Source organism: Manis pentadactyla, chromosome 13, assembly GCF_030020395.1.
Source record: "Manis pentadactyla isolate mManPen7 chromosome 13, mManPen7.hap1, whole genome shotgun sequence".
Taxonomy (NCBI): domain Eukaryota; kingdom Metazoa; phylum Chordata; class Mammalia; order Pholidota; family Manidae; genus Manis; species Manis pentadactyla.
In genome coordinates this window covers 22,821,923-22,894,011 of record NC_080031.1, presented here as the reverse complement: position 1 = coordinate 22,894,011, position 72,089 = coordinate 22,821,923, and the positions used below count along the sequence as shown (strand labels likewise).

General features: G+C 38.4%; 4 protein-coding genes across 4 annotated transcripts; 2 read left to right on the top strand and 2 right to left on the bottom strand.

The window, feature by feature from the left end:
* Window positions 1-28,170: 28,170 nt before the first annotated feature.
* On the top strand, window positions 28,171-29,097 carry LOC118915925 (olfactory receptor 4P4-like). The gene has a single exon (XM_036892339.2). The coding sequence runs from the start codon at window positions 28,171-28,173 to the stop codon at window positions 29,095-29,097; it is 927 nt and encodes a 308-aa protein (XP_036748234.2).
* A 3,983-nt stretch (window positions 29,098-33,080) lies between these two features.
* Window positions 33,081-34,016, bottom strand: LOC118915935 (olfactory receptor 4S2-like). Its single transcript, XM_036892345.2, has one exon. It carries the CDS (start codon window positions 34,014-34,016, stop codon window positions 33,081-33,083), a length of 936 nt encoding a protein of 311 aa, XP_036748240.2.
* Window positions 34,017-64,208: 30,192 nt separating this feature from the next.
* LOC118915941 (olfactory receptor 4S2-like) lies at window positions 64,209-65,153 on the top strand. Its single transcript, XM_036892351.2, has one exon. It carries the CDS (start codon window positions 64,218-64,220, stop codon window positions 65,151-65,153), a length of 936 nt encoding a protein of 311 aa, XP_036748246.2. The 5' UTR covers window positions 64,209-64,217.
* Window positions 65,154-70,045: 4,892 nt separating this feature from the next.
* Window positions 70,046-70,993, bottom strand: LOC130680173 (olfactory receptor 4P4-like). The gene has a single exon (XM_057490435.1). It carries the CDS (start codon window positions 70,991-70,993, stop codon window positions 70,046-70,048), a length of 948 nt encoding a protein of 315 aa, XP_057346418.1.
* Between the last annotated feature and the right edge of the window lie 1,096 nt (window positions 70,994-72,089).

The window sequence follows — 72,089 nt, the reverse complement described above, 5'->3', positions numbered from 1 at the left end:
AGGAAGTGTTAGAGTAGGTAAATCACCAGATATGAGCATGGAGAGGGAGGTGGACTTTGGCTGACTGTTAACATTCCACACATTTCTGTGTAAGCTCTTGTTACGGTACCGGATGTGTTGAGTGAGGGTAGATAACAGGCCAAAACTGACTGATTCCAACATGGAGGAGAAGTTGACCTAAACTTCACCCCAATATATGTTGTACACTGTGTAACATAGCACAAATCACAATTCCCCTTGCCATAAGAGTTCTGGTGACAATCAAACATTACCAAAACTCCCCTATCTGGCATGAGAATGGAGCAAGTTTGAACTCTGAAAAGACCCCTCCTATTCCCTTAGTTCCCCACTTAGTGAATGTTCATCTCCCTTTACATAGGAAGCTCCATAAAGCATCCTCAAGTGAGTCCTACTGGGGCTGCCCAAGCTCAACCCTCAGATGTGTAGTTTTGTTTTTCCCTATACGACTACTTTCCAATAAATTTCTAAAGCTCAGTTCTTTTTGTGTCAATTCTTGAATTCTTTGTTAAGGCAAGGCCAAGAACCCATCTCTGATAACAGGACTACTGTGCTGAAAATATATAAGTATCTCTTTGAATCTTTCCCCCAAAAGGCCTGTACCACCAGGGCAAACTGTGTAATATATGGGTAAACCTGTGCCATGATGTGGGTAAAATTGCAGTATTTCCTGAATCTCTCACTGGGCCTTAGTCCATCTCCATTCCAGCAGATGTTTACAAGTGGGTGGAGAGAGGTGTTAGGGGTGTATTGTGTATTTTCCTTGGTTCTTGTCCCCTCTGCAACAAAGAATTGAAGGCCTAGACACAATAGTGAAGCAGGGTAAAAGTTTTATTTAATGTTACTTAAAGAGAGAAAAAGTACAGGTGACCTCAGGGAGGAGAGTCTCCCTAAAGGGTTTAAGTTTCATTGAAAGAGAGAAAGTCTATGTACTTAGAAAGTCTGGGTGACCTCAGAGAGAGGTACGTGCTGAAAGATATGGAAAAAGTCAAAGTTATGCACTCACGAAGTGTGGGCAATGTCAGAGAGAGGAGCACCCTGAAACGTTGGGGGTTCCCCCTTTGGAGAATTTTTCAGGAATGTGACAAAGGGCTGGGAGTGCAGACTTGTTAAGTGGTTTCAAGATGTTTATCATTGATGAGACATTAAGTTTCTTATCAGTCTTCAGGGTAATTCTGCAAAATTAGTTTAACACAAGAAATTTACTGCTCTGGTTCCCTCCCAGGTTAGTAGCTTTCTGGTCTGGGAGCATATCAGTCAAGACTGCCTGCCCTGCCTCAAAGGTGGGCTGAGTTATTGTCTGTTTGGTAAAGAGTATGTTAAGTTACTTCTTAATCTCTTGGTAAAACCCAAGGGCTTTTAGCCTTAAGAGGAATCTTCCTGTCTTTATAATGCTGTTTATAGCTGTGCTTTTAGCAGGCCAAAGAAAATCTTACGATGGCATGTGATTGACACATGAAGACATGGTCTGTGCACAGATCCTTTTCCTTATCTGGGGAATATTCAAACATTCCAGGCCAAGTTGGTCCTGGCCTTTTGAGCTTTAACTCATTAATTCACTAGCTTTGGGTATTTTCTATTTTTCTACTTTTAACTGGTTAACTCTTAATCCTTTCTAGTTTGATTTACTGATCTTATTCTCTTTCCACCCTGCTCATATCTGTTTTCCTGTCCAGCAGAAGTAGTCCAGCTCCATATCAATAGGGGTGGCAGGAGAGGTGAGAGTGTGCTTGGGACTGGAGAGGTTTATTGGGTGCCTCCCAGCCAGGACGGTGGGAGATGTGGGCAAGCAGGATAACATGAATGGAGCCAGGATTCATTAAGCAGTAAAAGACCTCTTTTTCCTTCAACTGATTTCAGTTTCAGTGGTTTGTGGTTTATTTGCCCTGGGCTGGGAACACATTTTTCCCCTTTAGTTACACCTCGCATAATTGGCAGGATCTCTGGACCTGAAATCTATCTTCATGCATGTGATGCTTGGGCAAGCTGCCTGTAGAGACGGTGGGGAGATACCCCCAAACCCCCCTGTGGATGGTAGGGAGCCCCCAGTAGCTGGTGTAGTGGGGAACTAACAGGTTGATGGTGGGGTTCACCTGGGAAGACCCCATCCATGGGTCTTCCACTTGGCGAGCCTCTAGTGGTGAACTGGCATAGGGTAAAGTGCTCCCCAGACACACATGCACACTTCCCTAGAAATGGGGGTGGGTGGAGGCTCTGGCAGCTGTGGAGTTAACCCTCCTTGAGATAGAAGACTGCTTAGGGGCCCTGAGTGGTTGTGTGGCAGTCGTAATTGTGGGATTTTTATTTCTCAAGATACTGGAAAGGGTTACCAAGGAAAGAGACACACTTCGTGTCTATTGGAGGAGCTGGGTGATGAGCTATAGGATACCTTTAAGAAAGAGAGACAGTGATTGGGATCTGAGGTTGCTTTGCTGAAGGACATGTTAGCAGGGAGGGAGAAGGCAGCCAGGAGAGTCGTGCTGCAGGAGGTCACAGGGGAGAGGAAGGAAGGAGTGGGGACCTCAGGCCTGGACACGGTCATTAAATTTTTACAATTGTATATGATATACTTGAGTTATTTGTGTATGTGTGTCTCTGTGGGCCTAGACTACATAGGAAAAACAATTTGTTCTAACAGCCCTCAGCTATTTTAAAGAAAACTGTCACAAAATCTATCACCTTTATTCTAGTATTCTTTGCTAAAGTTCAGGTAAATTGATAACAATTCCTGAAGATACATTTAAACTTATCTTAGGTAATAAATTAAACTTATAGATAGTAAACCCAGAAGGTAAGTAATTACAGCGATTGTTTCAGATTTCTATTGCTGCATATCAAATCACCATAAAGTTAATACCCTAAAAGAACAACCACTTGCAATCTCAGTGTGCTTCCTGCCAGGAGTTTGAGTGGCTGGTTTCTGTCACTGATAAGGCTGACATCGAGGATCCACTGGGCTGGGCTCCCAGGTATTTCTGGGGAAGAGTTTCTTCCAGGTTCCCATTCAGGTTGTTAGCAGAATTCAGTTCCTTGTGATTATAGGACTGAGGCCTGAATTTCCTTGCTGCCCATCACCTCATGGTCTCTCAGGAACTGAACGTCCTTGCATGTGGTCCCTCGGTGTTCAAAGACAGGGATGGTGCATTTAAGTCTTCTTCTACTTTGAATCTCTCTACTTACTCATCTGTTAATAACCAGAAAAAAGAATCCTCTGTCTTTAAAGAGTTTATGGGATTAGGTAGGGTCTATACATATAAAGGTCAACTGTTTGGTAATATTAATTATATTTTGAAATCCTTTTTCACACGTAATTCAACCTAGATGTGATATATTATTATATTTACACTCCCAGAGGTTATGGAAGGAAATCTTGAGGGGAATTTTGAAATTGTGTCTGCCACAGTGATAATGGAGTTTGGAAAAATCATAGCTTTAACACAGGAATCAGAGAATTTAAAACTCAATATTTCTAAAATGAGAATAATTCTACCCCTTCTATTAAATATGCTACCTTTGCACCCTCCTTCAAAATGTTGTCTGTGAGAAAACATGACATTCCCTTAGGCATGGAAAAGAGTCTTGGGGGAAACAGAAGTGACATTTTCTATTAATTTAAACAGTCACTGGATCCAATGAAATATATGATGATCTTCAAATATCTTACAAATCACTTTAATATAACAAGTTATCTACATGCATGAACATACAAATTCCATGATTGGGGCCCTAAGTGGGAAACTGAAATTCCAATTTCACATAGTTTTGCATTGTGAGCTATTGTTTTATTTTATCCTTATATATCATCTATTTCAGCCTGAAAATTTAATCTGAACGCTTTGTCTTTTTAATATTTCCAAGTTCTCTTCACTAACTTTCTTGGAAATTGCTTCAATGTTTCTGATAACAACAAATAAAATAGCAACAATACTAATTATAACACTAATAGAGAATACATATTACTTATGTATGGTAAATTTTCATTCTTACTGTATTTTTAGGTGAAGAACCTGAATTCCAGTGAAATAACATCTTACCCAAAGTCACATAGCTGGTTAAAGGCACATCTGGGATTCAAACTCAGATATCCTGGCTTCACCATCTGAGGTGGTGGACATTAAATCATCTTGGACCTCTGGCAAATGCATCTCGCATAAAATAGCCTCTTTTTCTTTTGAATACTTAGGATGTATATCTAATTATTTTTGGCTCTGTTGCTGTGTTGCAGCTTTTAGTCACCTTCCTCTTAACATTCACACCCATGTGCTCATTCACACACACAATTTGAGAATAACCATTCCTCCTTGTAGTCGTTTCTGACATCAAAAGCACAGAAACTAAGTTGTTTAGGCAGTGAAACAAAACTTTCAGTAATTCAAGAAAAATTTGAAAGTAATTCCTGTAAATTGTATGCTACTTTTCCAACATTAAATATTAAAGTGAAGATTATCTTAATAGTTTATTTTGTTATTGCTATTGAAGTTCTACTGAGTGGACTTAAAATTTGGAGAAAAATGTATAGCTTGAAACTTAACTGCATGATTAAAAATATAAACATGATTTTGAAATATTCAGGACATTATCTTAATATCTCATTATAAAGTTAAAATCCAGATACATTTATTAGGTGCTTACTATTTGTAAAGTGTTAGTGAAGCATCTTAGCCAGGGTTAAATTCTAACATATTAGTTACCAGCTGGGTAGCCTTGTCATATGACCTCTTTGTGTCTCTGGAAATATTAATAGGATCATCTTATGTAAGTTTTTTATGTGTCTTACATGTGAACATCCTTTTAAAGTCCTCACCACAATTACTAGCACAATATAATGACTGTTTTCAATTATTGGTATTATTCTTTCTACCACTAAAGTTTAAATTATTAGATATAAGAGAAGAGCTTATCCTGAGTACACTGAGTTAACAGTTTGAGAAAATAAAAGAACTTCAATATTGTAAAAACTCACACAAAATTACCAAAACACAAAATGAAAGAACCTGACACTGTCTATGAAAGGGGAATCAATTAATCTAGGTAAATTAGATATTGGTGAAACAGGGACCATGGGCTTAGACAGAGTAGGGTGAGGGCCTCCGGAAAAAACAAAGCAAGATAATCCATTGTGAGATCTGCTTTGGCCTGCTGGGGGGCCAGGCTTGGCTTTCTGACTTTACCCAGGTGCTGCTTCTCTTCCTCCAGCCCTAAACAAATGATTTGCAACTTGGGCAATATAGCGAGCAAGCCCAAAACAACATAGTAAAAACAGGAAGGATTCTATCTTGAAAATAAGATCATTTTAAAACCCAATTTGATAAAAAGTTAAGTTTCTTAACAAACAGACAATAACTCAGCCCACCTTGGGAGCAAAGCAGCAGCCTTGAGTGATATGCTCCCAGACCAGGAAGCTGCTATCCTGGGAGGAAATCAGAGCGGTAAATTTCTTGTAAATAACCAGGAAGACTAATAAGAAACTTAATGTCTCTTCAAAGATAAACATTTTGGGACAGCCTCGCACGTGTATCTCTCTAGCCCTTTGTCCCTCACCTGCCTGTGAAACCCCTAGACAGCGCACCACCCTGTACTCTCTCATCCCCTCCTGGCCTGAGCTGGGAGCTCGGTCTTCTCGCTTTCTCTAAATGAAAGCCTCTGCCTTCCGCGAACAAGAACCCTGGCATCACTGGGAGTCTAATGTGAGGACCTGGGGCATGAAATTTGGTTGTAGGACAAGTAACATAATGAGGATACACTTTTTGGAAACGAAGAAATTTAAATTTGGCCTATTTATGTTAGAAAAAACTGAATACCTTTAATATTAACAAATATTCGCTTTGGTAATGGAAGCAGAGAAAGAGTCAATAAATATAATGAATGTTATAGTTTATTCCCTGTGTAGAAAATAATAAGGCTACTTGTAAAACATTTTGGTCACTGACCATAAAACCTACATTTGATATTTAGCATCATTTATTTGAAGCCATCTAAAAGAATCTATTTTTAAAATGACAGTTGAAAAACCAAAGCAATAGTAAATTAAAATCACCACAGTTGATCTTTACTAGCCTTGCCAAGATTTAGCAGAGGGATTGCCAGACGCATAGGACCAGTCCCTCCAGTGCCTTTATATATTCTTCCTGTTTTCGTGCAGCTTCTCCAAGGGACCCGAACGCCGTGCATTGTGGGGACTGGACCCCGCTGCTCCTGAGTGCATTGAACGGTGAAAGGACAAGCGAGGAAGGCTCAGGTGCATTTGACGTTTCCCCTGCAGTGCTGGGATAGAATTCCCCTTCCCATTCGGGGTATGCATAAAGTAAGCTCTTACGACCTATTTATTTTAGACACAATTTGAAAGCTAGAAACAAAGCATGAGATTTCTGTCCTTTATTTTTTCCCCTAAGAGATCTATTGATTACTTTGTAGAATAGATTTTTTTTTCATTTGTTGTCGTGAGTTCCAGAAGACAAAGATATCCCTTCAAATACTGATTGGATTTGACTATTAATGAGTGAGGTTTTTTTTTTCCTTTTTCCTTCTTTTTTCTTCCTTCCTTTCTTGTTTTTGCATCCTGGGTGTATGTAACTTCATCTCTTTGAATAGCTGTGTAACCATTTTTCCTCACTTCTCTGTTTTCTAAGGTAATTATTTTTTCTGTGAACATGTATTCTAAAAATATATCTGCTTGGTGACTATTTATTTCTCTTAGGACTTTTACAGCTTCAATTCATGTCACAATTTGGCATTTTAATAGTTTACAAAAACCTTGAAGATGTCTATTCCAATAGGAAATGGAAAAGGTGAATGCTACATTGAAATCCTGGTTTCAAACTCTGGTTTGCTAGATGCTATGCTAGTTCAGGAGGCTAAGAGAAATTGTGGAATGCTTTGTACTCTACTTTGCATAGAAAAATAATGATTGAAAAAATTATAAAAGTTCGAAAAAACCAAATAATTGAATAAGGCAAACAATAAGCAGAATAAAGATAGGAAAATGGTGAAAATTAATTAATAATTTTGATAAATGATTTATTTAATTGGTTGATATATTAAAAATTAGTTATTTGAAGCTAAGAAGAATCCATAAAAATATGAGTCCTCATATTCTTGAGGATATGAATGCCTACAGAATTTGAGGGACTTTTTCCTAAGTCACGTATCAGAGAATGGCAGATCAGGATCAGAACCTCATCCCTTGCCATATTGCATCAAAGGTCTGTAATACTTTGCAATGATTCCAAATGTTTGAAATGAATATAGGGTAGTACAGAAGGAAACTTCAGTGGATACAGTTGGAAAACTTCAAATTATATAATTAATGGCTATTTCCTTTACAAAGCCAGATGATACACATATGATTAAAATTAAAAGAAAACTACAATGTGACCTAAGTAAAATATAGGGATAAAATAATTATTTTCCTTAAATATAGGATTCAATTACTCCCAATTATAAAAAAGAGATTTTCCTTTGTAGGGTACTGGGGATCTTCACAAATAAATTTTTACCTTGATTTCAGTTTTCCAAACTGTAAAATGGGAAATCCTGTTTCCTACCGTATGTCCTGGTATTAGTTTGGGATTTTCAGTAGTAGTTAGTTGTAAAAACACTCTGTAACTTCTGTAGAAATCTGTATTTGGTGCCATGTTAGACTCACTGAAGAAAATTTATTCCTCGAGTCCTTCTTATAGAAGGGAAAACATTTATACAATAAAAATCATTTTAAATTAACAATAAAAAAGTTAATATTTAGTTAATTCTTACAATTTATGAGATGCAATATCTGTATGTAAATGTTTTATTTATTTATTTATTTATTTATTTATTTATTTATTTATTTTTTTATTGAAGGGTAGTTGACAACAGTATTGCATTACATTAGTTTCAGGTGTACAACACAGTGATTCAACATTTATATACATGATAATTCTAGGTACCAGGTATCACCATACCAGGTTGTTACAATATTTTGACTATATTCCTTATGCTATACATTACATCCTGGTTACTTATTTATTTTACAATTGGAAGTGTGTTTATATATATATATATGTATATATATATTTTGTGAGGGCATCTCTCATATTTATTGATCAAATAGTTGTTAACCACAATAAATTTCTGTATAGGGGGGTCAATACTCAATGCACAATCATTAATCCACCCCAAGCCTAATTTTCGTCAGTCTCCAATCTTCTGATGCATAACGAACAAATTCTTACATGGAGCACAAATTCTTACATAGTGAATAAGTTACATAGTGAACAGTACAAGGGCAGTCATCACAGAAGCTTTCGGTTTTGCTCATGCATTATGAACTATACACAGTCAGTTCAAATATGAATATTCATTTGATTTTTAAACTTGATTTATATGTGGATACCACATTTCTCTATTATTATTATTTTTAATAAAATGCTGAAGTAGGTAGATACGAGATAAAGGTAGAAAACAGAGTTTAGTGTTGTAAGAGAGCAAATGTAGATGATCAGGTGTGTGCCTGTAGACTATGTGTTAATCCGAGCTAGACGAGGGCAATAAACATCCACGTATGCAGAAGATTTCTCTCAGAACATGAGGGGGGAGGTTCTAAGCCTCACCTCTGCTGCTCCCCATTTTCTCACCTGATGGCCCCCTGCGACTGTGCCTGTCTTAGGTTGTTCCTCCCTTGAGGAATCTTACCCGTCTCTGGCTAACCAGTCATCTTCCGGGGCCAGACAGGGAAATGTTAAGTTGGTAAGTGAGAGAGAAGCCTTATTGTTTGAAAAGGTTAGCTTTTTACTTCTTTGCATATTTATGCCCTGTGGCTTCTATGCTTAGCATTTGTCTTGAGGTGCCTTTACCACTTGGAAGAATTATGATACTCGGTAAATTCGACATGTGGCACGAGTTCTATTTAAAGGTTGTGATTAGGTAGGAAGAAGAAAAGCTATAGGAGTAGCAGGCAGAAGAAAACCTGGGAAGATTGATTATTTCTTTGACATATCTTCTTGTAGAGTAACTTCAGCATGGATAGGTTTTAAACTACTAATTAAATTGTGCACACACATTAACATAATAGGAATATAGTTACCTAACCAAAGCATACCTGTAATTACCAGCCATCTCCAGTGAAACCAAGAAAACCAGTTAGGCACCTTAGGCATTTGTGAAAACTTATCTATGATATGGTGGATATTGTCCGACTGAACTTAAAAAGTCTGAGAGAATTCAGATAAACTAGAACAACCCATTCCTGGGGACTGTTCATATTCCATATGTTCTTTTAACGATAAATAGTCTGTGGTTGTAAGATTTTGGAGTACTACAATTTGCACTTCTCCTAATTCTTGGTTGAGTTCCAACAGTATAGATCCAGTCCAATTTTTGTTTTACTGTATGCACAGGCCAGCTTAGATATCTCCTTCATCATTCCCATGGCAAGTCCAGGAACTGGTGGGATGAGTGCATCTACACCTGTGACAGTGCGTGGATCTTTGTTGGAGTTTTTTTTTTTTTGCTGATCATCTTCTGTCATGAGTCTTCCCGAGAGTGCTGATGTTGGAAGTTCTTTTTCATATCGTATCTTAGTTCATTTTTGGGGTAGCCAAATTAGGCTTTGATCCTCTGTATAAACACAAACGGACCCATTGCCTACACTTTTATATGCCCTTTATATCATTGTGTAGAACTCATTAGAGGTCACCACATAGGAACTGCCTTTTTTTTTTTTTTTTTTAATCATTAATCTACACTTACATGACGAATACTTTGTTTACTAGGCTCTCCCCTATACCAGGTCCCCCCTATATACTCCTTTACAGTCACTGTCCATCAGCGTAGCAAACTGTTGTAGAATCACTACTTGTCTTCTCTGTGTTGTACAGCCCTCCCCTTTCTCCCACCCCGCTATGGATGCTAATCTTAATACCCCTCTTTTTCTGACCCCCCTTATCCCTCCCTACCCACCCATCCTCCCCAGTCCCTTTCCCTTTGGTACCTGTTAGTCCATTCTTGAGTTCTGTGATTCTGTTGCTGTTTTGTTCCTTCAGTTTTTCCTTTGTTCTTATATTCCACAGATGAGTGAAATCATTTGGTATTTCTCTTTCTCTGCTTGGCTTGTTTCACTGAGCATAATACCCTCCAGCTCCATCCATGTTGCTGCAAATGGTTGGATTTGCCCTTTTCTTATGGCTGAGTAGTATTCCATTGTGTATATGTACCACATCTTCTTTATCCATTCATCTATCGATGGACATTTAGGTTGCTTCCAATTCTTGGCTATTGTAAATAGTGCTGCGATAAACAGAGGGGTACACTGGTCTTTCTCATACTTGATTGCTGCATTCTTAGGGTAAATTCCTAGGAGTGCAATTCCTGGGTCAAATGGTATGTCTGTTTTGAGCATTTTGATGTACCTCCATACTGCTTTCCACAATGGTTGAACAAGTTTACATTCCCACCAGCAGTGTAGGAGGGTTCCCCTTTCTCCACAGCCTCGCCAACATTTGTTGTTGTTTGTCTTTTGGATGGCAGCCATCCTTACTGGTGTGAGGTGATACCTCATTGTAGTTTTAATTTGCATTTCTCTGATAATTAGCGATGTGGAGCATCTTTTCATGTGTCTGTTGGCCATCTGTAATTCTTTTTTGGAGAACCGTCTGTTCAGTTCCTTTGCCCATTTTTTAATTGGGTTATTTGTTTTTTGTTTGTTGAGGCGTGTGAGCTCTTTATATATTCTGGACGTCAAGCCTTTATCGGATGTGCCATTTTCAAATATATTCTCCCATACTGTAGGGTTCCGTTTTGTTTTATTGATGGTGTCTTTTGCTGTACAGAAGCTTTTCAGCTTAATATAGTCCCACTTGTTCATTTTTGCTGTTGTTTTCCTTGCCCGGGGAGATATGTTCAAGAAGAGGTCACTCATGTTTATGTCTAAGAGGTTCGTGCCTATGTTTTCTTCCAAGAGTTTAATGGTTTCGTGACTTACATTCAGGTCTTTGATCCATTTTGAGTTTACTTTTGTATATGGGGTTAGACAATGGTCCAGTTTCATTCTCCTACATGTAGCTGTCCAGTTTTGCCAGCACCATCTGTTGAAGAGACTGTCATTTCGCCACTGTATGTCCATGGCTCCTTTATCAAATATTAATTGGCCATATATGTCTGGGTTAATGTCTGGATTGTCTAGTCTGTTCCATTGGTCTGTGGCTCTGTTCTTGTGCCAGTACCAAATTGTCTTGATAACTATGGCTTTATAATAGAGCTTGAAGTTGGGGAGTGAGATCCCCCTACTTTATTCTTCTTTCTCAGGATTGCTTTGGCAATTCGGGGTCTTTTGTGGTTCCATATGAATTTTTGAATTATTTGTTCCAGTTCATTGAAGAATGTTGCTGGTAGTTTTATAGGGATTGCATCAAATCTGTATATTGCCTTGGGCAGGATGGCCATTTTGACGATATTAATTCTTCCTAGCCATGAGTATGGGATGCGTTTCCATCTGTTAGTGTCCCCTTTAATTTCTCTTAAGAGTGACTTGTAGTTTTCAGAATATAAGTCTTTCACTTCTTTGGTTAGGTTTATTCCTAGGTATTTTATTTTTTTTGATGCAATTGTGAATGGAGTTGTTTTCCTGATTTCTCTTTCTGTTGGTTCATTGTTGGTATATAGGAAAGCCACAGATTTCTGTGTGTTGATTTTGTATCCTGCAACTTTGCTGTATTCCGATATCAGTTCTAGTAGTTCTGGGGTGGAGTCTTTAGGGTTTTTTATGTACAGTATCATGTCATCTGCAAATAGTGACAGTTTGACTTCTTCTTTGCCAATCTGGATTCCTTGTATTTCTTTGTTTTGTCTGATTGCCGTGGCTAGGACCTCCAGTACTATGTTAAATAACAGTGGGGAGAGTGGGCATCCCTGTCTAGTTCCCGATCTCAGCGGAAATGCTTTCAGCTTCTCGCTATTCAATATAATGTTGGCTGTGGGTTTATCATAGATGGGCTTTATTATGTTGAGGTACTTGCCCTCTATTCCCATTTTGCTGAGAGTTTTTATCATGAATGGATGTTGAACTTTGTCAAATGCTTTTTCAGCATCTATGGAGATGATCATGTGGTTTTTGTCTTTCTTTTTGTTGATGTGGTGGATGATATTGATGGACTTTCTAATGTTGTGCCATCCTTGCATCCCTGGGATGAATCCCACTTGGTCATGGTGTACAATCCTTTTGATGTATTTTTGAATTCGGTTTGCTAAAATTTTGTTGAGTATTTTTGCGTCTACGTTCATCAGGGATATTGGTCTGTAGTTTTCTTTTTTGGTGGTGTCTTTGCCTGGTTTTGGTATTAGGGTGATGTTAGCTTCATAGAATGAGTTTGGGAGTATCCCCTCCTCTTCTATTTCTTGGAAAACTTTAAGGAGAATGGGTATTATGTCTTCTCTGTATGTCTGATAAAATTCCGAGGTAAATCGATCTGGCCCAGGGGTTTTGTTCTTTGGTAGTTTTTTGATTACTGCTTCAATTTCGTTGCTGGTAATTGTTCTGTTTAGATTTTCTGTTTCTTTTTGGGTCAGTCTTGGAAGGTTGTATTTTTCTAGGAAGTTGTCCATTTCTCCTAGGTTTCCCAGCTTGTTAGCATACAGGTTTTCATAGTAGTCTCTAATAATTCTTTGTATTTCTGCGGGTCCGTCGTGATTTTTCCTTTCTCATTTCTGATACTGTTGATTTGTGTTGACTCTCTTTTCCTCTTAATAAGTCTGGCTAGAGGCTTATCTATTTTGTTTATTTTCTCGAAGAACCAGCTCTTGGTTTCATTGATTTTTGCTATTGTTTTATTCTTCTCAATTTTATTTATTTCTTCTCTGATCTTTATTATGTCCCTCCTTCTGCTGACCTTAGGCCTCATTTGTTCTTCTTCTTCCAATTTCGATAGTTGTGACATTAGACCGTTCATTTGGGATTGCTCTTCCTTTTTTAAATATGCTTGGATTGCTATATACTTTCCTCTTAAGACTGCTTTTGCTGTGTCCCACAGAAGTTGGGGCTTATTGTTGTTGTTGTCATTTGTTTCCATATATTGCTGGATCTCCATTTTGATTTGGTCATTGATCCATTGATTATTTAGGAGCGTGTTGTTTAGCCTCCATGTGTTTTTGAGCCTTTTTGCTTTCTTAGAACAGTTTATTTCTAGTTTAATGCCTTTCTGGTCTGAAAAGTTGGTTGGTAGGGTTTCTATCTTTTGGAATTTACTGAGGCTCTTTTTGTGTCCTAGTATGTGGTCTATTCTGGAGAATGTTCCATGTGCACTTGAGAAGAATGTGTATCCTGTTGCTTTTAGATGTAGAGTTCTGTAGATGTCTATTAGGTCCATCTGTTCTAATGTGTTGTTCAGTGCCTCTGTGTCCTTACTTATTTTCTGTCTGGTGGATCTGTCCTTTGGAGTGAGTGGTGTGTTGAAGTCTCCTAGAATGAATGCGTTGCATTCTATTTCCTCCTTTAGTTCTATTAATATTTGTTTCAGGTATGTTGGTGCTCCTGTATTGGGTGCATATATATTTATAATGGTTATATCCTCTTGATGGACTGAGCCCTTTATCATTATGTAATGTCCTTCTTTGTCTTTTGTTACTTTCTTTATTTTGAAGTCTGTTTTGTCTGATACCAGAATTGCAACACCTGCTTTCTTCTCTCTGTTGTTTGCTTGAAATATCTTTTTCCATCCCTTGACTTTAAGTCTGTGCGCGTCTTTGGGTTTGAGGTGAGTCTCTTGTAAGCAGCATATGGATGGATCTTGCTTTTTTATCCATTCTATTACTCTGTGTCTTTTGATTGGTGCATTCAGTCCATTTACATTTAGGGTGATATTGAAAGGTATGAATTTATTGCCATTGCAGGCTTTAAGTTTGTGGTTACCAAAGGTTTAGGGTTAGCTTCTTTACTATCTTACTGTCTAACTTAACTCGCTTGTTGAGCTATTATAAACACAGTCTGATGATTCTTTATTTCTCTCCCTTCTTATTCCTCCTCCTCCCTTCTTCATATGTTGGGTGTTTTGTTGTGTGCTCTTTTTAGGAGTGCTCCCATCTAGAGCAGTCCCTGTAGGATGCCCTGTAGAGGTTTTTTGTGGGAGGCAAATTCCCTCAACTTTTGCTTGTTTGGGAATTGTTTAATCCCTCCTTCATATTTAAATGATATTTGTGCTGGATACAGTAGTCTTGGTTCGAGGCCCTTCTGTTTCATTGCATTAAGTATATCATGCCATTCTCTTCTGGCCTGTGGGGTTTCTGTTGAGAAGTCTTATGATAGCCTGATGGGTTTTCCTTTGTAGGTAACCTTTTTTTTCTCTCTGGCTGCCTGTAATACTTTGTCCTTGTCTTTGATCTTTGCCATTTTAATTATTATGTGTCTTGGTGTTGCCCTCCTTGGATCCCTTGTCATGGGAGTTCTGTGTACCTCTGTGGTCTGAGAGGCCATTTCTTCCCCTAGTTTGGGGAAATTTTCAGCAATTATTTCTTCAAAGACATTTTCTATCCCCTCTTCTCTCTCTACTTCTTCTGGAATACCTATGATTCTTATATTGTTCCTTTTCGTTTGATCACTCAGCTCTCTTAAAATTCTTTCATTCCTGGAGATCCTTTTATCTCTCTCTGCATCAGCTTCTCTGCGTTCCTGTTCTCTGTTTTCTAGTCCATTAATGGTCTCTTGCATCTCGTCCATTCTGTTTTGAAGTCCTTCCAGAGCTTGTTTTATTTCTGAATTCACCTTCCTTAGTTCTTGCATATTTCTCTGCACGTCCATCAGCATGGTTATGACTTTTGTTTTGAATTCTTTTTCAGGAAGACTGGCTAAATCTATCTCCCCAGATTCCTTCTCAGGGGAAGATGTAGCAGATGCCGAAGCTGTCTGGGTTAGTCTTGTCTGGATCATATTTTTTTGCCTTTTCATGTTGATAGGCGCTATTGACTGTCAGCTGGGAGGGCCAAAATTTTCACTTGCTACTGGCCTTTCTTTACTGGGACAACTGCGACCCCTAGTGGCTTGTGTTGGGTAATTGCGTGTAGACTGGGTCTTTGTGTCTTGCCTGGCCGGAAGGGAGAAATTTCCCTTTCTGTGGGCGGAATTTGTCTCAGGCTGCTTCTCTGCTTTCGCAGCGCCCGGTGGGGTAATGGATGGGGGGGCTGCTTGACTGTTTGCCTCCGTGTGGGGTCTCAGAGCTGTTGCCCAGGGGGTTAGTGCACCCGGTTTTCCCTGTAATTTCCAGCTGCTGTACTGTGACCTGGGTTGTTTCCGTCAAGCTGTTAAGTCCCTGTCCCTTTAAGACTTTCAAAAAGCCCCTGCTTTTCTTTGTCACAGGGGCATCAGCTTCAGCACCCGCTCAGAGGTCTTACTCCCTGTTTCCCCAGTATCCAGGGCCCCCTGGGCACGTACTGTGTCTGCGCTCTGGCCCGGATGGCTGGGGCTGGGTGTTCGGCAGTCCTGGGCTCCGTCTCCCTCCCGCTCTGCCTCCTCTTCTCCCGCCGGGAGCTGGGGGGAGGGGCGCTCGGGTCCCGCCGGGCCGGGGCTTGTATCTTACCCCTTTCACCAGTCGCTGGGTTCTCGCTGGTGTAGCTGCAGTCTGGCCACTGTCCTGCGTCTTCTGGTCTCTCTTTTAGGGCTAGTTGTGTTTGTTGTATTTTCAAAAGTATATATGTTTTTGGGAGGAGATTCCCACTGTCCTACTCATGCCGCCATGTTGGCTCCGCCTCCTGTAAATGTTTTATATGGATCTTTTGATTTGATTCTCACAGGTACCTTAAGGGGTAGATATTATTATCACTATTGTAACAATGAAAGCCCCAAGGCTCAGAGAGCATGTAACTTATCTAAGGTTATTCAGCTGTTAAGTAGTGGGCATTTATTGGAACTCATTTAGTTTCATTCAAGCAGTCTCACCCCCCATGAGAATCTGTTTCTCTTTTGGATAAAAGGGCCAATTTTATTTTAGTCAGTATTGTTTCCTAAGAAATATTTTCTGTGAGACAAAATCTAGGATGATCCTTACCATCAGGGTCTGAGTTATTTTTCTTTTTCCTTTTTCTACCCCTTTTTAGAAGGCAGGGTGAACATTAGTGTCCTGATATCCCTTCAGGATGCTGTCCCATGTAGATTTTCTTAATGAACTTTTTGCAGCAGAAATGATGATTTCAGGGAATCAGAAGTTTTAAATCTGGTAGGATTTTACTGAGTCCATGCACGTCAGAGGCTGTGAACCTTGCTGTAGCACACCCTGTTTACTTGGCATCCTCTGTTATGAATTTGTTTACTTCCATTAAAACTAAATTAAGAGCTAGTACTGTTAGCTCAGCAAAACAAAGAACCATAAAAAAGAGCAAATTATGAACTTGAGTTCTCAGTAATAGCAGCTGCTAGATTTATCAGACCACCTTGGAATTTATTTAAATCCATTCAGGACTGTAAAAGTATAACTAGGTGTTGTATTTTGATGTGAAACCAAATCCAGATATGGGTATTAAAAGAGATGCAGTTATTGGGATAAATGCAGGTCCAGATACAAATGTATTTCCCATGTCCTTATGTCAAATAGCAACTTGTGGAGTAATGGGGGAAGACAGAAATGTTTTCTGTCTACTAATGCTTACATTTTTATGACAGTTGACGGCACACAGTGCTTGGGGAACAGCATCTGTGCCTGCATTTTTCTAAATGTAGTAATTGAGGAAACAGTGTGGTAACTGGTGAAGACCAAGTTATCTGAGTTTACTGAATTTCACTAAAGGATAATGGTTTATTTTTATTTTGCTTAACTTCATTCAGTATGTATTGTGTTCTTCTTAAACCATATTATAAAATAAGTTTTAAAATTAATTATTTAAGTATGGAATACTGAAATATAACCCCTTTAATAAAGAAATCAAAGTATTGTATAGATCTTTGACCATCACTCCCTTTATTTCTGAGAGGTAAATCTTTCCTTCCTCACCTTTTCCTATGAATTTACAAACACACAAGTTCTCATAGAAACCACATGGTGTTCTGTGGGTGTTATTTTCTTAAACATTTAAGTTGCACTTTCTTATTTTTTGCTCAGGTATATGCCCTAGTGATTTTTATCATTGCAGAAGTGGCTTATGGATCCAACATATAAATTTCTCTTTTGTTCCATAATAAGAACATACCACACCTTATTTTCATTCTATTGTAGGTATTTGGATCACTTCTATTTTCTGCATTTGAATGTGTCTGCAGTGCATATCCTTTTGAATACTTTCTGGGGTAGTTTTGCTGGGACACTCATTTAATTTTATATGGACAGCCATTTAGATTTTTGATATTAAATTTATTTTTATGACATTGATGAATGGAAATAGTATTTCATTGTTTAATTTGCACTTCCATGATTCTAATGATGTTGAATAATTTTTCCTTTTTGAAAACTGAAGTATAGTTGAAATATCTGATATCATTTTGAAGTATAAGACACACTAGTTTAAAAAATTACCCATATTCTTATATACTCACCCCAACTAGTGCACTTATTATCTGTCCAACATAGGAAGATGTAACAGAATCATTGGCTGTATTCTCCATGCTGTACTATGAAGTTGAGTATTTTTACATATGCTTTTGACCAGCTGTAATTTCCTTTCTGTGTATTGCCTACTCAAGTGTTTTGCTGTTAAAAAATTGTGTTACTTATCTGTATATTATTGATCTATAGGATTTATAAAAATTTACTTCCATATTGCCACTTTTTAAAATATTTGGTTCATATGGAATTTTGTCAGACAGAAATTTTAAGTGTATATTTTTTATTTATTTTTTTTGTAAAATGTTCCTATTTAAGATATAAACCGAATAATTTCTCAAATATTTTTTCTAGTTTTTCTTGATACACTTGTATCTTTCACCCATCTGGAATATAATTTTTTGTGCCTTGTAATGGGTATTTCTTTTCTTCCAGATGAAGATTCAAAGTCAGTTACCAGAAAGTCCACTATTTCACATCAATTTAAAATTTCAGCTTAAACACAGAATAAATTCCAATATACTCATGTGTTTATTTACTGACTATCCTCAAGGCTAGCAACCTCTTTTTTCCATCAACTCCTTAATTTCCAAAACTTTACTGTGTTTTTTTCAGTATTTCTGACGGACCTAACTTTATTTCATTTTTAAAAATTTTATTATTACAGTATAGTTGATATATGTATAATATTATATGTGCTTCAAGTGTACAGCACAGTGATTTGACAGTTACATACATTATTCAGTCCTCACCCCAATTAGTGCAGTTACTATTTGTCATCATAGAAAGATGTTACAGAACCATTGACTATATTCTCTATGCTGTACTTTATCCCCACTGACTAATTTATATTATGACTGAGATTTTGGGCTTTATCACCTTCACCTATTTCACCCACCAGCCCCATCCCTCCCTCCATCGTAACCACCCTTACTTCACAGTGTCTATGAGTCCACTGCTGTTTGGTTTATTTTGTTTTCTTTTCTTTTCGATTTCACATACAACTGAAACCATAAGGTATTTGTCTTATCCAGCTGGTGTATTTCACTTAGCATAATACACTTCAATTCTGAAAATGGATGTCTCTCCTCTTTGTTCTTCCTTTTAAATAGTTGGCTTACTTACTCTGGATATGAACTGTTTCTGAAATTTGAAATCAGTTTTTTGGATTTCATGAAAACTTTGGTCAGAATTTTCATTTTAATTTTTGAATGTTTTGATTAATTTGGTAAGAATTGACATCTGCCTTATATTGCTTCTCTTTAACTATAAACATGGTATATCTTTTTACTTGTTTCAATCCTTTTATGTTTTTTAGTATAATTCTAATGTCAATGAGGGAACTGTATTTTAAGAACAGAATAAGAAACTAATCATCAAAGTACCTTTAACACTTTCTTTTAAAGAAATCACACCATAGCTCAGAACCACTGAAATTGACATTGTGTTTGTGTGACAGAGGTATTTCCAGAGATTTTGCAAGATATTAGACCACAGGTGTGTGTTAACTTGAAGTTCATGGATGGAACTCAAATCAAAAGTTCATGAACTCCCTAAAATCCTATAGATATATGCCAAATGGGTGTTTTTCTAAGACTATTTCATAAGAACTCACATGAAATAAAGGTCATTGTTCAATTGCTATTATAACACTTCACAAACAGGCTGCCAAATTTTATCAGGGTGTTGGGTTTATTTTTTTATAAAACTGAGCCTTGAATTTAGAAGTTTTGTGATACGTTTTAGATCAGGTTGCCAAAAAGAAGTAAGAGATATAGTGTTAATATTTTACACCAAAGAAACATGTTATTTTTTTATTTTTTATTTTTGTAGATAATTATTTTTTATTGAAGGGTAGTTGACAAACAGTATTACATTACATTAGTTTCAGGTGTACAACATAGTGATTCAACATTTATATACATGACAATTCTAGGTACCAGCTATCACCATACCAAGCTGTTACAATATCTTGGACTATATTTATTACATCCCGGTTACTTATTATTTTACCATTGGAAGTGTGTAATTTTTTTTTTTTTTTGTGAGGGCATCTCTCATATTTATTGATCAAATGGTTGTTAACAAAAATAAAATTCTGTATAGGGGAGTCAATGCTCAATGCACAATCATTAATCCACCCCAAGCCTAATTTTCGTCAGTCTCCAATCTTCTGAGGCATAACAAACAAGTTCTTACATGGAGAACAAATTCTTACATAGTGAATAAGTTCTTACTTGGTGAACAGTACAAGGGCAGCCATCACAGAAACCTTCGGTTTTGCTCATGCATTAGGAACTATAAACAGTCAGTTCAAATATGAATACTCATTTGATTTTTATACTTGATTTATATGTGGGTACCACATTTCTCTCTTAATTATTATTATTTTTAATAAAATGCTGAAGTGGTAGGTAGATACAAGATAAAGGTAGAAAACATAGTTTAGTGTTGTAAGAGAGCAAATGTAGATGATCAGGTGTGTGCCTGTAGACTATGTGTTAATCCGAGCTAGACAAGGGCAATAAAACATCCACGTATGCAGAAGATTTCTCTCAAAACAGGGGGGGTGAGGTTCTAAGCCTCACCTCTGTTGATCCCCAATTTCTCACCTGATGACCCCCCTGCGACTGTGCCTGTCTTAGGTTGTTCCTCCCTTGAGGAATCTTACCCGTCTCAGCTAACCAGTCATCTTCCGGGGCCATACAGGGAACTGTAAAGTTGGTAAGTGAGAGAGAAGCCTTATTGTCTGAAATGGTTAGCTTTTTATTTCTTTGTATATTTATGCCCTGTAGCTTCTATGCCCAGCATTTGTCTTGAGGTATCTTTACCACTTGGAAGAATTATGATACTCGGTAAATTTGATATGAGGCACGAATTCTATTTAAGGGTTGTAATTAGGGAGGAAGAAGAAAAGCTATAGAAGTAGCAGGTGGAAGAAAACATGGGAAGATTGATTATTTCTTTGACATATCTTCTTGTAGAGTAACTTCAGCATGTATAGGTTTCAAGCTACTACTTAAATTGCGCACACACATTAATATAATAGGAGTATAGTTACATAACCAAAGCATACCTGTAATTACCAGCCATCTCCAGTGAAACCAAGAAAACCAGTTAGGCACCTTAGGCATTTGTGAAAAGTTATCTATGCTATGGTGGATATTGTCCAACTGAACTTGAACAGTCTGAGAGAAATCAGACAAATTCAAACAACCCATTCCAGGGGAATGTTCACATCCCTTATGTTCTTTTAACAGTAAATAGTCTGTAGTTGTAGGATTTTGGAGCTCTACAATTTGCACTTCTCCTAATTCTTGATTGAGTTCCAACAGTATAGATCCAGTCAAATTTGTTGTTTTACTCTATGCAAAGGCCCGCTTAGATATCTCCTTCCTCATTCCCATGGCAAGTCCAGGAACTGGTAGGATGAGTGCATCTACACCTGTAGCAGTGGGTGGATCTTTGTTGGGGTTTTTTGATGATCATCTTCTGGCATGAGTCTTCCAGAGAGTGCTGATGTTGGAAGTTCTTTTTCATATCGTATCTTAGTTCATTTTCGGGGTAGCCCAATTAGGCTTTGATCCCCTGTAAAAACACAAACAGACCCTTTGCCTAAACTTTTATATGTTCTTTATAATCTTGTGTCGAACTCATTGGAGGTTACCACACAGGAACTGCCCTTTTTTTTTTTTTGGTATCACTAATCTACACTTACATGATGAATATTATGTTTACTAGGCTCTCCCCTATACCAGGCCCCCCTATTAACCCCTTTACAGTCACTGCCCATCAGCATAACAAAATGTTGTAGAATGACTACTTGCCTTCCTCTGTGTTGTACAGCCCTCCCTTTTCTCCTACACCCCCATGCATGCTAATCTTAATACCCCCCTACCCACCACTTATCCCTCCCTACCCACCCATCCTCCCCAGTCCCTTTACCTTTGGTACCTGTTAGTCCATTCTTGAGTTCTGTGATTCTGCTGCTGTTTTGTTCCTTCAGATTTTCCTTTGTTCTTATATTCCACAGATAAGTGAAATCATTTGATATTTCTCTTTCTCTGCTTGGCTTGTTTCACTGAGCCTAATACCCTCCAGCTCCATCCATGTTGCTGCAAATGGTTGGATTTGCCCTTTTCTTATGGCTGAGTAGTATTCCATTGTGTATATGTATAACATCTTCTTTATCCATTCATCTATCAGTGGACATTTAGGTTGCTTCCAATTCTTGGCTATTGTAAATAGTGCTCCGATAAACATAGGGGTGCACTGATCTTTCTGTAATTGATTGCTGTATTCTTAGGGTAAATTCCTAGGAGTGCAATTCCTGGGTCAAATGGTAAGTCTGTTTTGAGCATTTTGATGTACCTCCATACTGCATTCCACAATGGTTGAACTAACTTACATTCCCACCAGCAGTGTAGGAGGGTTCCCCTTTCTCCACAGCATGCCAACATTTGTTGTTGTTTGTCTTTTGGATGGCAGCCATCCTTACTGGTGTGAGGTGATACCTCATTGTAGTTTTAATTTGCATTTCTCTGATAATTAGCGATGTGGAGCATCTTTTCATGTGTCTGTTGGCCATCTGTATTTCTCTTTTGGAGAACTGTCTGTTCAGTTCCTCTGCCCATTTTTTATTGGGTTATTTGTTTTTTGTTTGTTGAGGCGTGTGAGCTCTTTATATATTCTGGACGTCAAGCCTTTATCAGATGTGTCATTTTCAAATATATTCTCCCATACTGTAGGGTTCCTTTTTGTTCTATTGATGGTGTCTTTTGCTGTACAGAAGCTTTTCAGCTTAATATAGTCCCACTTATTCATTTTGCAGTTGTTTTCCTTGCCCGGGGAGATATGTTCAAGAAGAGGTCACTCATGTTTATGTCTAAGAGGTTTTTGTCTATGTTTTCTTCCAAGAGTTTAATGGTTTCATGACTTACATTCAGGTCTTTGATCCATTTTGAGTTTACTTTTGTATATGGGGTTAGACAATGGTCCAGTTTCATTCTCCTACATGTAGCTGTCCAGTTTTGCCAGCACCATCTGTTGAAGAGACTGTCATTTCACCATTGTATATCCATGGCTCCTTTATCAAATATTAATTGACCATATATGTCTGGGTTAATGTCTGGATTCTCTAGTCTGTTCCATTGGTCTGTGGTTCTGTTCTTGTGCCAGTAACAAATTGTCTTGATTACTATGGCTTTATAGTAGAGCTTGAAGTTGGGGAGTGAGATCCCCCTACTTTATTCTTCTCAGCATTGCTTTGGCTATTCAGGGTCTTTGGTGTTTCCATATGAATTTTTGAATTATTTGTTCCATTTCATTGAAGAATGTTGCTGGTAGTTTCATAGGGATTGCATCAAATCTGTATATTGCTTTGGGAAGGATGGCCTTTTTGATAATATTAATTCTTCCTAGCCACGAGCATGGGATGAGTTTCCATCTGTTAGTGTCCCCTTTAATTTCTCTTAAGAGTGACTTGTAGTTTTCAGAGTATAAGTCTTCCACTTCCTTGGTTAGGTTTATTCCTAGGTATTTTATTTTTTTTGATGCAATTGTGAATGGAGTTGTTTTCCTGATTTCTCTTTCTGTTGGTTCATTGTTAGTGTATAGGAAAGCCACAGATTTCTGTGTGTTGAATTTGTATCCTGCAACTTTGCTGTATTCTGATATCAGTTCTAGTAGTTTTGCGGTGGAGTCTTTAGGGTTTTTTATGTACAATATCATGTCATCTGCAAATAGTGACAGTTTAACTTCTTCTTTACCAATCTGGATTCCTTTTATTTCTTTGTTTTGTCTGATTTCCGTGGCTAGAACCTCCAGTACTATGTTAAATAACAGTGGAGAGAGTGGGCATCCCTGTCTAGTTTCCGATCTCAGAGGAAATGCTTTCAACTTCTTGCTGTTCAATATAATGTTGGCTGTGGGTTTATCATAGATGGCCTTTATTATGTTGAGGTACTTGCCCTCTATTCCCATTTTGCTGAGAGTTTTTATCATGAATGGATGTTGAACTTTGTCAAATGATTTTTCAGCATCTATGGAGATGATCATGTGGTTTTTGTCTTTCTTTTTGTTGATGTGGTGGATGATGTTGATGGACTTTCGAATGTTGTACCATCCTTGCATCCCTGGGATGAATCCCACTTGGTCATGGTGTATGATCCTTTTTATGTATTTTTGAATTCGGTTTGCTAATATTTTGTTGAGTATTTTTGCATCTACGTTCATCAGGGATATTGGTCTCTAGTTTTCTTTTTTGGTGGGGTCTTTGCCTGTTTTTGGTATTAGGGTGATGTTAGCTTCATGGAATGAGTTTGGGAGTATGTCCTCCTCCTCTATTTTTTGGAAAACTCTACGGAGAATGGGTATTATGTCTTCCCTGTATGTCTGATAAAATTCCGAGGTAAATCCATCTGGCCTAGGGGTTTTGTTCTTTGGTAGTTTTTTGAATACCGCCTCAATTTCGTTGCTTATAATTGGTCTGTTTAGATTTTCTGTTTCTTTCTGGGTCAATCGTGGAAAGTTGTATTTTTCTAGGAAGTTGTCCATTTCTCCTAGGTTTCCCAGCTTGTTAGCATATAGATTTTCATAGTATTCTCTAATAATGCTTTGTATTTCTGTGTGGTCCATCGTGATTTTCCCTTTCTTGTTTCTGATACTGTTGATTTGTGTTGACTCTCTTTTCTTCTTAATAAGTCTGGCTAGAGGCTTATCTATTTTGTTTATTTTCTCGAAGAACCAGCTCTTGGTTTCATTGATTTTTGCTATTTTATTCTTCTCAATTTTATTTATTTCTTCTCTGATCTTTATTATGTCCCTCCTTCTGCTGGCCTTAGGCCTCATTTGTTCTGCTTTTTCCCATTTCGATAATTGTGACATTAGACCATTCATTTGGGATTGTTCTTCCTTTTTTAAATATGCTTGGATTGCTATATACTTTCCTCTTAAGACTGCTTTTGCTGCATCCCACAGAAGTTGGGGCTTAGTGTTGTTGTTGTCATTTGTTTCCATATATTGCTTGATCTCCATTTTGACTTTGTCATTGATCCATTGATTATTTAGGAGTGTGTTGTTAAGCCTCCATGTGCTTGTGAGCCTCTTTGCTTTATTTGTGCAGTTTATTTCTAGTTTTATGCCTTTCTGGTCTGAAAAGTTGGTTGGTAGGATTTCAATCTTTTGGAATTTTCTGAGGCTCTTTTTGTGGCCTAGTATGTGGTCTATTCTGGAGAATGTTCCATGTGCACTTGAGAAGAATGTATATCCTGTTGCTTTTGGATGTAGAGTTCTGTAGATGTCTATTAGGTCCATCTGCTCTACTGTGCTGTTCAGTGCTTCCGTGTCCTTACTTATTTTCTGCCCAGTGGATCTATCCTTTGGGGTGAGTGGTGTGTTGAAGTCTCCTAGAATGAATGCATTGCAGTCTATTTCCCCCTTTAGTTCTGTTAGTATTTGTTTCACATATGGTGGTGCTCCTGTGTTGGGTGCATATATATTTAGAATGGTTATATCCTCTTGTTGGACTGAGCCCTTTATCATTATGTAGTGTCCTTCTTTATCTCTTGTTACTTTCTTTGTTTTGAAGTCTATTTTGTCTGATATTTGTACTGCAACCCCTGCTTTCTTCTCGCTGTTGTTTGCTTGAAATATGTTTTTCCATCCCTTGACTTTTAGTCTGTACATGTCTTTGGGTTTGAGGTGAGTTTCTTGTAAGCCGCATATAGATGTATCTTGCTTTTTTATCCATTCTATTACTCTATGTCTTTTGATTGGTGCGTTCAGCCCATTAACATTTAGGGTGACTATTGAAAGATATGTACTTATTACCATTGCAGGCTTTAAATTCGTGGTTACTATAGGTTCAAGGTTAGTCTCTTCAGTGTCTTACTGCCTAACTTAGCTAGCTTATTGAGCTGTTATATACACTGTCTGGAGATTCTTTTCTTCTCTCCCTTCTTATTCCTCCTCCTCCATTCTTCATATGTTCGGTGTTTTGTGCTGTGCTCTTTCTAGGAGTGCTCCCATCTAGAGCAGTCCCTGTAAGATATTCTGTAGAGGTGGTTTGTGGGAAGCAAATTCCCTCAGCTTTTGTTTGTCTGGGAATTGTTTAATCCCAAAATCATGTTTGAATGATAGTCGTGCTGGATACAGTATCCTTGGTTCAAGGCCTTTCTGTTTCATTGTATTAAATATATCATGCCATTCTCTTCTGGCCTGTAGGGTTTCTGTCGAGAAGTCTGATGTTAGCCTGATGGGTTTTCCTTTATAGGTGACCTTTTTCTCTCTAGCTGCTTTTAAAACTCTTTCTTTGTCCTTGATCTTTGCCATTTTAATTATTATGTGTCTTGGTGTTGTCCTCCTTGGATCATTTCTGTTGGGGGTTCTGTGTATTTCCGTGGTCTGTTCGATTATTTCCTCCCCCAGTTTGGGGAAGTTTTCAGCTATTATTTCTTCTAAGATACTTTCCATCTCTTTTCCTCTCTCTTCTTCTTCTGGAACCCCTATAATATGGATATTGTTCCTTTTGGATTGGTCACACAGTTCTCTTAACATTGTTTCATTCCTGGAGATCCTTTTATCTCTCTCTATGTCAGCTTCTATGCGTTTCTGTTCTCTGGTTTCAATTCCGTCAATGGCCTCTTGCATCCTATCCATTCTGCTTATAAACCCTTCCAGAGTTTTTTTCATTTCTGCGATCTCCTTTCTGGCATCTGTGATCTCCCTCTGGACTTCATCCCATTTCTCTTGTGTATTTCTCTGCATCTCTGTCAGCATGTTTATGATTCTCATTTTGAATTCTTTGTCAGGAAGACTGGTTAGGTCTGTCTCCTTCTCTGGTGTTGTCTCTGTGATCTTTGTCCGCCTGTAGCTTTGCATTTTCATGGTGATAGGATTAGTTTGCAGAGCTGGGATGAGTGACGGCTGGAAGAACTTCCCTTCTTTTTGGCTTGTGGCACTCCTCTCCTGGGAGAACAGCGACCTCTAGTGGCTTGTGCTGGGCAGCTGCGTGCAGACAGGGTTTCTGCTTCCTGCCTTGCTGCTATGGAGTTTATCTCCGCTGTTGCTGTGGGCGTTTCCTGGTTTGGGCCTCTGCTCCAAAGTGGTGGAGTCGCTTTGGAGGACTTGTGGCCTGGAGGCTATTTATCTCCGTAAGGGGCCTCTCTGCTCCCTGCACCCCAGGGGTTAGGGTGCCCAGATAGCCCCGGATTCCCTACCTCTGGATTAAGTGTCCCACCCTGCCCCTTTAAGACTTCCAAAAAGCGCTCACCAAAACAAAACAGAAAAAAAAAAAAATGACCACTCGCTTTTCTGGTGTCCTCCAGCGCCAGGCCACCGGTTCCTGCTCACTGTTCTTGCTGCCCTGTTTCCCTAGTATCCAGGGCCCCGCACATGCACTGTGTCTGCGCTCTGGCCTGGATGGCGGGGGCTGGGTGTTCGGCAGTCCTGTGCTCCGTCTCCCTCCCACTCTGTCTATTCTTCTCCCGCCGGGAGCTGGGGTAAGGGGCGCTCGGGTCCCGCCGGCCGGTGCTTGTATCTTACCCCCTTTATGAGGCACTGGGTTCTCTCAGGTGCGGATGTGGTCTGGATATTGTCCCGTGTCCTCTGGTCTTTATTCTAGGAAGGGTTGTCTTTGTTATATTTTCATAGATATATGTGGTTTTGGATGGAGATTTCTGCTGCTCTACTCACACTGCCATCTTCTGCCCCTCCCCCCCAGAAACATGTTATTTTTAACTAAAATATTCCAGGATATGAGCCCATAAGCAAACAGTGAGGCTGGTAGGAAAGAAAGTGGTGCAATTCAGAGATACAAGGTGCTGACACAGAGCAAGTGAGAAAGAATTTTTAGGTGCAGTTTGGTACGTCAAGGGTGCAGTCCTAAAAGGAAGTTCCAGAAAATGTTATTAAAGGGCAAAAATGAGGGAAAATCCTGGGTTAGACTGGAGAGAAAACTGGGAAATAACACCAATTCCAGGAAACCATAAATGTCCCAGAATGCTATACAATGGATCAACCCTTTCACCAATAATCTGATTGTTGATATTTCTCTCCACTAGTTTAAAAAAAAATGTTCATGACATGGTTCTGAAGCCACTTTATGAAATTGTCAACCAGAGGTCCAGAATTTAAAATTACCAGTTCACTGAAGCCTGATGACATTATGGGACTTTCAGGATTCAGCACAGATTTAGTCACTGGGAAGGACTGAGAATAATAGTGATCTCTCTGGCCTCAGAGAACAGAGAAATGCACTGCTGCTTTATACAAGCCAAGAATCAAAAATCACTCTGAAGTATAATACTGAAATTGCATCTCAAAATTAACCTGAAACACAACGTTTAACCTTTTAAATTTTCATTCTGTTGCACGTGTTAAGTCTGAGGCTTTGGGATTGATTAAAATTCCAATTAACTGGTGTTATATGTGCTATTTTTCTGACTATATGACTTCTTTAATGAATTGTACTCTTCTTGTGAGTAGAAAGTGTACATACTCGGTACACTGCTGTACCCTTAGCACTAATTATAGCGATTGTATCATGAACAATAATTATCTTTAGTGAATAAACAAGTAACCTTAAAAAAACAATAATTTTTAAAAGTTGATGTTTCAGGTATATTAACTGCCACTTCTAAATGATCAAGCCGCAGAAGCAATGGGACATGAGAACATCACAGAATTTATCCTCCTGGGACTATTTAGAGATGAGTATGCAGAGGTTGCCTGCTTTGTGCTTTTCTCACTTTGCTATATTGCAATTCTCTCAGGAAACCTGCTCATTCTTTTCACCATCAGGGGCAGCCACCTCAGGGAGCAGCCCATGTACTTTTTCCTCAGCTGCCTGTCCTTCGTGGATGTCTGCTTCACCTCCACGGAGTCCCCCAAACTGATCACAGACTCGCTGGCTCAGAGGAAGACCATCTCCTACAACAGCTGCATGGCCCAGATGTTTTATGCCCACTTTTTTGGTGCTGCGGAGATCTTCATCTTGGTGGCCATGGCCTACGACCGCTATGCAGCCATCTGCAGACCCCTCCGCTATACGGCCATCATGAGCACACGGGTGTGCTATGCCCTTGTGGTGGCCTCCATTCTCGCGGCATTTATCCACTCAATCCTGCATGTATTGGTCATCATGGTGCTTCCCTTTTGTGGCCCCAATCAGATAGACCACTATTTCTGTGATGTATTCCCCTTGCTGAAGCTTGCCTGCACTGACACTAGCCTTCTGGTCATTGCGATCATCACCACAATGGGGATGCTTTCCATCTTGACCTTTGTTGCCTTGGTGATTTCCTACAACATCATCCTGTTCACCCTGAGGACCAGCTCCTCCGAGGGCTGCCGCAAAGCCCTCTCTACCTGCGGGTCTCACATCACTGTCATGTTCATGTTCTTCCTGCCCCTCATCTTCACCTATGTTCCCATGGCTGATTCTGTCAGGAATGACAAGGTTTTTGCCCTATTTTACACCATGATTGCCCCCATGTTCAACCCTCTCATCTACACACTGAGAAACACAGACATGAAGAATGCCGTGAGGAGAGTGTGGTGCCGACACAGACTGTTTGAAGGGAAATGAACTGCTGGTGGTCCAGCCCTTTGCTGGATCTGTTCTATCCTCAGATTCATCAATGCGAACAATAAAGCCAGTGCAGGGGGGATGTGCTGTCATCCAAGGTTGCAAGCCTTGAGGAGGAAGCTCTCTCAGCCGTGCTTTTCCTGTTATGCTACTGCCCTGAGGCTGAAGCCAAGGGGAGGGGACCAGACAACCTGAAGGTCCCTTCCAGCTCTGACCTTCTGCCACTTAGGTCTGGCATTCTGGAACATTTTATACTTCATGATCACAGGCAGAGTGGGTATTAAAGCACTTTTATCAGAGGATATTGTAAACACTGCATAGCTATGCAATTGAACTCTGCTTTAGGACACAGATACCTTGACTGAGACACCTCTCCAGATAAAAAGAGGTGCTAAGCCCTCTATTTTTCGGAGGTATCCATTGTAGTTAAAAAATAAAACAATGCAAAAATTTGCAAGTGTTTTGTCAATTTTAACACTTTCACTAACAAATCATGCTTCTAAAATAATGCAGCGCATGCCGTTAGACTGTCCACACTATACTTAGAGAAACCATTATGAAGTATTCTTAGTAACCTATTGGTGGTACAGTCCAGGAATTAGAAGTTTCAGATTGGTTGATGAACACCCATTTCAAATTCTATAAATGTAATTCAATGACTGTACTTATAACTTCATTTTAAATTCTTCATGAGTATACAAACTGATGCTTTTGGTAAATAGGTTACCTAGAAAATATTCCACCATATGAAAGGACCTGAGCTCACGAAAACACACAGCTGAACATATGGGTGTTCTGGTTGCATTTCATTAGTACTCAAAGCACTTTATGCTAAAGGCATATTTTGAGGTTTTCTTCCACCATTCAAACTAAAAACTGGTTCATCAACTGGGATCATCTTTGGTACATTGAGGAGTTCCCTTATTTGTACAAGAATACTTAAGTAAAAGGAGACCTGAGAACTGAGGCCTAGAGAGAGTTTACACCAACATTTCACATATGAGACACACAGATCCAATATTTTTCTGGTGCTCCATAATCTTGACCGCACCACTAAGAAATTGAAATGCGTGTACTACGAGTATTACTGGTGACAAGAATCCAAGTTTTAAGGTGGGAAGTGCATTTTCAGAAAATAGCCAAGGTTGATGAAGGTTTCAGCAGTATTTTTTCTCTTCCAAAATGACCCTAACAGTGTACTGCCTAGAAAATTAAGGAACTTAGAACCTAAGGAGAGACAGAAAAATAATGAAGTACACTGAAAACCATATAAGAAAGACGATAGCAGATCAAGCCATTGTTGTGTTTGATGTTGATCTGGTGGCAAATACCTCCTTGTAGGATTGTCCACTTCTGGAAGACGGAATTGAACAGAAATGTGTAGAGCTGCTTAGGCTGATGTCTAATTGTGCTGTTACTGTTGTGTATGTAAGCCACATCTTTTGGTAATGAATTAAATGTGTTTATTGTGTTAAGTTTACTATGTGGTTTCCCCCAGAAGAAGATGGGTCTTTCAGAAGTGTCTTTGAACATGCCTCACATTTATCTTCTCTAAACTCTCTTATAATTTATCAACAAAGGAGGGGTAAAAGGAATCCTCCCAGGCATGGGTAACATTCTGCCCCTCCCTATGTGCTCTCCATGGACAAAGTAGCAGGAGACAGGCTGGCTGCAGAGTTAGGTATTTCTGCTTTGACATTTGTGTGTATAATGAAGGTTATATGCTGTCTCTCATGTCCACTCTCTCTAGCTTGGCCTTTTACACTCTTCCATTAAAAGTAACATGCACTAAAGTTATTAGAAGTTCTATCAATTTAAGAATATGCCTCAGCAAGGAAGGCAGTACAGCACAGAGAAGGCAAGTAGTGATTCTATAGCATCTTAATATGCTGATGGACAGTGACTGTAATGGAGTATGTGGTCTGGACTTGATAGTGGGGGGAATCTAGTAACCATAATATTACTCAGGCTATTTTATATTAATTATACCAAAATAAAAATAATTAAAACTAACAATAAAAAAAGAAATCATAAGAAAAAAAAAGAATATGCCTCAGAATCCACACTTCTGCAACTTGATCTTGCTGTTCTTGGGTCAGCCAGATCAATAGTGCCGTGTGACAAGCCATCTTACCTCTTGGGGCTCATAGAACAAGCATTTAATTCTCACTCATGTGTCCATGGGCAGCTGGTGTCAGCCTATATACATTGGGCTTGATTGGCCTTAATTCCAGACCTCGAGGTGGGCTCAGAAATATGCCATGTAGCTCTTATTATTCTTTTCTATAAAGTGTCAGTGTTATCTTAGTCTTTGCTGAAATTGTAGTGTTTGACCAAATATTTCCCCTTATGCAACTCAGCATCATCTCTCTCTCTCTCTCTACATTGTGGATTGAGTTTTTACACTAAAATGTAAACAGTGTTTTGATGATCTGAATCAAGTGATGAAGTTACACCATAGCTCATAATGAAACAGAACCGGCTGGTCCCCATGAAAGAAGTGGACACACCAGGATGCTGTAAAACTGAGGGGTTCCCAGGCAGGTCCCATAAAAATGATGAAGTTCTGGAGACTCTGACAGGTGGTAAATGTTTTAATCTCCTGGATATGCTTAAATGAAAAAGGGCAGCGTATGGAGGCTTGTGAAAGCTATCTTTATATATTCAATTGAGCTGCGCATGGTAGCATGTAAGAAAAAGGTAGTTCCTACTCAATGGACAAAAGGAAAGCCATTGGTTGGAGTTTAGAGACATTGTTTCCACACTGAATTAAGTTAATTCATTCATCTGGTAAATGAGGAGGGTTGCCATTTATTTTCATCCACAAGGCTCTAATCCAAGTCACATCTTCCATCTTATAACAAAGCACTAACTATGCGCTGTCCTTAACATAATTTGAGTATACGAACAGACACATTCCATAGCCATAAACACATACCCAGGGATAGGCAGTAACTTGAATAATCAGATTGTTGAAAAGACAATGAAACAATGGTAGAGAGATGATCAGGGATGTGTTTATTTGTTAAAGGAAGAAAAGCCCAGCTTGCTGGATGTGAAGGATGAATGTATCTTTAGTTTAATGTCATTTCACATAGGAAAGACATATTTGCTTGTTTGGAATGAGTGTCTCTGGAATCCACAGCTGGAAATCAGGTCATGTTAGTAAAAGAAGCAAATGTCTCACTGTACTGAGTTAGGCTTATTAGGGAAAATAGTTTCCCAACCATGCATTTCAGGTAATTGTGATTACCGTGTAGACAGACACAGAGTGACCTATTCCTCATGGATGTCTTTGTTTTCACTCATTTTCTTTAGTTTTTTCTAGTAGTCACTTACATTAGTAGGGACTGCTGCCTACAGACTACAAGGAGAGATTAGACTCAGCAGGAGCACATTAGTGGGATGCTACAATTAAAGTGGGTATCTTAGAGGTAATCCTTCTCCTAATCTCTTATCACTTTTATTTAAAAAGCAAAAAAGAAGTCCTAGAGAAAAGAAAAGCTTTTCCCAAGAGGATAACAGGTCATCTGTTTTTTTAAGCCTGTGATTTTTCTCTTTCACATCCTGCACTCACCTTCTTGCCATTCCAACCTACTGGGCTCAGTTTTCACTGTATGCTTTAGCTGACAACAGAATGCTTTAGCTCTGAGAGCTGTCATATTCCCTGTATGTTTTTTCTGTTCACACAACATATATGTATTGAATGCAACTATGATCATGCTGAATTTCTGAGTTGAGTATGATTTTTCTGTCCTAGATATTTCAGAAAACTTTCTGAATGTGAAACATTAGAACCAGTATCATCATTTATTATTACATATATGTTTTAAAACAAATAATTATAATTAGATAAATAATACCTTCTTTCTGTAGAATGTGTTATTCTTTTGTGTGTTCTGCCAAGGAAACCCTGTATGGTTGCTATTACTCTCTTCGTTGTACAGATGGGGGACATTTAAGAGCATCCAGCTTATTTACAACTATTTTCCATTAGCCTCCCAGAAAACCTTCCTGTCCCACAGTTTCTTCATTGCATTCTTTACTTCTGCATTTCTCAGTGTGTAAATCAGGGGATTTAACATGGGGGTGATAATTGTGTAAAATACAGCCACCATCTTATCTTCTTTAAAGGTAGTATCAGGGCGCATATACATGAAAGTACAGGGACCATAGAAGATGATGACCACAGCGACGTGGGAGCCGCAGGTGGAGAGAGCTTTGCGCCTGCCTTCTGCTGACTGCTTTCTCAGGGACACCAGGATGATGGTGTAGGAGATCAGCAGGATAACAAAGCTCCCCAGGGCGATGGTACCACTGTTGGCTGTCACAACAGCACCCACAAGGTATGTGTCAGCACAGGCAAGTTTCAGCACAGGGTGCACGTCACAAAAGTAGTGATCGATCTCTCTGGGTCCACAGAAGGGCAGCTGGACTACCAGAGCCACCTGGACAGCGGAGTGTAGGAACCCACCTACCCAGATCCCCAGCAACATCTTAGTGCATCTGTCACGGTCCATGATGGCCATGTAGTGCAGGGGTTTACAGATAGCCACATAACGATCATAGGCCATTACAGTAAGGATGAAGATCTCAGTGCCCCCAAAGAAATGAGCCCCAAAGAGTTGAAACATGCACCCCACATAAGAGATAGTTTTTCTCTTGGCTAATAGGTCAACAATCATCTTAGGAGCTATGAATGAAGAGTAACAAATATCCACAAAAGACAAGTAGCTGAGAAAGAAATACATCGGAGACTTGTGAAGGTCACCCACATACACTGTCAGAATGATGAGGAGGTTTCCCAGGAGAATGATTGTGTAGAAGAAAGAAAACACCACAGAACAAACTTCTTCAGCCACTGGGTTCTGAGAAAGACCCAAGAAAATGAATTCAGTTATGTTGTTAATTTTTTCCATAGAATTAGCAGCCCAGAGTTCCAGGAGACAATTTGATAATCTGAAAGAAAAACATAACAGGACCAACAACATTTACTTCTAACTCAAAACACTTGCATGCTCACAATAGCTGAAAACGGAAACTGGGTGCTGACAGACGCTTGGCATGCATACTTGAAGATATTGACGTGCGCATATCCCCCTCATCCCCTCAGCGTCATAGTCCATTTGTTCACGTGAGATGAGGAAACAAAGACCAGGGAGAGAAAGCAAACTCTGTATGTCACACGTTAAGCAGAAGTCTCACTTCCCTCACCTTTTACTGAGGTTTTCTCTTCTGTTTGTTCTAAAAATTTGCTAGTTCTTGTTCTTTCTAAGGCATTGTGCACAATTTTGAAACAACTTGTATTTTTGGCAACATGGTAACAATTAATTATCTTTTAGGTAAAGTTTGTCCTATTGTTGACACAGAAGAGTATATGTGCACACATTTTCCCTTCTGAATATTCCCTGAGTGTTCAAGCTCTTAGTCTGTCAGGAGGTGGTGTCATGTGGTAGAGAGAGGACCAAAATGACACAAATTTGATTCTGAGATAATGGTGCTGGATAAATCCTTTTGTGTCACAGGATTTCTGTTATTCCATTTGTGAAATGAGAGAGTTTCAATTTCCCTGTTATATTAATAGTTACTTTGAATATGATATTTAAACAGCTGTGTCAGCCTGGAATATAAAAAAAACCCTGACAAGGAGGCAGAGATTAAAAAATATATATATATATATAAAGCAATAAAAGAAATCTGGGGACACATCAAGACCTGTTTGATTCAAACGGAGGGGAAATGAAATCTCTGGTATATTCTCCATCTTCAAACTCAATGCTGAGGATACCCCAATAAATATGTTTACTTGGTATTAAATTTTTTTTTTGTTAACTGAAAAACAGAAAAAGAAGGCAAGCAGGAAAAAAGAATAAAAGGAAAGACTCTGTCCTTCATCTCACCATTCCTTCATTCATCTTTTTAATCTTCTAAGTCGTGGTGGTTTATATTAGGTGTTCCACTTAGGCTGCACTAAAATTCCTGGAGGAAGTTGTCAGTGAAACATACTTTAAATTGGCTAAAGAAGAAGACAATTTTTAATTTAAAAGGAGAAACCTTCAGTGGTGAAATTTAGTGAGGCATTTGACTTGCATGGAATAATTTTGATTTCAGTGGTTTACATGCCACAGATATAAATGATTCCTTGTCAAACCATGCCACAGATATAAATGATTCCTTGAATCATATAGGTTAGGATAGAATTACACAGTATCATAAGTAATCATGAGAAATTTCATTCACCTGAGGTCACATCCCCTCCAGATCTGTCAAGTTTAGTGCTTAGAACTCCTACTGAAACTTTGCTGTTCTCTGTCCTTTTGCTCTTCACTGTGGACTCTCCAGGTTTTGGAAAACTACAGGGCTGGGTTCCCCAGGTCTGCATATTACAGTTGAAATAGTAGGCAATGCAGGTGTGCCTTCTCTCATACAGTAAAAAATAGGATACTAACAATAGTCATAACAGTAGTAGAAATAACTCAAATTTGTCCTGAAGCACATCCTTCTGTTTTTCTTGTTCATTCTCTTTGTTTCTTATTTCTGAATGTTGAAAAGATTACTGTTCTCTACTGTGTGAGCTCTTCAATTTAAGAAAGTCCAGTCATAGCAGTTTTTGACAACTGTGAATTATGTTGCTTGGTTCTCATCTAGAATAAACTAAGCATTGAAATATTAGCTTGGGAACTGTACCTCCATTGTCCACACCATAATCTCCTAGAGGAACCCTTCTTTCTCCTTGAATCAATTCCTTCATCCACTTTCTGAGCATTTAAATGTGATAATGCCCCAAATTCTTTTGAAATTATTGGTATTTTCTTATTCACATTCATGCTATCCCATCTCATGATCATACATAGATGCATTTTATTTCTTATCATCTCAATAATTTTATTCTCCCCTTCTTTCTGAGAATGATATCTTGCAATTATATCACAAGCATTCAAAATATGGTAATTTGATTGAACTCCCTTTCTCTACAAACCTTTTGCATAAATATTAGAAGAACAAAAATCTCACCAGTTTTGTCCAGGGCTGGGGTTTTGCTTTATTTTTCTATTTCTTCTGTTCATGTAGGTAGAGCTATCCAAAAGAAAGTAGACTTATGCCTTAGAAATTGCTCTTTGAATAATTAGTACCAGAGAAGCCCTGGCATCCCAAACTCAAAGGCTGGTACAAGTCAAGTCTTTGTTGTTCCTGATTCTGTCTCTTGACTACTGAAAACCGCCATTTCACAGTGTCTTTGGCAACAAATGCTCTTTTCTTTACTTCTTGTAAGGTCTATTTAAAGAGAATGATGCAAAATATTAATGACCTTGGGGAAACCCCTTCTCTCAAAGTCTCCCTGCATTATCAGAATGACGTCAGAGAACTAACAATGAGCTGTAACTTCCAGATATCTTTTTAATTAAAAATAAGTTTTCTAATTCTCTTTGCTTGTTAAATTTAAAGCCCATCAGGACTTTGGGGAAAAGATGGTAGAGTAGGAAGGCAACCACATCCCACATACACACCAAAGAAGGACAGAAATACAGCTAACCTTGAAAATGACCTGAAGACTTCAAACAGACCATCTACACTTGATGAAGAAGAGAAGACCACAAAGAGAAGAGCAGTATGGTGAACAGTTTGGATCCAAGTCCTTCCCCCATCCTAGCCCATAAACTGGAGGGGGAAGAATGGAGCATGGAGGGGGCACACCTGGCCCTGGAGATCTGCCCTGGGAACACGAATACAGAATGCATTGAGCTTTGGTGATTAATCAGGCTGGACACCAGGGAGAGCTGGAATACTTTGGGAAGCTGAGACACCTATAACTTGTGGGGAACAGTCAAGCTCCATCAGTCCCACTGAGATGCAACACAGAGGTGGCAATTTGAAAGATTTACCAGCAGCAAGAAGGGTGGCAGAGGCATGGGGGTTGGAGGGAGCTCTCTCCCGAGGAGAAAGGGCAGGTAGGTAATGCTTTCCCAGCCCTCCCACAGGGCAACTGTCAGGAAGTCATGGAAGCCAGTCCCAAATGCTCTTCCACCCTCACTGGTAGCTCAGCCCTGAAGTACTTCACTGCACCCACCTTCCCTCCTGATATACTTGACCAAACAGCCATCAGACTTTCCTGCCTGGCAGGCAGAGGGCAGCTTTCCCAGCTTTCCCAGCTTTCCGAGCCCTCTCTCAGACAAACTGGGGACGCACCAGCTCCAAACACTCCTACACCCTTACTGGTGGCACAGCCTCATGCTGCACTCCCCTGTGCTCCTGCCCCACCCATACCACAAGGCTAGCAGTTCAAAGAGGCACAGGGCAGCCCCACCTACAATGATCCCAGAAGAAGCACTAATGCTTGGCTCATGAAAGGCTCACTGAGGCAAGCTGTCAGCTTCTGCTTACAGAATTCAGCCACTGCCAGCACACAGGCAGACAGGTGGCTCTACCCACAGCCAATCAACAGTAACTGTGCTCCACTGCAAAGGAGAACCAGGAGCTGGAGAGCAGAGTCTTGAGCTTCTGGGTACCACAGGACACCATCATCATAAATCCATTACTCTCTAGGCAAAGAGGAGATCTATCTAACACAAAGAAAGAAACATGGAAATGCAGACAAAATGAGGAAGCAAAGGAATATGCTTCAAACAAAAGAACAGAAGAAGACACCAGAAAGAGAGCTAAGTGAAACCGAGATCACCAATCTCCTTGAAGAAGATTTCAAAGTAAGTCATAAATTTGTTCACTGATCTGCAGAAAAGAATGGATGATCTCAGGGATAACTTTAACAAAGAGAATATTTGAAAATGAACTACTCAAAGCAGAAAAATACAGTAACTATATGAAAAATACAATTGAGGGAATGAATAATAGATTGCTGCAAGTAAAGGAGAAAATCAATGAGATGGAAATTAGAGAACAGGAAAACAGCTATTCCAAGGAACAGAGAGAAATAAGAAACTCTAGGAATGAAAGAATGCTAAGAGCTGTGTGACCACCACAAATGAAACAATATTCACATGATAAGGATATCAGAGGGAGAAGAGAGGGACAAAGATGTACAAAGTCTCACTGAAGAAATAATAGTGGAAAACATCCCCAGTCTGGGGAGGGAAATAGACAAAAAGTTCCTGGAGTGCACAGAGACCCAACATAAGGAACCCCAGGAAAGCAACACCAAGATACAAAATAACAAAAATGGCAAAGATTAAAGGTAAGGATCAAGTATAAAAAGCAACAAAATAGAGGCAGGCAGTTATCCATAAGGTTATCAACAGATTTCTCAGCAGAAAATTTACAGGCCAGAAGGGAAGGTCATGAAATATTTACTGTATTGCAGCAGAAGAACCTTCAACCAAGATGCCCTGTACCCAGGAAGGGTATCATTCACAACTGAAGGGCAGATTAAAAGTTTCCCAGAAAAATGAAAGTTAAAAGAATTCACTAGCACTAAACTGGCCTTATAGGATATGTTAAAAGGACTTCTGTAGATGGAAATGTTCTTTAGCCTAAGTATTTTTTATAACTGAAAATGAACTTACAGTCAAGGTAGTAGACCAATTACTTACTAAACAAGTATGTAGTTAAAAAACAAAAGTAGTAAAGCAAACAATACACAAAATCAGACAAGGGAATCACAAAAAATACAAATTAAGACATCTAATGAAATGTGAAGGAAGAAGAAAAATAAAGAAGAACTTTTAGATTGTGTTTGAAATAGAGTAACCAACAACTTAATATAGAGAGTTATATATTTAGGAACTGTGTATGAACCCTATGATAACCACAACCCTAAAGCCTATAATAGATCCACACACAAAAAAAATCATAATATTAAGGAAACCATCAAATCACAAGAGAAGAGTATATGAGAGGAAAAAAGGAACAAAGGGGAACTAAAAACCCAACATAAAACAATTACTGAAGTGGCAATAAATACGTACCTAACAATAACTACCTTAAATGTAAATGGACTGAATGCACCAATCAAAAGACACAGGGTGGCAGAATGGACAAAGAAAAAGGCCCATCTATATGTGTCTACAAGAGACTCATTTCAAACCTAAGAACATATGTAGATTGAAAATAAAAGGATGGAAAAAGATATTTTATGCAAGTAATAGGGAAAGAAAACAGGAATAACAGTACTTATATCAGACAAAGTAGACCTCAAAACAAAGAAAACGCAAGTGGCAAAGAAAGACATTACACAAACATAAAGTAATCAGCACAACAGGGGATATAACAATTATAAACGTGCATGTAACTAAAATAATAGCACCTAAATATGTAAAACAAACACTACCAGAACTAAAGGGAGAAATAGTTTGCAATTCACTCATATTAGGGTACTTTAATGCACCCCTTACATAAATCATACAGAAAATATATAAGGAACCAGAGGCCCTAAACTACACAATAGATCAGATGGATTTAACAGATATATACAGAACATCCCAACCGAAAGAAGCAGGTTACACATTTTCCTCAAGTGTACATAGAACATTTTCTGGAATAGATCACATACTAGACAACAAAATGAGCCTTAATAAATTAAAAAAGATTAAAATTGTATCAAGCAACTTCTCAGACCACAAAAGTATAAACTAGAAATAAATTACATGAAGAAAACAACAATAAAAAACCCACCACACGTGGAAACCAAACATGCTTCTAAATAATCAATGGATCAATGAACAAGTCAAAACAGAAATCAAGCAATACATGGAGACAAATGAAAACAAGAATATAACAGTCCAGAAGTTATGGGATTCCACAAAAGCAGTTCTAAGAACAAAGTACATAGCAAACAGGCCTCCCTCAAAAAACAACAATCTCAAAAAGTCTAAACTCACAATTAAAGAAAATAGAGAACAAAGAACAAATGAAACCCAAAATTAATAGAAGGAAGGATGTAATAAAGATCAGAGCAGAAATAAATAAAAAAAGAGAAGAATAAAGCAATAGAAAAAAAATCAGTGAAACAAAGAGCTGGTTCCTTGAGAAGATCAAATAGAAAAACCCGTAGCCAGACTTATCAAGAAAAAAAGATAGGATTTAAACAACATCAGAAATGAAAAATGAATTGTCTCAATAAATACCACAGAAATACAAAGAGTTATTGCAAAATTCTATGAAAATTTTTATGCCAATAAATTGGACAACCTGGAAGAAATAGAAAAATTCCTAGAAACATACAGCTGCCAAAACTGATCCAGGAGAAACAGAAAATCTGAACAAATCAGCAATAAAGAAATTGAACTGGTAATCAAAAATCTCCCAACAAAATTTCCAGGATCAGAAGGCTTCACAGATGAATTTTACCAAATATTTAAAGAAGAGCTAACCCATCATTCTTAAAGGATGCTGAAAAGTTAAAAAGGAGGGAGTTTTCCCAAACTCATTCTATGAGGTCAGCATCACTCTAATACTGAAACCAGACAACAGCAATAAAATAAAAGAAAATTGTAGACCAATACCTCTGATTAATATATATGTAAATATCCCTTACCAAAATATAAGCAAACTGAATTTAAAAAATACATCAAAAGGGTCAACTATCATGACCAAGTTGGATTTATTCCAGGAATTCATAAATCAATATGATACACTGCATTAACAAAAAGAAGGATAAAAAACATATGATCAGCTCAGTAGATGTTGAAAATGCATTTGATAAAATTCAACATCTATTTGTGATATAAACTGTCAATATAATTGGCATAGAGAGTATGTACATCAGCACAATAAAGACCATATATGACAAGCCAACTGCTAACATCATACTTAATGGTGAAAGGCTGAAAGCTTTTCCTCTAAGATCAGAAATAAGAAAAGAATGTCCACTCTCACCACTTGTACTCAATGTAATACTGGAGGTCCTAGCCATGTCAGTCAGACAACACAAAAAGACAAAAGACATCTGAATTGCTAAGAAGAAGTTAAATTGTCACTACTTTCAGATGACATGATATTATACATCAAAAACCCTAAAAACTCCACCAATAAAACTGTTAGAACTAATAAATGGATTCAGAAAAGTTTGGGGATACAAAACTAATACAGAGAAACCTGTTGCAATCCTATATACTAACTACCAACTAGCAGAAAGAGAAATCAGGAAGACAATTCCTTTAACAAGTGCATCAAAAAGAATTAAATACCTAGGAATAAACCTAACCAATGAAGTGAAAAACCTATCTTCTGAAAACTATAAGACACACATGAAATAAATTAAGGAAGACAAAAATAAGTGGCAATCTATCCCATGCTTACGGATAGGAAGAATTAATATTGTAAAAATGGCCATCCTGCCCAAGACAATATACAGATTCAATGCAATCCCTATCAAAATTCCAACAGCATTTTTCAATCAACTGGAACAAATAGCTCTAAAATTAACACAGAACCACAAAGATTCTGAATAGCCAAAACAATCTTGAGAAAGAACAAAGCCAGGGGATTACAGTCCCTGACTGAGCTCTACTATAAAACTACAGTAATAAAAACAATATTCTGCTGGCACAAGAAGAGACCCATAGATCAATGGAACAGAATAGAGAGCCCAGATATAAACCCACACATATATTGTCAGTTAATACATGATAAAGGAGTCATGAATATACAGCAGGGAAAAGACAGACTCTTCAACAACTGGTGTTGGGAAAATTGAACAGCTACATGCAAGACAATGAAACTGGTTTGCTGCCAAACTCCATACACAAAAGTAAATTCAAAATGGATCAAAGACCTGAATTTAAGTCATGAAACCATAAAACTCTTAGAAGAAAACATAGGCAAAATTCTCTTAAAACATAAATATGAGCAAGATTTTCCTGGACACATCTCCTTGGGCAAGGGCAGCAAAATAAAAAATGAACAAGTGGGACTACATTGAGCTAAAAAGCTTCTGTACAGCAAAGGAGATCATTAGTGGAACAAAAAGGCAACCTACAGTATGGGAGAATATATTTATCTCCCATATGGGAGAAAAGATTTATCCGATAAAGGGTTAACATCCAAAATATGTAAAGAGCTCATGTGTCTCAACACCAAAAAACAAATAATCATATTAAAAAATGTGCAGAGGACCTGAACAGACATTTCTCCAAAGAAGAAATACATATAGCCAAGAGGCACATGATAAGTGCTCTATGTGGTTAATCATCAAGGAAATGCATATCAAAATGAGATATCACTTCACAGAAGTCAGAATGGCCACTATCCAAAAGACAAGAAATAGTAAGTGTTGGCAAGAATGTGGAGAAAAGGGAACCTTCCTCCACTGTTGTTGGAAATGTCAATAGGTACAGCCACTGTGGAAAGCAGTATGGAAGTTCCTCAAAAAACCTAAAAATAGAAATACCGTTTGACACAGCAATTCCACTTCTGGGAATTTACCCAAACAAATCACTGATCCAAAAAGATATATGCACACCTATGTTTATTACTGCATTATTTACAATAAAGATATGGACACAACCTTAGTTTACATTAATAGATGAATGGATAAAGAAGTATGTGTGTGTGTATATATATATATATATATATATATATATATATATATATGCATACACTGTGTACACATATACACAATGGGATATTATTCACCCATAAAAAGAAAAATCCTGCCATTTGCAGCAAGATGGATGCACCTAGAGAGTATTATAAGAGAAATAAGTGAGGTGAAGAAAGATAAATACCATATGATTTCACTTATATGTGGATATAAAAACAAAGCAAAACGGAATGAGCAAAATGGCAGCAGAGTCATAAACACTGAGAAGGGACTGGTGTTTACCATGTGGGAGGGGCTGTGGAGGATGGAAGGAGGTGAAGTGGATAAAGGGGAACAAAAATCCTCAGTCGTAGTGTAGGTTGGTCATGGGCATGTAGTACAGCATGGAGAATATGGACAATGATTCTGGAACATCTTTCTGTGTTGACAGTTAGTAGATACACCTAGTGGGGATGAGGATTTAATAATATGGGTAAGTCTTGTACCACAGTGTTGTATACTTGAAACTAAAATAAGACTGCATATCAGTAAAAAGGATATAATTTACATATTACACAATTCAGTCATAAAGGTGTATAATTTAATGTTTTTAGTACAGAAAGCTGTGAAACAATCAACATTATCTAATTTTACAATATCTCTGCCTTCCTCAAAAGAAATCTCATACCCATTAGCTCCTCACTCACTTCCATCACTGTCACCAGCAGCCTTGGCAACCAACAATCTACTTTCTTTAAATGTAAATTTGGTTTTCTGGATGTTTCACTAAAAGGAATTTTATAATATGTCATCTTTTGTAAACTGCTTTCACTTAGTGTAATGTCATTGAAGTTTTATGCATGTTGTAGAAAATATCAGTATTTTCCTTTTAATTGATGAATAATATTCCATATTATGAGCATATTACTTATCCATTCATCAGATGATTAACATATGTGTTGTTTCCCCATTTTAGCTATTATGAATAATGCTGCTATGAATATAAGCATACAAGTTTTTGTATGAACACATGTTTTTATTTCTCTTTGGTGTATACTTAAATGTAGAATTGCTGGGTCATTGGTAATTGTATGTTTAAACATTTGAGGAACTGGCAAACCGTTTCCCAGAGTGGTTACACTATTTTGTGTTACGACCAGCAATATATGAGGATTCCAATTTCTCGACATCCTCACCAACACTTGTATTTGATGGTCTTTTTTGATTCTAGACATCCTAGTTGTGTGAAGTGGTTTCTCACTATGGCCTAGGCGTGTATTTCCTAATATATAATGGTATTGAATGTCTTTCAATGTGCTTTCCTCTATTTGCATATATTCTATGTGCTTATTTAGATGTTTTGTCAACTTTTTAATTGAGTTATTGTCTTTACACTTTTTATTTTTTGTTTCTTTTTATTAAGGTATCATTGATATGCAATCTTATGAAGGCTTCACATGAGCAATGTTGTAGTTACTATATTCACCCATATTATCAAGTCCCCCCACATATCCCAGTACAGTCACTGTCCATCAGTGTAGTAAGATCCTATAGAGTCACTGTTTTCTCTGTGCTATATTGCCTTCCCCATGCTCCCCTATATTATGTGTGCTAATCATAATACCCTTTAGTCCCAGTCTCTCTCCTTTCCCACCCCCCTCCTCACCCCCCCCACCTCCTTTAACTTTGATAACCATTAGTCCCTTCTTAGATTCTGTGAGACTGTTGCTGTTTTGTTCCTTCAGTTTTTGCTTTCTTATACTCCATAAATGAGTGAAATCATTTGACCTTCTCAGCTGGACTTATTTATTTCACTGAGCATAATACTCTCTAGATCCATCAATGTTGTTGAAAATGGTAGGATTTGTTTTCTTCTTATGGCTGAATAATATTCCATTGTGTATATGTACCACATCTTCTTTATCCATTGATCTACTGATAGACACTTAGGTTACTTCCATGTCTTGGCTACTGTAAATAGTTCTGTGATAAACATAGGGGTGCATATGTCTTTTTGAATCTGGGATCTTGTTTTCCTTGGGTAAATTTTAGGAGTGGAATTCATGGGTCAAATGGTATTTCTATTAGTAGTTTTTTTTTTTTACATTTGTCAAAAGTGGTTTATTAAGGCAAAAATTAGAAACAACAGAGTTTTCACATCAGGAAATTGACCAAAGTGTACTAATTCCATAGACTAGAATACTATATTAACTGTTAGGCCCAATGGTGATGTATATTTGTTGATTACCATGGACATATGATCCCAATATATTCTTTTATTTAATGTTTTTTTTGGTATCATTAATCTACAATTATGTAAAGAACATTATGTTTACTAGGTTCCCCCTTCACCAAGTCCCTCCCACATACCCCTTCACAGTCACTGTCCATCTGCGTAGTAAGATGCTGTAAAATCACTACTTGTCTTCTCTGTGTTGCACAGCCCTCCCCGTGCCCCCCACGCACTATACATGCTAATCGTAATGCCCTCTTTCTTTTTCCCTGCCCTTATCCCTCCCTTCCCACCCATTGTCCCCAGTCCCTTTCCCTTTGGTAACTATTAGCCACTCTTGTGTTCTGTGATTCTGCTGCTGTTTTGTTCCTTCAGTTTTCCTTTGTTCTTATATTCCACATATGAGTGAAATCATTTGGTACTTGTGCTTCTCTGCCTGGCTTATTTCACTGAGCATAATACCCTCTAGCTCCATCCATGTTGTTGCGAATGGTAGCATCTGTTTTATTCTTATGCCTGTGTAATATTCCATTGTGTATATGTACCACATCTTCTTTATCCATTCATCTACTGATGGACATTTAGGTTGCTTCCATATCTTGGCTATTGTAAATAGTGCTGCGATAAACATAGGTGTGCATCTGTCTTTTTCAAACTGGAGTGCTGCATTCTTAGGGTAAATTCCTAGAAGTGGAATTCCTGGGTCAAATGGTATTTCTATTTTGAGCATTCTGAGGAACCTCCATACTGCTTTCCACAATAGTTGAACTAGTTTACATTCCCACCAGCAGTATAGGAGGGTTCCCCTTTCTCCACAACTTCGCCAACATTTGTTGTTGTTTGTCTTTTCGATGATGATGATCCTTACTGGTGTAAGGTGATATCTTATTGTGGTTTTAATTTGCATTTCTCTGATGATTAGCGATGTGGAGCATCTTTTCATGTGCCTGTTGGCCATCTGGATTTCTTATTCAGAGAACTATCTATTCAGCTCCTCTGCCATTTTTTAATTGGATTATTTGTTTTTTGTTTGTTGAGGTGTGTGAGCTCTTTATATATTTTGGATGTCAATCCTTTATCGGATCTGTCATTTATGAATATATCCTCCCATACTGTAGGATACCTTTTTGTTCTATTGATGGTGTCCTTTCCTGTACAGAAGCTTTTTAGCTTGATATAGTCTCACTTGTTCATTTTTGCCTTTGTTTCCCTTGCCCGGGGAGATATGTTTGTGAAGAAATCACTCATGTTTATGTCCATAAGATTTTTACCTATGTTTTCTTCCAAGAGTTTTTTGGTTTCATGACTTACATTCAGGTCTTTGATCCATTTCTAACTTACTTTTGTGTATGGGGTTAGACAGTGATCCATTTTCATTCTCTTACATGTAGCTGTCCAGTTTTGCCAGCACCATCTTTTAAAGACTGTCATTTCCCCATTGTATGTCTATGGCTCCTTTATCGTACATTAATTGGCCATATATGTTTGGGTTAATGTCTGGAGTCTCTATTCTGTTCCACTGGTCTGCGGCTCTGTTCTTGTGCCAGTACAAAATTGTCTTGATTACAGTGGCTTTGTAGTAGAGCTTTATTCTTCCATCTCAGGAATGCTTTGGCTATTCAGGGTCTTTGACTGTTCCATATGAATTTTTGAACTATTTGTTCCAGTTCATTGAAGAATGCTGTTGGTAATTTGACAGGGATTGCACTGAATCTGTATATTGCTTTGGGCAGGATGGCCATTTTGACGATATTAATTCTTCCTAGCGAAGAGCATGGGATGAGTTTCCATTTGTTAGTGTCCTCTTTAATTTCTCTTAAGAGTGTCTTACAGTTTTCAGGGTTTAGGTCTTTCACTTCTTTGGTTAGGTTTATTCCTAGGTATTTTATTCTTTTTGACACAATTGTGAATGGAATTGTTTTCCTGATTTCTCTTTCTATTGGCTCATTGTTAGTGTATAGGAAAGCCACAGATTTCTGTATGTTAATTTTGTATCCTGCAACTTTACTGTATTCCGATATCAGTTCTAGTAGTTTTGGAGTGGAGTCTTTAGGGTTTTTTATGTACAGTATTATGTCATCTGCAAATAGTGACAGTTTGACTTCTTCTTTACCAATCTGGATTCCTTGTATTTCTTTGTTTTGTTTGATTGCCATGGCTAAGACCTCCAGTGACACGTTGAATAACAGTGGGGAGAGTGGGCATCCCTGTCTTGTTCCCGATCTCAGAAGAAAAGGTTTCAGCCTCTTGCTGTTCAGTATGATGTTAGCTGTGGGTTGATCATTTATGGCCTATATTATGTTGAGGTACTTGCCCTCTATGCCCATTTTGTTGAGAGTTTTATCATGAATGGATGTTGAATTTTGTTGAATGCTTTTTCAGCATCTATGGAGATGATCGTGTGGATTTTGTCCTTCTTTTTGTTGATGTGGTGGATGATATTGATGGATTTTCGAATGTTGTACCATCCTTGCATCCCTGGGATGAATCCCACTTAGTCGTGGTGTATGATCCTGTTGATGTATTTTTGAATTCGGTTTGCTAATATTTTGTTGAGTAGTTTTGCATCTACGTTCATCAGGGATATTGGTCTGTAGTTTTCTTTTATGGTGGGGTCTTTGCCTGGTTTTGGTATTAGGGTGATGTTGGCTTCATAGAATGAGTTTGGCAGTATTTCCTCCTCTTCTATTTTTTGGAAAAATTTAAGGAGAATGGGTGTTATGTCTTCTCTGTATATCTGATAAAATTCCGAGGTAATTCCATCTGGCCTGGGGGTTTTGTTCTTGGTTAGTTTTTTGATTACCAATTCAATTTCATTGCTGGTAATTGGTCTGTTTAGATTTTCTGTTTCTTTCTGGGTCCGTCTTGGAAGGTTGTATTTTTCTAGGAAGTTGTCCATTTCTCCTAGGTTTTCCAGCTTGTTAGCATATAGGTTTTCATAGTAGTCTCTAATAATTCATTGTATTTCTGTGGGGCCTGTCATGATATTTCCTTTCTCGTTTCTGATTCTGTTGATGTGTGTTGACTCTCTTTTTCTCTTAATAAGTCTGCCTAGAGGCTTATCTATTTTGTCTGTTTTCTCGAAGAACCAGCTCTTTGTTTCATTGATTTTTTCTATTGTTTTATTCTTCTCAATTTTATTTATTTCTTCTCTGATCTTTATTATGTCCATCCATCTGCTGACCTTAGGCCTCATTTGTTCTTCTTTTACCAGTTTTGATAATTGTGACATTAGACTATTCATTTGGGATTGTTCTTCTTTCTTTAAATATGCCTGGATTGCTGCATACTTTCCTCTTAAGACTGCTTTTGCTGCATCCCACAGAAGTTGGGGATTCGTGTTGTTGTCCTTTGTTTCCATATATTGCTGGATCTCCATTTTAATTTGGTCTTTGATCCATTGATTATTTAGGAGCATTTTGTCAAGTCTCCATGTGTTTGTGAGCCTTTTAGATTTCTTTGTACAATTTATTTCTAGTTTTATACCTTTGTGGTATGAAAAGTTGGCTGGTATGATTTCAATCTTTTGGAATTTACTGAGGTTCTTTTTGTGGGCTAGTATGTGGTCTATTCTGGAGAATGTTCCATGTGCACTTGAGAAAAATGTGTATCCTGTTGCCTTTGGATGTAGAGTTCTGTAGATGTCTATTAGGTCCATCTGTTCTAGTGTGTTGTTCAGTGCCTCTGTGTCCTTACTTATTTTCTGTCTGGTGGATCTGTCCTTTGGAGTGAGTGGTGTGTTGAAGTCTCCCAAAATGAATGCATTGCATTCTATTTCCTCCTTTAATTCTGTTAGTATTTGTTTCACATATATTGGTGCTCCTGTATTGGGTGCATATATGTTTATAATGGTTATATCCTTTTGTTGGACTGAGCCCTTTATCATTATGTAGTGTCCTTCTTTATCTCTTGTTACTTTCTTTATTTTGAAGTCTATTTTGTTTGATACTAGTATTGCAACACCTCCTCTTTTCTCTCTGTTGTTTGCATGAAATATCTTTCTCCATCCCTTGACTTTTAATCTGTGCATGACTTTGGGTTTGAGGTCAGTCTCTTGTAAGCAGCATATAGATGGGTCTTGCTTTTTTTCCATTCTATTCCTCTGTGCCTTTTGATTGGTGTATTCAGTCCATTTACATTTAGGGTGATTATTGAAAGATACGTACTTATTGCCATTGCAGGATTTAGATTTGTGGTTACCAAAGGTTCAAGTTTAGCTTTTTTGCTACCTTACTGTCTGACCTCACTCGCTTATTGAGCTGTTATAAACACAGTCTGATGTTTATTTCTTTCCCTTCTTTTTCCTCCTCCTCCATTCTTCATATGTTAGGTGTTTTGTTCTGTGCTCTTTTTAGGAGTGTTCCCATCTAGAGCATTCCCTCTAAGATACCCTGGAGAGGTGGTTTGTGGGAGGCAAATCCCCTCAACTTTTGCTTGTCTGGGAATTGTTTAATCCCTAATTCATATTTAAATGATAATCGTGCTGGATACAGTATCCTTGGTTCAAGGCCCTTCTGTTTCATTGCATTAAATATATCATGCCATTCTCTTCTTGCCTGTAAGGCTTCTGTTGAGAAGTCTGATGACAGCCTGATGGGTTTTCCTTTTTAGGTGGCTGCCTTTTATACTCTTTCCTTGTCTTTGATCTTTGCCATTTTAATTATTATTTGTCTTGGTGTTGTCCTCTTTGGATCCTATCTCTCGGAATTTCTGTGTGCCTCCATAGTCTGAGAAACTATTTCCTCCCCAAGTTTTGGGAAGTTCTCAGCAATGATTTCTTCAAAGACACTTTCTATCCCTTTTTCTCTCTCTTCTTCCTCTGGTACCCCTATAATGTGGATATTGTTACTTTTGGATTGGTCACACAGTTCTCTTAATATTGTTTCATTCCTGGAGATCCTTTTATCTCTCTCTGCATCAGCTTCTATGCATTCCTGTTCTCTGGTTTCTATTCCATCAATGGCCTCTTGCATCCTATCCATTCTGCTTATAAATCCTTCCAGAGATTGTTTCACTTCTGTAATCTCCTTCCGGACATCTGCAATTTCCCTCTGGATGTCTGTAATCTCCCTCTGGACTTCATCCCTTAGCTCTTGCATATTTTTCTGCAGCTGTCAGCATGTTTATGATTTCTATTTTTAATTCTTTTTCAGGGAGACTGGTTAGGTCTGCCTCTGCAGATCCTTTCTCAGGTGTAACTATCTTGGACTGTACCAGATTTTTTTGCCTTTTCATGGTGATTGCAGTGGCTGTAGGCAGGTTGTGGGTGTGTCAGCTGGGAGAAGAATGTCCTTTCCTGCTTGCTGGATGCCTTGCCCTTCTACACTGCCTGTAACAGTTACCTGCACTCCTGGAGCATCCACCGGGTTATTCCCTTAAGCTGCTGTGGGTGGGGTGTCTGTCAGAACAGCACGGAGCCCTGCGGGGAGTGGCAGGCATGCCAGGTGCGCTCCTCCATGCTAGCAGTGACCCTGCTGGGCAGCTCTGTGGCAACAGCAACCTTTGAGTCTGGCCCGGGCAGCTGTGCGTTGGGCTCTGATTCTGGTCGGCTGCTGGGAGCACGCCTGCTCCCTCTGGCTCTGCTGCAGTTGCGCGCAGGGCTCTTCCGCACAGGCTTCTACCGGGCTTCTCTGTATTCACTGCCACCATTGCACACAAGCCACACCGGGGCTGTTTGGTTGTGCAGCTGTGGGCTAGCACAAGCCTCTCCTGCGGTGCACGGATCTGCTCTCAGTCCCATCCAGCGCTGCCGTCCCCAGTGTGTGCTGCCACTCTCCCGCTACTGGGCTGGTGTGTTGGGGTCCACGCCAGTTGGAGGAACATCTGGCAGGATGCTTAGTGCTGTGACGGGCTTCAGAGCTGCACTGCCTCCCTGGGGTTTAGGGCGCCTAAATTTCCCCAGTATTCCCAGCTGCCGGGACAACTTTGTCCAGCTATAGGGTCCCTGTCTCTTTAAGACTTACAGAAAGCACTCACTTTTTTTTGTCTCAGGGGTGCCAGTTGTGAGGACCTGCCCACAGGTTTTGCTTTTCTGTTTCTCTAATGTCCAGTACCCCATGCGCCTTGTGTCTGCACTCCGGGTGTGGATTTCTAGAGCTGGTTGTTTAGCAGTCCTGGGCTTTCACTCCCTCCCCGTTCTGACTCCTTTCTTCCGGCCGGTTTTTGGGTGGGGGAGCATTCAGGTCCCACCTGGCCATGGCTTGTTTCTTACCCCCTTTGTGTGATGTTGAGTTCTCACAGATGTAAATGTATCCTGGCTGTTGTACTGCATCCACTGGTGTGTCTTTAGGAATAGTTGTATTTATTGCATTTTCATAAATATATACGTTTTGGGGAGGAGATTTCCTCTGAACTACTCACGCCACCATCTTCCCGTGATCCCCTATTTGTAGTTTTTTGAGGAACCTCCATATTGCTTTCTACAATGGTTGAACTAATTTACATTCCAATGAACAGTAGGAGGGATCCCCTTTCTCCACATCCTCCCCAGAATTTGCTGTTGCTTGTCTTTCTGATGTTGGCCATCCTAACTGGTGTGAGGTGATATTTCGTTGTGGTTCCACTTTGCATTTCCCTTACAATTAGCAATGTGGAGCATCTTTTCATGTGCCTATTGGCCATCTGAATTTCTTCTTTGGAGAAGTATCTGTTCAGATCCTCTGCCCACTTTTTAATTGAGTTATTTGCTTTTTTGCTTTTGAGGTGTGTGATCTCTATATATTTTGGATATTAACCCCTTATCAGATATGTCATTTCCCAATATATTCTCTCATATTGTAGGATGCCTTTTTGTTCTGCTGATGGTGTCCTTTGCTGTACAGAAGCTTTTTAGTTTGATGTAGTCCCATTTGTACATTTTTGTTTTTATTTTCCTTACCTGAGGAAATATGTTCAGGAAAAAGTTGCACATATTTCTATTCAAGAGATTTTTGCCTATGTTTTCTTCTAAGAGTTTTATGGTTTCAAGACTTACATTTATGTCTTTGATCCAATTCAAGTTTACTTCTGTGAATGTTGTTAGACACTAATCCAGTTTCATTTTCTTACATGTAGTTGTCCAGTTTTACCAACACCAATTGTTGCAGAGGCTGTCATTTTCTCCTTGTATATTCATGGCTCATTTATCATATATTAACTGGTCATATATGTGTGGGTTTATATCTTGACTTTCTATTCTATTTCATTGATCTTTGGGTCTCTTCTTTTGCCAGTACCAAATTGTCTTGATTTCTGTGGCTTTCTAGTAGAGCTTGAAGTCAGGAGCATAATCCTCCCAGCTTTATTCTTCCTTCTCAGGATTGGTTGGCTATTTGGGATTTTCTTTGGTTCCATATGAATTTGAGAACTATTTGTTCCAGTTCATTGAAGAATGCTGTCGGTATTTTGATATGGAGGGCATTGAATCTGTAGATTTTGACAGATTTGGCCATTTTGAAAATATGTTTTTGTTTTCATTAATTCTTTCTATTGTTTTATTCTTGATTTTATTATTTCTTCTCTGATCTTTATTATGCTCTCCTTCTACTGACTTTGGGTTCATTTGTTATTCTTTTCTAGTTTTATTAATTGTGAATTTAGATGGTTCTTTTGGGATAGTTCTTCCTTCTTGAGATAGGCCTGAATAGCTATATACTGTCCTCTTAGAACTGCCTGAATTGCTATATACTGTCTTCTTAGAACTGCCTTCGCTGCATCTCACAGAAGTTAGAGCATTGAGCTGTTGTTTTATTTGTCTACATATATTGCTTGATCTCTGGTTTTATTTGGTCATTGATCCACTGATTATTTGGGGGCATGTTGTTAAGCCTCCATGTGTTTGTGGGCCTTTTTGTTTTTTGCACAATTTATTTCTAGTTTCATACCTTTGTGGTCTGAGGAGTTGCTTGATACAATTTCAATCTTTTTGAATTTACTGAGGCTATTTTTGTGACCTAGTATGTGATCTATTCTAGAAAATGTTCCTTGTGCACTTGAAAAGAATGTGTATCCTGCTGCTTTTGGGTGGAGTGCTCTGTAGATGTCTGTTAAGTACATATCTTCTAATATGTTGTTCAGTGTCTTTTTCTCCTTACTTATTTTCTGACTGGTTGGTCTGTGTTTTGGAGTGAGTTGTGTGTTGAAGTTTCCTAAAATGAGTGCACTGCATTCTATTTCCTCCTTTAATTCTGTTAGTATTTGTTGCACATATTTGGTTGCTCCTATGTTGTGTGTATAGATATTTATAATGGTTATATCCTCTTGTTAGACTAACCCCTTTATCATTATATAATGTCCTATCATTATGTAATGTCTCTTGCTACTTTGTTTTGAAGTCTATTTTATCTGATACAAGTAAGCAACTCCTACTTTTTCCCATTATTTGCATGAAATATCTTTTTCCATCCCTTCCCTTTTAGTCTGTGTATGTCCTTGGCTTTGAAGTGAGTCTCTTGTAGGCAGCATATAGATGGGTTTTGCTTTTTTATCTATTCTGTAACTCTACATCTTTTGATTGGTGCATTCATTCCATTGACATTTAGGGTGTTTATCGAGAGATATATATACTTACTGCCATTGCAGGCTTTGGATTTGTCATTACCAAAGGTTCGAGGGAAGCTTCTTTACTATCTAACAGTCTAATTTAACTCCCTTGTTACATGAATATAAACACAATCTGAAGATTTTTTTTCTATCCCTTCTTTTTCTGCCCCCTCCACTCTTTATATGTTAGGTGTCATATTCTGTACTCTTTGTGTATACCTTGACTAATATTGTGGGTAGCTGAATTAATTTTGCATTCAGTTAGAAATTAACTGGTCTCCTTCCTTTACTGTATTTTTTTCTTCACTGATGACAGCTATTTAGCCTTAGGAGTACTTCCATCCAGAGAAGTCCTTTTAAAATACACTGTAGTGACCGTTTGTGAGAGGTAAATTCCCTCAACTATTGCGTCTTTGGAAATTGTTTAATCCCTCCTACAAATTTACATGGTAATATTTCTGGGTGGAGTGTTCTTGATTTGAGGCTCTTCTGTTTCATTTCATTAAATATATCATGCATTCCCTTCTTTCCTGTAAGGTTTCTGCTAAAAGCCTGATGATAGCCTGATGGGTTTTCCTTTGTAGGTGATCTTTTATCTCTCTCTCTGGCTGCTTTTAATACTCTGTCCTTATCCTTGATCTTTGTCATTTTAATTGTTATATGTCTTGGTGTTGTCTCCCTAGGGTCTCTTGTGTTGGGAGATCTGTGGACCTCCATGGCCTGAGATACTACTTCCTTCCCAAGATTGGGGAAATTTTAGCTATTATTTCTCCAAAGGCACTTTCCCTTTTTCTCTCTCTTCTTCTTTTGGTACCCCTGTAATGCAAATATTGTTCCATTTGGAATGGTTACAGAGTTGTTTTATTATTTTTTCATTTCCAGAGATCCTTTTTTCTCTCTCTGCCTCAGATTCTTTGTATTCCTGTTCTCTAATGTCTGTTCCTCTATCTCTTCTAGTCTGCCTTTAAGTCCCTCTGTTGCCTGTTTCATTTCAGATCTGTATTTTCAGTTTCTATCTCTTTCTTGAATTTGTCCCTGACATCCTTAATATTTTTCTGTAGCTCCGTTATCATATTTATGATTTTTATTTTGAAATCTGCATCAAGAAGATTGGTGATTTCAGTTTCACTGAGCCCTCATTTTTGTGTTTGATGGATTTGGGATTGAACAAGGTTCTTCTGCCTTTCCATAATCCCACTGAATGATGACAAATATTAATTTTGTGTAAGCTTCCCTTGAGTGCCCAGAAACACTGTTCTTCAGAGCTGCCCAGCACCTGGAGCAATGGTTGTGGTCACAGGCATGTGGTGCCAGTGCCTACCCTAAAGAGAGAGCTCTTTTCTGCTTCCCAGCTGCAGTGCTTGCCTCTGCTCTCAGGGCCAGTGAGTCATGCATGCAATGATCAGCCTCTGTATTAAGACACTAAACTGCTGTAGGAAGGCCTACCCTCTTGCTGGCTTGGAGCAATGGTGGGGTCACAGGTGAGCCATGCCAGTGCCTGCTGGGAGGTCAGAGCTCTTTCCTGCATACCGCAGCAGTGCCTGCCTCTGCTGTCAGGGCCAGTTACCACACACAGGGGGCAGCCTCTGTGTTAAGCCTACATAGTTTCCATAGGTGGGGCTGCACTCTGGCTGGCCTGGGGTGATGGTAGTTGCAGCAGGCTTGCATGCAGGTGCCTGCAGGGAGGAAGGAGTGGCAGGCTGCTTATTGTGGTGGGGTCCTTTGGGGCTGATTTAGCTGCCAAGGGGGATGGAGCACCTGAATCTCCGAAATTCCAAACCTGCTGGGAGAAATGTACCAGGACAATTTTGTTCACCTGTTAGTTCTCCTGAGCAGCAAGCTCTGTGTACTCCTTGCTCCCTTAGCAGCCCTCTCACTATTGGAAAGTCTTTCAAAGTGCACACCCTTCTTTTGTCCCAGAGCTGCAGATTGAGGGAACCTGTTCTCCACAAGCGGCTGAAATCTCAGTCTCTGACCTTGCTTTTGAACCGCTCTAATTCCAGAGCACCATGCAGTGTGAGCTTGTGCTCCCAGAGTATATTTCTAGGGCTGGGTATTTAGCAGTCCTGGGCTTCTACTCCCTTCCTGAACTGTTTCTCTTCCTCCTGCAGGTGAGCTGCAGTGGGAATAGTGCTTGGGTCATGCCTGGTCATTTTTCTGTTACTTTACCCTTTTCCATGATGCAGATTTTCTGTAATGTAGATTTTCTTTTCTCTTTTTCCATATGCAAACTGCCTGATACAATCTTATTTCTGGTCACTCTTTTAGGAATAGTTTTACTTGCTGTATTTTCATACTATATGTGGTTTTGGGAGGAGATTTATGCCTCACTTCTTATGCCACCATCTTTTCTCCTCCACTTGCTCATTTTTTAGTTTGTTTCCCTTGCCCAGGGGAATGGATCCAGAAAAAAAATTATTTGTGCTGATATTTGAGAGTCTTGCGTATGTTTCCTTCAAAGAGTTTTATTGTTTCATGTCTTATATTTAGTATTTTAATCCATTTCAAGTTTACTTTTCTGCGTGGTGTTAGAAAGTGATCCAGTTTCATTCTCTTGCATATAGCTGTCCAGTTTGCCCAACACCATTTAGTGAAGAGACCATCTTTTACCTATTGCATATTCTTGACTCCTGTGTCATATAATAATTGGCTACCTCTGCCTGACTTTATTTCTGGGCTCTCTATTTTATTCCAGTAATCTACAAGTCTGTTTTTGTGCCGGTACCATACTCTTTAAATCATTGTAGCTTTGTAGTATAGCATGAATTCTGGAATTGAGATACCCCAGCTATGTTCTTCTTTCTCAAGATTTCTCTGGCTATTGGGTCTTTTGTAGTTCCATATGAACTTTAGGATTATTTTCCCTAGTTTATTAAAAATGCCATTGGTGTTTTGATTGGGGTTACATTGAAACTGTAAATTGCTTTGGGCAGAATGCCATTTTAAAAAATAATTCTTATTATCCATGAGCATGAGAGTATACTCTTTAGAGTATAAGACACTGATGAAATAATTGATTTTGTATTCTGCAACTTTACTGAATTCAGTTCTAATTGTTTTTGTTGAAGTCTTTAGGGTTTTCTACATACGGTATGTCATATGCAATAGTGACAGTTTTAATTCTAACCAATTTGTTTGCCCCTTATCTCTTTTTCTTGTCTTATTTCTGTGACTAGGACTTCCAGTACTATGTTGAATAAAAGTGGTGAGAGTGGACATCCTTCTATTGCTCCCAATCTTAGAGGAAAAGTTTCCAGCTTTTACCATTGCATATATTGTTAATTGCAGTTTTGTCATATATGGCCTTTATTATGTAGAGGTATTTTCCATCTATACCCACATTGTTGAGAGCTTTATCATGAATGGATGTTGAGTTTTGTCAAATGATTTTCACCTTCTGTTGAGATGATCGTATGGTTTTCAGCCTTCCTTTTTTTTTCATTTGTTGTAGCACATTGATTTATTAATATGGTACCATCTTGAATCCCTGGAATAAATTCCACTTGATAGTTGTGGATGATTGTTTTGATGAATTCTTCAGTTTGGTTTTCTAATATTTTGTTGAGGAGTTTTGCATTTATGTTCATCATTGATATTGGTCTATAATTTCCTTTTATTGTAGTGTTGTTGTCTGGTTTAGCTAGTAGAGTAGTACTAGCCTCAGAGAATACATTTGGAAGTATTCCCTTCTCTTCTCTATTTTGGAATACCTCAAGAAGGGTAGATACTTTTCTTCTTCATGATAGAATTCACCCACAAAGCCACTTGGTCTTGACTTTTGTTTGTTGGGAGTTTTTTATTACCAGTTCAGTTTCATTACTAGTAGTCTGTTCGTATTTAATGTTTCTTCCTACATCTGTCTTAGAAAATTGTATGTTTCTAGGAATTTTTCCATTTCTTCTAGGTTATCCAATTTATTGGCATAAACATTTTTATAGAGTTCTCTTATGATTCTTTGAATTTCTGTGTTGTCAGTTGTGACTTCTCCTTTGTCATTTTTTATTTATTTGTGTCATCTCTTTTTCTCTTGGTAAGTCTGGCTAGTGGTTTGTCTATTTTCCTTACATTCTTAAAGAGCCAGCGCTTAGTTTCATTGATTTTCTTCTATTGTTTTCTCTCTATTATATTTATTTCTCCTCATATCTTTCTTATGTGTTTACTTCTACTAACTCTGAGCTTTGCTGTAAGTTTAGATTGTTTGAGATTGTTCTTGTTTCTTGAGGTAGGCCTGTACTTCTATAAGTACCAGTTTTGCTATACTTAGAACCACTTTTGCTACATCCCACATTTTTTGAATGGTTTTGTTTTTTTCATTTCTCTCCATGTATTGTTTATCTCTTTGATTTGATCATTGATCCATTTATTATTTAGTAGCATGTTGTTTAGCCTCCATGTGTTGGTGTTTTTTATGTTTTCTTCATACATTAATTTTTAGTTTCATACCAAAATGGTCTGAATATTCTTAATACAATTTCAATCTTCTTAAATTTATGGAGATATTTTTGTCTCCTAATATGTGATCTATTCTGGAGCATGGTCCATGTGCATTTGAGAAGTATGTTCATTCTTCTGTTTTTGGGTGCAGTGTTCTGTATATATCTATTAGGTCCAATTGGTCTAATATTCTCCTCAACACCATTATTTCCTTATTGATATACTGTCTGGATGACCTATCCATTGATGTAAGCAGGGTGCTAAAATTTCCTACTGCAATCGTGCTGTTGTCAATTTTTCTCTCTAGGTCTGTTAGTATTTCCTATATATATTTAGGTACTCCTATGTTGAATGCCTAGATATTAACAATTGTTATAACTTCCTTTTTGACTGATCCCTTCAACATTATGTAATGTCCTTGTTTCTTGTTACTTCCTTTGTTTTGAAGTCTATTTTGTCTAAGTACTACTACTCATGGTTTTTCCTCTCGTGTGTGTGTGTGTGTGTGTGTGTGTGAGAGAGAGAGAGAGAGAGAGAGAGAGAGAGAGAGAGAGAGAGAGAGAGAAACATCTTTTTCCATCCCTTCACTCTCTGTCTGTCTATGTCTTTAGGTCTGAAATGAATCCGTTATAGGCAGTATACAGTGGGGTCTTGTTTCTTTATCCATTCACCACCCTATGTCTTTTGATTTGTGCATTTATTCCCTTTACATTTACATAATTTAAGTAATTACATTTAAGGTAATTATTAATAGGTATGTACTTATTTCCATTTTTTAAAAGTGTTTTCTGGTTGTTTTGAACTTCCTCTCTGTTCCATTCTTCTTCTACTATACTCTTTTCTTGTGATTTGATGTTTTTTTTAAATTAATTTTCATGCTTGAATTCCTTTCTTTTTATTTTTTGTGTATCTATTGTAGGATTTAGGTTTGTGGTTACTATGAGGTTCATATATAACTGCCTAAATATGAAACAGTCTATATTAAGTTGATGGATGGCACTTGACTTTGAACACATTCTAAAAGTACTACTTTTTATTCTTCCTCCTTCACATTTTATATATGTCATAATTTACGCTTTTTGTATCTCTTGAATAATTTTGTATGTAGTTGACTTTATTACTTTTGTTTTATAAGCTTTATACTTGCCTTGTGGGTTATTGGTCTACTACCTGTACTCTAGGTTTATTTTAACTGATGAAACTATTTAGACTTAAGAACATTTCCAGCTAAAGATATCCCTTTAACATATCCTATAGGCTGGTTTAGTTGTGGTTAATTCCTCTAACATTCATGTATCTGGAATACTTTTAATTTCTCCTTCAATTCTGAATGATAACCTTGCTGGGTAGAGTATTTTGGGTTGTAGCTTTTCCTTTTCAGTACTTTGAACATTTCATGCCATTCCCTTCTGGCCTGGAATGTTTGTGCTGAGAAGTCTGCTGATAGACTTATGGAGTTTCTCTTATAGATAACTGTCTGTATTTCTCTTGCTGCTTTTAAGATTCTTTCTTTATTTTTAATTTTTGACATTTTAATTACTGTGTGTCTTGGTGTTGCCCCCCTTGAGCTCATCTTTTCAGGAGTTCTCTGTGCTTCTGGGACCTGGATGTCTTTTTCCTTCCTCAGATTGGGAATGTTTTCAGCTATTAATTGTCCAACAAGACTTTCTACACCTTAATCTCTGTCTTCTCCTTCTGGGGCCCCTATTATGTGAATACTTTTTAGTTTGGAGCTATTAATAAACTCTCTTAGCATATTCTCAGTTTTAGAAATTCCTTTTTCCCCTTCATCAGCTTTGTTGCTCTTCAGTTCTCTATCGCCTGTCTTGTTGATTCGTTCCTCTGCCTCCTGCAGTCTACTGTTCATTCCCTCTATTGTACTTTTTCATTACAGTTATTGTATTTTTCAGCTCTGAATGGCTTTTTATATTTTCTGTATATTTGTTGAAATTCTTTTTGAACACATGAATTGTTTTCCAGATCTCCATTGAGCATCATAATGACCATTACTTTCAATTCTTTATCAGGAGATGCTCATCTCCATTTCATTTACATTTTTCCTAGTGTTTAATCTTGTTCTTTTGTTTATAACATATTCCTCTGCCTCCCCATTTTGTATGGATCTGTTTTTTCCTCTGTATAAGATAGATCAGCTTTGTCTCCCGGTCTGGAAGGTAGTGGCTTTATGTATAGGAATCCTGTGGTGCTCAGCAGCACAAAGCCCTCTGCCCACCAGAGCCCATTTCTCTGTTGCATCTGAGCCATGGCTCTGCTGGTGTACTGTTGATGGGGCCCGACTTTCTCCCTGGTAGAAAAGGAAGAAGCACATTAGCTCCCACATGTCTGGCTGGTCTTTGCGGTAGTAAGAATCAGTAAGTTACCTACTAAAGTCCCATTAGAAAATCAAGAAAATGACAAACACAATTTTCTTCCTAACAGTATCCTGGGTCAACCCAAGCAGAATGAACTCAGTCACATTATTATTCAGCTGAATGATTTCATGAACAAAGAAAGGAATGAGTATAAAATAGATTTTCTGCAAAAAATAAAAGAATTAATTTGTGGTTTGTTATGTAATACTATGGAATTATTTAAGTAAAATTAAGTATTGGTAATTTACGATATTGTAGCTATACTTTCTTAATAAATCACTTCAACACTTTTTCCCTCAATTTGTAATGACCATTTCATAGGGCCAGTATGAATCTCATATAAGCTTGAGAGTGTTGCACTTTCCTACAGCACTCTTCAGATACAATCCCTTGTTAACTTGTACATGATTATGATTAATTTTATGAATGCACAATTAAGAGGTACTGGCTCCATTTTATTATTTCCTCTTTTTTTGGTTATATTTAATAAACATTGGATGCCATGTTTGCATTGTGTATCACTCAGAATTTAGGATACACTGAATGCCCTTGGAGCCTTTTGTTTATGATATAAACATAAAGTCATACATCACCCTTATTTCCTTAAAGGAAATCTTATCTGTACATATATCTATATATTTCATATTTGATATACATATTTATGCAAGTGTATGTCATTCATAAAACATGTATGCTTCATTTATTCACTGCAGACTCTCTTCCAGATACTGCAGTTTGAACAAAGTAAAGCCTTCACATCATCTGCTACAAACTACAAGTATATTTATGATATTTATTCCTTCTATATACTGATGAACAGAATGAATGTTCTTTGATATTTGATAATATTTCAAATAACTCCATTACTATATCTTTCTCCAACCCGAAAAACACTACTTAGATCTGAGTTCATGAAATTATATTTCTAAATTAAACATCAATGGGGGAAGTTTATTACTCAATAGTTCATGTTTCACAATTCAAGTTTTTACCTAACCATCATAAATCTGGGGTAGATTTACTTGGGGCATGAATGTCACCAGGCAGTTGATGTATGGCCTGATCTTGGCTGCATTCTCAAAAGAGTTTGTATTGTTTAGGTGTATGAAAACCCCACATTCTTGCAACACAGCAGAGAAGCAGAGAAAGAGGGAGATGAAATTTTAAACAGACAAAGCCCTCTGCCCACCAGTAAATATTAACTGACTTCTCATTCAGTTTGTTTTTGTCCTGGTAAAGTCAATAATTATTCTACTTTGAAATGTCTCTTCTTTCAGTGAATATTTTTCACATTTGGAAAGAAATATTACCATGGGTCATGTCCAAGAGCAAATCTCTTCTCTAGATCTTTCTTATGAAGATGATGATGGCAGTGACAATATATGAAAGTAAAAATAAACAGACATATGATCCATTTAAATGTAATCTGGAAAACTTACTTATGCCATTGTGTTCATCCACAGTACCACCCAACCTTCAATATAGTATCCTAAAACTTGTGAGCAGCAAAAGCAGGCTTCAATAGGCTGAATAAACATAGGATTTCCTTTGTGTGTGTGTATATATATATATGTATATATATACATATAACTTTTTCCCTCCCTTGGTGATTTTTCTTCTCAATAGAGATGAAATGTCCTTCTTGCAGATCAAAAACAATTCTTCAAAAGTGTGTGATAAAATGTTCTGTATTCGTGGTATGGTCCTAAAGGCCAGAACTGATGGATTTTAAACTTATCAAACAAAAAATTTTTAATGTTTTAAAAACAAATATAAAAGTCCTCTGCAAATTACAGCCCATTGTTATTTTGCTGATGTGGTTCTCATCATGGAGGGAGACATTGGGATAATGGCTATCCCCAAGGTCATTAACATTTTGCATCATTCTCTTTAAATAGGTCATACTACTTAGACATAGAGAAAAGAGCATTTGTTATTACCAAAGATACTATGAAATGGCAGATTTCAGCAGGTGAGAGACCGAGCCAGGAACAACAGAGCCTGGACCCGTATGGGCCTTTCAGTTTTGGGTGCCAGGGCTTCTCCTACGCAAAAAGCAATTCCTAGAGCATCAGTCTACATTTTGGAAGGCTGTACCCACGTAATGAGAAGAGATAGAAAAATAACGCAAAACTCAAGCCCTGGACAATAGGGGTGAGATTTTTTTCTCCTAAAATTTATATAAGAAGTTTGTAGAAAAACGGAATTCATCAACTTCCTGTATTTTAAATGCCTATAATATGGTTACAAGACACGGTTTTCAGAAATAAGGTGATGAGATGATGTTATTCATATGATGTTAAGAAAATAAACTGCATCTATACATAGTCATGAGATAAGGTAACATGATTGTGAAAAAGAAAGTATCAATGATTTCCAAAGAAACTGAGGTATTATCATGTGTGAAATACTCAGAGAGTGGAAGGAGGAATTCTTGATTTAAGAAGAGCTCCTCTAGGAGTTTATGGTGTGGACAATAGAGGCGCAGTTTCTTCTAGATGAGAACCAAGCAACATAATTCACAATTGTCAAAAACTGCGATGATTGGGCTCTCTGGAAATGAAGAGCTCATGCAGTGGAGAACAGTAAACTTTTCAAAATTCAGAAATAAAAACAAAGAGAATGAACAAGTAAGAAGCGCAGGAGGATGTGCTTGAGGATGAAATGAAGTTATTGTTGTTACTATTATGACCACTACTATTATCGTCTGATTTTGTGCTGTATAAAGGAAGGACACCGGTATTGCTGCTCTCTCGACTCTAACACACAGACCTGGGGAACCCAGCCCTGCAGTTTCCCAAAAGCTGGAGAGCCAGGCCCAGTGCAGAGCAAAGGGACAGAGGAGAGCACACACCTGGTTCGGCAGGAGGTGTGAGCACTACATTTGACAGACCTGGAGGGGATGTGGCCTCAGAAGGACAGAATTCCTAAGAATCACCTATGACACTGTGTAATCCCATGCTGAGCTTTAATAATTCAAGGAATTGGATACATCTGTGGCATGGTTTGAAGAATAACCTAGAGACCCCAGGTTTTTCAGATCAAAACTATTCCTTATAAATGACCTACTGAATTTCAAAACTGAAGTGTTCTCCATTAAAATTAAATATTGTCCTCTTCCTTAGCCCATTTAAAGTATCTTTCAGGAATGACTTACTCCAGGAATATTTAGTGCATCCTGAGTGGAAGAATTAATATGAAGCAGCAAGACATTAAAACATTAAAACGATGAATGAAGCAATGGTGGGATTATGGGCAGAGTCCTTCCTTTTTGTTTTTCTTTATTTTGTTTGATTTCTTGCCTTTTTCATTTTCATTTCCTCTTTTTAGTTAGCAACAAAATGTTTAAAATACTAATTAAAGTATTTCTTGGTTTACACTCAACACTGAGTTTGAATGTGGAGACAGTAATAGAGATTTCATTTCGCCTCTGTTCTGATCTAACGGGTCCTGATGTGTCCTCATCCGTTTCTCTTATAGGTTTATCTTTTTTCTTTTCTCTTTATCAGGCACCAGTATCTCAGAATCAGATTTGTGTGATTTTGGTCCTCTCTCTACTACATGACACCACATCACATCCTGACTGACTAAGAGCTTGAACACTCAGGGAAAATTCAGAAGAGAAAATGTGGGCACATTTACACTTCTGTGTCAAAAATAGGACAGACTTTTCCTAAAAGGTAATTAATTGTTACCATGTTACCAAAAACAGAAGTTGTTCCAAATGGGGCACAATGCCTTAAACAGAACAGGAACTAGTAAATTTTTAGAACAAACAGAAGAGAAAACCTCAGTAAAAGGTGAGGGAAGCGAGACTCCTGCTTAACGTGTGACATACAGAGTTTGCTTTCTCTCTCTGGTCTTTCCTCATCTCACGTGAACAAATGGACTATGATGCTGAGGGGATGAGGGGGATATGCGCACGTCAATATCTTCAAGTATGCATGCCAAGCATCTGTAAGCACCCAGTTTCCGTTTTCAGCTATCGTGAGCATGCACGTGCTTTGAGTTAGAAGTAAATGTTGCTGGTCTTATGTTTTTCTTTCAGATTATCAAATTGTCTCCTGGAACACTGGCTGCTAATTCTATGGAAAAAATAAACAACGTAACTGAATTCATTTTCTTGGGTCTTTCTCAGAATTCAGTGGCTGAAGAAGTTTGTTCTGTGGTGTTTTCTTTATTCTATACAATCATTCTCCTGGGAAACCTCCTCATCATTCTGACAGTGTATGCGGGTGACCTTCACAAGTCTCCGATGTATTTCTTTCTCAGCTACTTGTCTTTTGTGGATATTTGTTACTCTTCCGTCATAGCTCCTAAGATGATTGTTGACCTATTAGCCAAGAGAAAGAGTATCTCTTATGTGGGGTGCATGTTGCAACTCTTTGTGGCCCATTTCTTAGGTTGCACTGAGATCTTCATCCTTACTGTAATGGCCTATGATCGTTATGTGGCTATCTGTAAACCCCTGCACTACATGGCCATCATGGACCGTGACAGATGCACTAAGATGTTGCTGGGGATCTGGGTAGGTGGGCTCCTACACTCCGCTGTCCAGGTGGCTCTGGTAGTCCAGCTGCCCTTCTGTGGACCCAAAGAGATCGATCACTACTTTTGTGATGTGCACCCTCTGCTGAAACTTGCCTGCGCAGACACATACCTTGTGGGTGCTGTTGTGACAGCCAACAGTGGTACCATCGCCCTGGGGAGCTTTGTTATCCTGCTGATCTCCTACACCATCATTCTGGTGTCCTTGAGAAAGCAGTCAGCAGAAGGCAGGCGCAAAGCTCTCTCCACCTGCGGCTCCCATGTCGCTGTGGTCATCATCTTCTTTGGTCCCTGTACTTTCATGTATATGCGCCCTGATACTACCTTTAAAGAAGATAAGATGGTGGCTGTATTTTACACAATTATCACCCCCATGTTAAATCCCCTGATTTATACACTGAGAAACGCAGAAGTAAAGAATGCAATGAAGAAACTGTGGGACAGGAAGGTTTTCTGGGAGGCTAACAGAAAATAGTTGTAAAAGTAACAATTTAAGCAGGATCTGTACAACGAAGAGAGTAATAGCAACCATACAGGGTTTCCTTGGAGGAACACACAAAAGAATAACACATTCTATGGAAAGAAGGTATTATTTATCTAATCATAATTATTTATCATAAAACATGTGATAATAATTGATTATACTGGTTCTAATGTTTCATATTCAACTCATAAATTCAGCATGATCATAGTTGCATTCAATACGTATATATTGTGTGAACAGAAAAAGCATTCAGGGAATATGACAGCTCTCAGAGCTGAAGCATTCTGATGTCAGTCTTCCAAAACACAGTGACACCTAAGCCAAGTAGGGTGGAATGGCAAGATGGTGAGAGCAGGATGTGAAAGAGAAAAATCACAGGCTTAAAAAAACAGATGACCTGTTCTCATCGCCTTGGGAAAAGCTTTTCTTTTCTCTAAGACGTATTTTTTTCTTTTTAAATAAAAATGATAAGGAATTAGGAGAAGGATTACCTCTAAAATGCCCACTTTAATTGTAACATCCCACTAATGTGCTCCTCCTGAGTCTAATCTCTCCTTGTAGTCTGCAGACAGCAGTCCCTACTAGTGTAAATGACTACGAGAAAAAAACTAAAGAAAATGAGTGAAAACAGACATCCATGTGGAATAGGTCACTCTGAGTCTGTCTACACGGTAATCACAATTAACTGAAATGCATGGTAGGGAAACTATTTTCCCTAATAAGCTTAACTCAGTACAGTGAGCCATTTGCTTCTTTTACTAACATGACCTGATTTTCAGCTGTGGATTCTAGAGACACTCATTCCAAACAAGCAAATATGTCCTTCCTATATGAAATGACACTTAAACTAATGACATCCTTCACATCCGGCAAGCTGCGCTTTTCTTCCTTTAACAAATAAACACATCCCTGATCATCTCTCTGCCATTGTTTCATTGTCTTTACCACAATCTGATTATTCAAGTTACTGCCTATCCCTGAGTATGTGTTTATGGCTATGGAATGTGTCTGTTTATATACACAAATTATGTTAAGGACGGTGCATAGTTAGTGCTTTAAAAGAAAGACCTTTGATGTTGATTTTGATGAGGTCACATTAAAGATAAAGGTCAAACACAGAAAGACATCTGGACTACAAGTTACAATTAAGAAACCCTAGGCATTGGATCACACAAATATTTGTTTATTGATCCAGCTTCGAAGCACACTGGATCTCTATGGGGCTGCACTTGCTCAATCATAAAATGATGACTATGTCAGTGCTACTCAAATTTATCTCATCATGAAGGATTTTTGAAGCACTACGGTATCTATTCTGAAACATTCTGATCTAGTAGGGCAGCATTAAAAGATATGGAAATCTCTGTGTTTTTAACAGGTTCCTCTGATAATTTTTATGCAAACAGTAGCACATCAGGTAACTCAGATCTGGGAGCAGTGGGACTAGATACTTGATGTTAATGGAGTGCAAGGGGCCTATGAGTCCATGAAACCTAAAGAGCCCTACCTCTGATGTATAGTCCCATCTGTTCTGCTAACCGACACCGAGGAAAGGCACTCTGACCTGGCTTTATAAAATAATGGAATAGATGAATGTTATCCACTTGATAATCATTCCCCAAAATACACTTTCTTTTATGTCTTTGCATTAAAGTCTTGACTATCAAGGGATTTTAGTGATATAGCAGGTCAGCAGTCCCTAAGAAGGTAAATGCTGTCAGAATCATTCATCTCAAAGAGCAAGAAGTGGAATATATGAAGTAGTACCCAAGATTCCTCCAGGGACTGTGTAAACATATTCCTGTTCACAAAGCTCCTTAGAACAATCCCAGTCAGATTAGTAGAAAACCTCCCCCTGGTTCCTTGGCAGAAGGTGACCAAGAATCAGGAGAAGTCAAAATTCACCCAGTTCAGGACATAAGTCTGGGGTGACTCTGTCAACAGCACCACTTCATGTCATAGGTGTGAGATCACCAAATTGGCTGACATCCATGTAGTTTTATCATTTTTTACTTTTACTACCTCACTGTTAGAAGATGGAAGATGTGGCTTGGATTAGAGCCTTGTGGATGAAAATAAATGACAACCCTCCTCATTTTCCAGATGAATGAATTTACTTAATTCTGTGTGGAAACAATGTCTCTGAATTCTAACCAATGATTTTTCTTTTGTCCCTTGAGTAACAACTACATATTTCAATCATTCTTCCATGCTTTGTGCAACTGAATATATAAAGATAGCTTCCACAAGCCTCCATATGCCCCCTTTTCTCATTTAAGCATATCCATAAATTTAAAACATTTACCACCTGCCAGAGTCTCCAGAACTTCATCATTTTTATGGGACCTATGTGGGAACCCCTCAGCTTTACAGTGTCCTGGTGTATCCACTTCTTTCATGGGGACCAATTGGTCTGTTTCATTATGAGCTACGATGTAACTTCATCACTTGATTCAGATCATCAAAATACTGTTTACATTTTAGTGTAAAAACTCAATCCACAATGTAGAGAGAGAGAGAGATGATGCTGAGCTTGCATAACAGTCAATCTTTGGTCAAACACTACAATTTGAGCAAAGACTAAGACAACACTGCCACTTTATACACGAGAATAATAAGAGCTACATGGCATATTTCTGCTCCCACCCTGAGGTCTGGAATTAAGGCCAATCAAGCCCAATGTATATAGGCTGACACCAGCTGCCCATGGACACATGAGTGAGAATTAAATGCTTATTGTATAAGCCCCAAGAGGTAAGATGGCTTGTTACACAGCACTATTGATCTGGCTGACCCAAGAACAGCAAGGTCAAGTTGCAGAAGTGTGGATTCTGAGGCATATTCTTTTTTTTTACGATCTTTTTTATTTTCAGTTTTAATTATTTTTATTTTGGTATAATTAATATAAAATCACCTGAGCAATATTATGGTAACTAGATTCCCCCCGACTATCAAGTCCACACCACATACTCCATTACAGTCACTGTCCATCACCATATTAAGATGCTATAGAATCACTACTTGCCTTCTCTGAGCTGTACTGCCTTCCCCTCTGAGGTACTTTCTTAAACTGATAAAACTTCTAATACCTTTAGTGCACGTTACTTGGAATGGAAGAGTGTAAAAGGCCAAGCTAGAGAGAGTGGACATGAGAGACAGCACATAACCTTCATTATGCACATTAATGTCGAAGCATCAATACCTAACTATGCAGCCATCCTGTCTCCCACTATTTTGTCCATAGAGAACACAGGAAGGGAGGGGCAGAATGTTACCCATGCCTGGGAGGATTCCTTTTACTCCTCCTTTGTTGATAAATTATAAGAAGAGAGTTTACAGAAGATAAATGTGAGGCATGTTCAAAGAGACTTCTGAAAGACCCATCTTCTTCTAGGAGAAACCACATAGTAAACATGACACAATAAGCACATTTAATTCATTACCAAAAAATGTGGCTTACATACACAGCAGTAATTGCACAATTAGACATCAGCCTAAGCAGCTCTAGACATTTCTGTTCAGTTTCATTTCCAGAAGTGGAGAATCCTACCAGGAGGTATTTGCCACCAGATCAACATCAAACACAACCATGACTTGATCTGCTATCATCTTTCTTATCTCATTTTCAGTGTACTTCATTATTTTCCTGCCTCTCCTGAGGTTCTAAGTTCCTTAATCTTCTAGGCAGTACACTGTTAGGGTCATTTTGGAAGAGAAAAAATACTGCTGAAACCTTCATCAACCTTGGCTAATTTCTGTAAATGCACTGCCCACCTTAAAACTTGGATTCTTGTCACCAGTAATACTCATAGTGCATGCATTTCAATTTCTTAGTGGTGCGGTCAAGAGGATGGAGCACCAGAAAAATATTGGATCTGTGTGTCTCATATGTGAAAAGTTGGTGAAAACTCTCTCTAGGCCTTAGTTCTCACTTATCCTTTTACTTAAGTATTCTTATGCAAATAAGGGAACCCTCAATGTTCCAAAGATGATCCCATTTTATGAACCAGGTTTTAGTTTGAATTGTGGAAGAAACCCTCAAAATATGCATTCTGCATAAAGTACATTGAGTATTAATTAAATTCAGCCAGAATGCCCTTGTCTTCAGCTGTGTTTCATGAGCTCAGGTCCTTTCATAGGGTGGAATATTTTCTAGGCTACCTATTTACCAAAAGCATCAGTTTGTATACTCATGAAGAATTTAAAATGAAGTTATAAGTACAGTCTTTGAATCACATTTATCGAATTTAAGAGGGTGTGCATCATCCAATCTGAAACTTCTAATTCCTGGACTGTACCAGCAATAGGTTACCAAGAATTCTTCATAACAGTTTCTCTAAGTATAGCATGGACAGTCTAAAGACATGTGCTGCATTATTTTAGAAGCATGATTTGTTAGTGCAAGTGTTAAAATTGACAACAACATTTGTAAATTTTTGCATTGCTTTATTTTTTAACTGCAATGGAAACCTCAGGAAATAGAGGGCTTAGCACTTCTTTTCATCTGTGAGAGATGTCTCAGTCAAGGTATCTGTGTCCTAAAGCAGGGCACAATTGCACAACTATGCAGTCTTTACAATGTCCTCTGATAAAATTACTGTAATACCCACTCTGCCTGTGATCATGAAGCACAGAATGTTCCAGAATGCCAGACCTAAGTGGCAGAAGGTCAGAGCTGGAAGGAACCTTCAGGTTGTGTGGTCACCTTCCCTTGTCTACAGCCTCAGGGCAGTAGCATAACGGGAAATGCACGGCTGAGAGGGCTTCCTCCTCAAGGCTTGCAAACTTGGATGACAGCACATCACCCCTGCACTGGCTTTATTGTTCGCATTGACGATTCTGAGGAAAGAACAGATCCAGCAAAGGGCTGGACAACCAGCGGTTCATTTCTCTTCATACAGTCTGTGTCGGCACCACACTCTCCTCATGGCATTCTTCATGTCTGTGTTTCTCAGTGTGCAGATGTGAGGGTTGAACATGGGGGCAATCATGGTGTAAAATATGGCAAAAACCTTGTCATTACTGACCGAATCAGCCACGGGAACATAGGTGAAGATGAGGGGCAGGAAGAACATGAACACGACAGTGACGTGAGACCCGCAGGTAGAGAGGGCTTTGCGGCGGCCCTCGGACGAGCGGGTCCTCAGTGTGGACAGGACGATGATGTAGGAAATCACCAAGGCAACAAAGGTCAAAAAGGACAGCACCCCCGTGGTGGCAATGATCGCAATGACCAGAAGGCTAGTGTCGGTGCAGGCCAGCTTCAGCAAGGGGAATACGTCACAGAAATAGTGGTCTATCTGATTGGGGCCACAGAAGGGAAGCACCGTGATGACCAATACATGCAGGATTGAGTGGATAAATGCCGCGAGAATGGAGGCCACCACGAGGGCATAGCACACCCGTGTGCTCATGATGGCCGTATAGCGGAGGGGTCTGCAGATGGCTGCATAGCGGTCGTAGGCCATGGCCACCAAGATGAAGATCCCCGTGGCACCAAAAAAGTGGACGTAAAACATCTGGGCCATGCAGCTGTTGTAGGAGATGGTCTTCCTCTGAGCCAGCGAGTCTGTGATCAGTTTGGGGGCCACCGTGGAGGTGAAGCAGACATCCATGAAGGACAGGCAGCTGAGGAAAAAGTACATGGGCTGCTCACTGAGGCGGCTGCCTCTGATGGTGAAAAGAATGAGCAGGTTTCCTGAGAGAATCGCAATATAGCAAAGTGAGAAAAGCACAAAGCAGGCAACCTCTGCATCCTTATCTCTAGAGAGTCCCAGGAGGATAAATTCTGTGATGTTCTCATGTCCCTTCGCTTCTGCGGGCTTGATCATTTATAAGTGTCAGTTAATATACCTGAAATATCAACTTTTTAAAGTTACTGATTTTAAAGTCATTTGTTTATTCAATAAAGATTATTATTGTTTATGATACAATCAGTTAGTGTAAGGGCACAGCAGTGTACAGAGTATGTACAGTTTCTACTCACAAATAGAGTACAATTCATTAAAGAAGTGACATAGTCAGAAAAATAGCACATATAACACCAGTTAATTGAAATTTTGATCAATCCCAAAGCCTCAGACTTACCATGAGCAACAGGATGAAAACTTAAAAGGTTTAACGTTGTGTTTCAGGTTAATTTTGAGATGCAATTTCTGTATTACACCTCGGAGTGATTTTTATTCTTTGGCTTGTATAAAACAGCAGTGCATTTCTCTGTTCTCCAAGGCCAGGGAGATCACTATTATTCTCAGTCCTTCCCAGTGACTAAATCTCTGCTGAATCCTGAAAGTCCCATAATGTCATCATGCTTCAGTGACCTCGTAATTTTAACTATGAGACATCTGTGTGAGCATTTTAGAAAGTGGCTTCAGATCCTTTTCATGAACATTTTTTTTAAAACTAGTGGAGAGAAAGAACAACAATCAGATTATTGGTGATAGGGTTGCTCCATTGTATGGGCTTCTGGGACATTTATGGTTTCCTGGAATTGATGTTACTTCCCAGTTCACTTTCCAGTCTAACCCAGGAGTTCCCCTTATTTTTGCCCTTTCATCACACTTTCTGGCACTCCTTTTCAGAACTGCATCTTTTGAGTGCAAATTGTACCTATACATTCTTTTTCACTTCCTTTGTTTCATCACCTTGCATCTCTTTGAATTGCACCACTTTCTTTCCTTGCCAGGCTAACTACACACTCATGGGCCCGTGTCCTGGAATATTTTACTTTAAAAGAACATGTCTCTTTGGTGCAAAATGTTACACTACATCTCTTACTTTCTTTTGGCAACTTAATAAAAAATGTATCACAAAACTCAAGGCTCAATTTTGTAAAAAAAGTAAACCCTATACCCTGATGAAATTTGGCAACCTGTTTGTGAAGGGTTATAATAGCCATTGAACAATTATCTTCATTTATTATTATTT

What these genes read in the sequence shown, in the direction of transcription:
- LOC118915925 (XM_036892339.2), top strand. Translation starts at nt 28,171, where the DNA reads ATGGGACATGAGAACATCACAGAATTTATCCTCCTGGGACTATTTAGA.
- LOC118915935 (XM_036892345.2), bottom strand. Translation starts at nt 34,016, where the DNA reads ATGGAAAAAATTAACAACATAACTGAATTCATTTTCTTGGGTCTTTCT.
- LOC118915941 (XM_036892351.2), top strand. Translation starts at nt 64,218, where the DNA reads ATGGAAAAAATAAACAACGTAACTGAATTCATTTTCTTGGGTCTTTCT.
- LOC130680173 (XM_057490435.1), bottom strand. Translation starts at nt 70,993, where the DNA reads ATGATCAAGCCCGCAGAAGCGAAGGGACATGAGAACATCACAGAATTT.